The 72,089-nt window shown below is 37.3% G+C and overlaps 1 protein-coding gene across 1 annotated transcript; it reads left to right on the forward strand.

Annotated features, from left to right (window-relative positions):
• The first annotated feature begins 17,372 nt into the window (after positions 1-17,372).
• LOC117400568 (Krueppel-like factor 6) lies at positions 17,373-24,566 on the forward strand. Its single transcript, XM_034000714.3, has 4 exons — positions 17,373-17,767; positions 19,826-20,396; positions 21,540-21,663; positions 22,005-24,566. The coding sequence occupies exons 1-4, from the start codon at positions 17,666-17,668 to the stop codon at positions 22,054-22,056; spliced, it is 849 nt and encodes a 282-aa protein (XP_033856605.1). The 5' UTR covers positions 17,373-17,665; the 3' UTR covers positions 22,057-24,566.
• The last annotated feature ends 47,523 nt before the right edge of the window (positions 24,567-72,089 follow it).

Consider the following 72,089-nt stretch of genomic DNA (forward strand, 5'->3'; position numbering starts at 1 on the left):
GGATTGAACCCACCTCCTTCTGGTCTAGAGCCCTAACCACTACTCCACGCTGCAGACAGTGGTCGGAAATGAGTATGATGGGGCAGATCTTTTTTTTTTTTTTTTTAGTCTAGGAATGTGAAGGAGTCCCAGACCAGGTGAAATTTAGTGTTTTTATTGTTAATTCTTGTTGTGAGTCTTTCAAGTGATGCATGTTCAGGCATTAAATTAAGCCAGTGTGTAAATGGCAAGTTGGTCCTGCTTTTCCAGTTTTGTAATATAACCTTCTTTGCTATCGAGAGAGGTCTCCAATTAAACACGCAACTGGGGAAAAAGGGACACTCAGGCCCATAATGTCTGATACAGCTTTCAGAATCTTACATCGAAATTGTTGATAGGTGGACATGACCAAAGTGCATGTAGATAATTGTCTGGAACCCCTTCTTCACAATCCAGACATGCCTCAGTATTAGAGGGTCCCATCAGGAACAATCTCCTGCTAGTATAATGAGTCCTATGAAGTACCTTGTATTGAATAAGTTGAATTTTGGGTTTGTATGAGAGTGAGAAGGTCTGGACGCAAATTATTTTTCTGAAATCTTCACTGCCATTTATATATGTGAGGCTGTGTGGTCCAGTGGTTAAAGAAAAGGGCTTGTAACCAGGAGGTCCCCAGTTCAAATCCCACCACACCCACTGACTCATTGTGTGACCCTGACCAAGTCACTTAACCTCCTTGTGCTCCGTCTTTCGGGTGAGACGTAATTGTGACTCTGCAGCTGATGCATAGTTTACACACCCTAGTCTCTGTAAGTCACCTTGGGTAAGGTGTCTGCTAAATAAACAAATAATAATATTGAGGTCTCTGTTCCACTTATCTATTGGAATACAGATATCACCATCTATTACACTTAACAGTTTATAAATCGTGGAAACTATATTATATTTTTCTATTAATTGTAGTATACCACTAGTGAGAGGGGAGGGTAGTAGGCTAACAGGGTGAGTATTAAGTTTAAATTGTAATGCATGTCTTATTTGAGAGTATTGAAGAAAGCAGCTCTCTGGAAGGGAAAACCTCTCTCTCAGCTGAAGGCCATCATTTTCATAGAGCTGCTTAAGATGCTCTTTCCATCCATGAAATTAGAATGGTTTATCTGCATTACCAAGTCTGGGTTTCGCCAAATAGGGGAAAGGAGAGATGGGTAAAGTTTATATTGTAGTTTTTTATGGGCTTTCCACCATTTTTCTAAGATGGTAGATATGCAAGGATTCAGAAAACAGATTAGTTTTTTTTAACTGTATTCTATATGTCCAAGATCTTCTAAAGGGATTTGAGTGCAATGTTGTTCAATCTTGATACATGCTGGATTATTGTCATTGTTACAATTAAACCATTGCCAAAGATTTCGAAGCTGTAATGCATGAAAATATTGCAAAAAACCGGGTGCTGACAGGCCACCATGCATTTTACTTCTTTGGAGGGTGCTTAATTTAATTCAAGGTATGTTATTTTTCCAATAGAACTTATTAACTAATTTATCAAGTTTAGTAAACAGCTATTCTTGGGAAGGACTGGGGTTATGGAAAATAAATAGTTGAGCCTCGGCAGGATGTTCATTCTAACCACTACCACTCATCCCATTAGAGGCAGAGGGAGCCCATTCCATCAAAGAGCTAGATTCACAAATATATTTAGTGCAAAATCTCATTAGCACTATTTTTTCATGAAGGAAATACAGTTGTAGTATATTTTTAAATCATATTTTCATGAAAAAAATCAACTTTTTCATCCTTGTATACTTGATCAACAACTTTATGTCAATGTGGTCCTACTGTACATCTAAACATGTATGCAAATCCCTGTTTGTCATGATAAATGCCAAGGCACTGACTATCCCACTAAAGCCTTCATACTGCTGTTGGATTTCAAAAGATGCCAGTCCATACTATACATTGCCAGTAAATACTATATGTTGGATTATTGTCTATACTTCGGGGATGTCACGTCACTCCTGTTAGTTTCCCATCTGTGACTTTTGTTTAAGATAATTTCAAATGCTGGAACCAAATTAGCCATTTTCCACTGATTAAGACTTGTTGGTATTGTGGCATTGCTCTCCAGCGGTAGAGGTTAATTTTCACAGAACGATCATGTCAGTATATATCAAACTCACCTTTCCTAAAGAACGATAATCAAACTGCCGCTTTGCTGAGGCTCACAGGGTAAAGCTCTCGCTGTGCAGCTTGCTGAGAGAGTCATTTCATCAGCTGCTGAATTAATCTAACCAGATTTTGTTCTGCAAATAGCTCTCCTACATGAAATTAAGGGATTGTGTTAAGAAATAAGAACTGGCACCATATTCTACCTTAACTGCCAACTACAGTAAACAGAGGATTTTTAAAATAATACTGCCAGAGGAAAAAGCTGAACGTTAGTCCCCCCCCCACCCCCATTTCCCCAGTACCTCTGTTTTGAAGTGTTTTCTACAGCTATAAAAAGCTAGTTTATTGTTATGAGGAACACAAAAATAAGTTGATATCCCTATTCTATTTGCATCACATCTTTGAAATACTGTAAGTCAGCATCCTTTATTCATAAAAACAATAAACCATAGGACAATAATAACATAACATTCCATTTCACCAATGACCTATAATACCACACTATTATCTCTGATCCCACACATACATGTACTTCTCTATATGATCATGGATTAGAACGTCTAGCTTGAACCAGCTATGGAACACAGTTTATTTTCATTAAATAGTTTATTTCAGAGATGCAAGTAAAATTAATATACAGTATATACACAATAAAGTGATTAGACTAGTCTACTGTCACATAAAATCTGGGTTACTGACAACACAGAAATTTAGGGAGACTACATTAAGACTTTTTTTAAACAGACCACAGTGATTGAAAGACCATTGCAAAGGCTGCTGTGTCACATTATTTTGTGATTTTCTATGATTACAGCTCAACACAATCAAAATTAATGATATCAAGGAATTATATTTTGAAGAATTGCAAATAGCAATTACCAGTAAATATAAATATACAGTATGACAAGGAAGCGATTGTTCTATTGCTAAAAAGTCTGTGTGTGAAAGTCTGGATTTTTTATTTTTTAGAATAATACCATAACGTAGAGTTCATTCTGTTATTTATTGGAGTAATGAACAACAGAAAAACAAACAAACAAAAAAAACAAAAAAACATTTCTGAACTAAATAACTGCAAATGTCCCCTATAAAATACAAGACCTGGCAGAAAACACAAAGGATACTAACCAGTGTCACTGGTGAAGAGAACACACAGAGAAATACAAGACCTGACAGAAAACACAAAGGATACTAACCAGTGTCACTGGTGAAGAGAACACACAGAGAAATACAAGACCTGACAGAAAACACAAAGGATACTAACCAGTGTCACTGGTGAAGAGAACACACAGAGAAATACAAGACCTGACAGAAAACACAAAGGATACTAACCAGTGTCACTGGTGAAGAGAACACACAGAGAAATACAAGACCTGGCAGAAAACACAAAGGATACTAACCAGTGTCACTGGTGAAGAGAACACACAGAGAAATACAAGACCTGGCAGAAAACACAAAGGATACTAACCAGTGTCACTGGTGAAGAGAACACACAGAGAAATACAAGACCTGACAGAAAACACAAAGGATACTAACCAGTGTCACTGGTGAAGAGAACACACAGAGAAATACAAGACCTGGCAGAAAACACAAAGGATACTAACCAGTGTCACTGGTGAAGAGAACACACAGAGAAATACAAGACCTGACAGAAAACACAAAGGATACTAACCAGTGTCACTGGTGAAGAGAACACACAGAGAGCCACTAGTGTAAACACACAAAAAAAACCTGAGGTCCAGGAGTCTTCTTGTTTTCTGTCCCTAAAGCTGCCGTCCAGACACTTCTACATTTTCTCCAGTTTCGCTATTGGCCTAAAAATCTGCATTTGACTTTGGTATCGTCTCTTTTTGGCAGATACATACTCATGTTACATGACTTCCTGTGACTTTTTAGGTCAGGCAATTGTAACAGGACGGAGGCTGGGAGCGAACCAGCAACCCCACACACCGCAAGTGAACATCTAAACCACAATGCAAAAGAGCCAGGCTCTTCTGCATGAGTGGTTTTACAGCTTTTAACCTCATCTCATCTCACCGAAAGAGGACAGGACAGAATCTCTAACAGCAATGTATCGCACAATACTGCCCATTACACAAATGTACCATGTACAGTTCCAAGTAATTCAAACGTTACCAGTTTATAAGATAATGCAGCTGCTTTATGTGAACTCTAACTGTTGCCATGGTCTATTCTGTATATGCCTTCAGCAATGATTCAAGCCTCTCCAGTAATGTTCTCGGTAACAAACATAGCCCAGATCAATAAAGATTAATGATATGTGCAATAGATGTGAGTTTGAAATGGAACAGGGGCAACCATTATTCTGTTGTATTAGAACAAGAGACTATTTGTTGCTAGTAAGCAAAATACAAAATATTTTTTGGAGAAAGTTGAAATCTGTCTGTGCCCTCTGGATAGCAATATTCCAAAATGTTAGTATTTCAGAGTCTTAGACTAGAAGATAATTTAGACATCATACAGGAATGAAATACATCATTACCTTAATGACCACAGTGCTCCTGTACACCTCAGGCATAGCTTTGAAGTTCATAAATGTTGTCCTTCTTGCTATTCCATCTGTCAAGCTAAAATCAGCAGGAGTTGTGGCTTTTTGTTGCTGTTAAATAAGCCCAGATACTGACTGTTCTTAATGGTAAACCAAAGTCAAAGTAGTGCTTTTTATTTCCAATTTAATTCATACTTGTATTCTAGTCTTTTGTCATGCTTGAAATGTTTTAAATGGCCATCACCTGGAATGCATGCTGGAATACTGAATAGCAGAGTAGATTTAACAGTTTGATCCAAAACATATTAATGTTATTAATGCTGCTTAAAATAAATAAAAAATAAAATAAAAACTAGGTTATTGAAAAATCTTTAAGAACACATTTAAAATAACACTTAATAAATGAGCCTAACAATACTTGCTTAATCAAGATCATCACGTAGCTCTTTTGCAATATAATTTCACAGAAGCAGTGAATGAAATTCTGTGAAACGGAACGGAAGAATACAGAGCAAGTTGCTATGGAGACAGCAGGGCTCCAAAATGACTTGCTAAGTGTGCTTCAATTCATTAGAATGAATGCTTTTTACAACCAGAGTAAATATGCACCATCAATGTCAATTCTTAGTGAATCTAGTTACATGCATTTTAAATGCATCTCATGAAGCATGATTTGTTTACTGTGCTCTGTAGGGTTCATTTGAGGAAATACTCCAACAAATATCCAAAATCGACAGAAAATAAATACTTCCAGGACTGTTTCTTATGTTACACACTCTGTTTTCTTATGTTACACACAAACAGTGCCATATAATAGCATCAGGACGGTTTATACCCTGTTCCACAAAGGACCTGTTTACTTAACCAGTAAAACAGGTCCAGCAAGACAAATGCGGTTAAGACTAGACTAACCTTAAACACTCTTTATAACAGGGAATTTGTCTGACACAAAATACCCTGTTTTGTCAAGTTATGAACCTAGTTTATGCTAAATACACCCTCAAGCAATATACTTCTGTTAAAAGTAACCCGTTTTACAAAAAGGGGAATTGTTTCATGTTTGTTATTTTTTACCAAGTGAAGAGTGATTGTCTCCTACCTGTGACTGGGGAATTATCTTCTTTCAAAAGTCAGCATGCTAGGCATGCTCAAAGCTATTTACTCCAAATCATCATTGCCACCTGTATTTCCTGAATGGAAAGAACACAAATCAAGAAGAATCTAAAAGGAATAAGAAACAACATAACACTTCATTCAAGTCCCTGAATTCAAAGTTGTGGTTGTTTATTTCAGGTTTGGTAACATTATTGGGTGCGTTTCTGGAAACAATGAGCTAATGACGAATTGTAGAGTTTTGTGAATGTAGCGCATCGTCTGCAGCAGGTCAATACATGTTTATACGCCAACTGGTAGTCATCTCTTCCAGTGAACAAAAACTGTTGCATTGGCTTGGTCTTGCCTAGTGGGATCACAGCCTGTGGTCACCGACTGTTCCACCAGGTGCTCATTATGCCAATATCCCATTTCAATAACTCCATTTGGGAATAGGGCTCTACAACATGGTTTTCTTATTTTTTTTAATAGTCAAACTGTATTATAAAGTGACTGTAGTATAGCAGGGACTTGTATTCGTCTTCCATACTCTGATACAGTCACTGAACCAAATGTCTTCTTCCTATGTGGGCCAACCTTTCACCTTCTCCGGTGGTCTGTCTGTGCATCTCACAAACGCTGGACTGTACAATAATTAATGAAACGGAGTTACTACAATATAGTGACACGTTTAAAAAACTCTATAACAAGTCAAAGAATCATAAACTGTATTCCTTATTAACAGTGTGTCATTATTAGTTTTGATGTAAACAGTAAATCACTTATGAATTATGCATTAACTAATAATACATCATTAGGCATTAAATAAAATTTAAAAAACACTGATAATTGCGGTTGTAGATAAGCCATCCTTGTGCACCAAACCAGTAGAGCATTTTTAAATAATATTACAGTATATGTATTTATTTCTGGTACTGAAACAGATATTGTGAAAGGGCTGGATCAGTACTTATGTCAGAGGTCTTGATAGAGCTCTGTTTAGATATTTGGTTCAAAGCCAACTTTATCTATGCCAACCTTTCCTTGGAACTTTTTCTCCTATGTAAAATAGAGCAGACTGTTGAAACAAGATATGGTTGTTTTAATGGTTGCCTACTCTCCATTCTATTTTAATAAGACATACCGCTGCTTATGAGACGTCCAAAAATAAATGACAGTAACAGTGACCAAAGGGGATCAGAGTCGTTTTATTTTCAAGTGGTTAGTAAGGTTATGTGTCTGCTATGAAGGTAGATTAATTTTACATTGACGTGGAAACCACAACAAATTTAGAGAGGGTATCAAAAACAAACAATATCAGATATTCCAGTTAAGGCAATCTGAATTAAATAATACAGCAAATAAAAGATTTCTGCAATCTGTTTGTATATATAAAATCCCCTTTTGTAAACCATGCAATTAGAGATTAAAACAAAACAAACAAACAAACAAAAAAAACGTTATCAGTAGACTTAATTTAAGATGCTGATTATAAAGCATTACATTATATATATATTGTTCCAGATAGTTGCAGTGGGCATACCTTCCCAAATCAAAGGTGCTTCAGAAAATCCGGAAGGTATGCCCACAGAGGAGGGTATCAATTATTTAATGGATCATATTTAACAATTATTATTATTATTATTATTATTATTATTATTATTATTATTATTTAATACTAACCACTTAACTATTTAGCATTCGCCTGTTCTTACAACGTAGGACATGAAACTAGGACATGAGCAAATCGCTATGATCAATATCTAAAACATGCACACAGTAAAATGTTAGTTTGACATACAGACAGATAGATACACCCATATTATAAAGAATTTCCTTATCAAGTTTCATCAAAACTGAATAAGGCATTCTCTAGATATGTGTACAAATGTGTGTGTGTGTGACATACGGACCGATTAACAGCCTCCATAACAGAGCAGCAGTGTGGAGTAGTGGTTAGGGCTCTGGACTCTTGACCAGAGGGTTGTGGGTTCAATCCCCAGTGGGGAACACTGCTGTTGTACCCTAGAGCAAGGTACTTTACCTAGATTGCTCCAGTAAAAACCCAACTGTATAAATGGGTAATTGTATGTAAAAATAATGTGATATCTGTATAATGTGAAATCTTGTAACAATTGTAAGTCGCCCTGGATAAGGGCATCTGCTAAGAAATAAATAATAATAATAATAACCTCCCAGATTACAATCAACAGTGTGCTTATGAATGGCCTTGGCAAGTGTCATCACAGTTGATACAAGGACACACAGGCATACTGTACGTACGGGCGCCTCCACTATATCCTTGACGCTGAAGACTGAAGCAGCTCAGAATCTAGCGCTTCTTGATATTGTCACTGAAGGGGTGGACTTGAAGACATGAGGCCTGTTTTCTAACTTCAAAGAGGGGTTTAATAAGCCTTATCAAGACGTGACAACGCCACTGCGAATTTAAGCAGATGAATTCCGCAAGCTTTCTCCAGGATCTCAGCAGATTTATTGAGACATAGATAATTGAGGCTCATTGAAGCAAAGCGATTGATCATTTGCTGATGCAATTTGCTTTAGAATGGGTAAATGTGACAGTGAAGTAGTTCATCCATAACTTCAAAATCACTAATAGATTAGAAGAAGAAATGTATTGGAAAACAAAAACTTTACTTTTGCAACTCATCCCGATCCTTAACCAATATTTGATGTACTTCAAAGAATGAGATTTATCTATTAAAATAAAATAATGAAAAACACCACTTTTGGCCGCTTTTATCCCAAATTCAAAATGTAAACCCTTTTACAAAATGCTGACTATTTAAACCCTTTTATAAAATGTTGAATTTGTCATGGTATAAGCTTGAGTTATGCTATGCATACCACAGAGCACCAAGATGACGTACATTAAAACATTCTGAACCATTCAGAAAGAACAAAACTCATTGTTTCCATTCCATGTTTATTTTATTTGAAACGTTACATGTTAATTCATCTTTCAGCTACTACTTTATATAGAATGTTTCTTGGAACAAACTAACGCTACACCATCCCTATTATAACCCCCCCAATTATTCACTCATTAAACAGTAAGTAAAACAGAAAGTATAAAACTTGCCCACAGAAACTTATTTCAAGGAATATTACTTTCACTTTAAAAATGTGTCAATTTCTTTCAGTGCACAGCTTTTTCTGTGATCTGTATAGCCCCCCAGTGTCTAATGCATCCACTCTGCTATCTAATCATCATCTTGGATAGTGTTGACATCATCGGTGGATAAGAGGCCTTCTTGAAAGAGAACTGAGGTTCCCACAGAGAGTGGCCTGAGAGAATAAAATACTTAACATTCCATTTCTTTAAACAATGGCTGCTGCAGGGGTGCCGGGATGAAATCACTGAGCAATACAACATTGCCTCTAAATCATCCACAGCTTCACAAAATGACCATTAAAGAGCCCTCCCCTAAAAATTTGAAGCTGATTTTTTTTAGCCTGTTTATAATTCAATCTTTCATGCGTTATCACACCAGTGCTGTTTAAAGTGTATAAAGTCTTCAACTTTGCACTTCCTCTTCCTGTATTAAATAAACAATGCTAATGGGGGGGGGGGGGGGGTTGCTGAATATATTTAACCAAAGTTTCCCCCTGAATTTTATTTAGGAAACTACATTATTCAACACAGTTTATTGACTGAAGACATTTGAAAAATACTGCTATTCGAAAAATTTGTCATTTAAGTTATGTTGTTCATTTTAGAAATTCAATTTATAGTTCGGAAAGGCTAGAATTTATTTTTTAAAAAATTCCATGTTTCTTAGTGTAGTCAAAATATGTTCGAGATACGCACATCTATTCTAGGAAAACCTTGAAACCTTAGCAACGGCCAAACAAATGTAATGACAATGGAATCACATATTTGATCGATGTAGTACTGTTGTGTTCTGAGTGCAATATGATCTTTGCTTTATTTGCATATATCCACATACCAACTGATCCAGCACATTTTGCCTATACCAATTAAAAGTCACAATTGCTTGAAGAGCACAGTTCAAATAAATGCTGCATGTGATTTCTTTCAAGTTTTTCATTTTTTTAAATTTCTGATAGCTTCGGTCTGTCCATTATTCTATAATAATCTTTGCATAATACACTTACATCATATGCAATCAGCAATATACAGTACTGGTACAAAGTTTGGAAACAACAAATGATTTACAGCAAGACTAGGGGTGTGGATTGTATTGCCCATTTTTCCTCACTCGGACCCCTTACTTACTAAATACCCTGTTATCTAGTACTGTATGTATTCATATACAACATACTTTTGTCTTACTATCTACTTAAAATATCAGTATTGGGAACATATGCATTATCTGCTGCATTATTAAAAAAAATAATAACTAAAAAACATCCTTTGCTGATTGGTGTATAATTGTAAAAACATCCTTTTTCTTACTGGTGTACAATCGTTTTCTGTGCAGCAGGTCTGTTAGCGTGATTGCAGCTAGACCACTAGAGTGAAACTGAACTACGGAACAGGAAGTGATTTCACAGAATCAAGTAGAACCACATTTGACTTTTATTGCTTCTTTGAAATGTCTGCATATTCCATGTTGAATTATACACAATACAAGCAACAACAACATAAAAAAAAACATTGTCTTCAACAGAGCAAAAAGGGGGACCAGTCAAAACAGTGCTGGTGCAAATATCAGATAAGAAAGTGGATTTGTAACCCACTTATTAACCCCCTTTCATGGTAGTAAATCAATAGCACTAATTTCAATTTGAAGAGCACTGACAATAACTGACATCAAACGATAGTGATTACTGTGTATGAATATTCCACCTCTTCAAAGGTGACTTCATTTAGTGCAATATAAATTAGCATTAATACTATACATTGGATTGAAAAATCAAGCCTTTTCCATTAACCCTGTTGCTTTTCTGTGATCTTGGAAATCCTCCCAGAATGAGCTGTAAATGACTGATGTGTTTACCAATGGTGTGAGCCAATGAATAACACCTTTGGCATACAGTATATGTTATCAATGAGCAAGACCAGGACTTTGGACTCAGAGGAGAGTTACCTGTATTTCACAGTATTTGTTTTGAGAATGATGCCATACATAGTAACTAGATTACGAGGCCCTGTTTGAATGAGGTGTGAATGTTTAATGTTGATTAAAGTAATGATTAAGCAAGTACGCATTCGCACAGGATTGTAGTTTCAAATCTATTTTATTTCTACCTTTCTAAAACTACAGGTACTTCCTGAAACGTGCAGTACAATCCCCAGACAGAAGAGCAAATATTGAGGAACTTTTTATAAATTGAATTATCTAATGTTTCCACTTTGGGTACACTTTCATAGGCTGCCTATAAAAGTAATAATACAATAATTATCGGATTCTAACGAATGCTTAATTGTGAGAGTGCTATTTACTTCTTTCTCACAATGCAAGATTTGAAAAGATTCTTACTTACATTTACAGAAACGACAGTTTAAGAAAACGTCTCTGTGGTTAGCATACAGTATATCAAACAGACTTTACAAACTGCTTCGCCAACAAGTTACTAGATTTGAATTCCATATTCAGGAAGCATTTTTTTTTAGAAGTATTCTTGTGGCTAACTCTGTGCCTGCATGTGACATTGATAAAACTGCAAACCCAACCAATACAGTGCCATGCTATCATATAAAGCCCTTTCACTGTATTCAAGGACTATACTCCCTAAGAATGTAATCAGAAGTCTTCAAGGCTTTTTTTTTTTAAATTCAAATGACTCAAAAAAAAAAAACACACTTGATAAGCGGTAAGTAAAATCTGAAAGTGACGCTGTATGCAGACTATAAATCCAATGAGTAATTTCAATTCAGTGGTGCACTATCTTACTAGCTAAACAATGCAAGTCTTTCCCAGTCTCTAGGTGTGTAATAGAGTGCAGACAGATGAATACAGGTGTGCAATTCATCATTCTTTTGTGTTGTGTGATTTGTACAATGTCACTGCACCCATATTAAATATATATGATGCATTATGTTTGTGTCACAGGGTTTATATGTCAGTTCTGACTAAACTGCATTTGGAAATCTGAAATGACAAGTAGCATGCTATCACTTGTTCCATTTTCTGTTACAGGTGTTACATCAACAAACCTAAATGTTAATGACAACAGAGACATGAATGTAAAGCTGCTTGTATATAAACCCTGCACTTTATTGTTTATCTTAAGAGATCTCACAAGATCAGAATTCAGTGTTGGATTCTCCTTGGCTAGCAGAACCCCTCTTAGGGAACTGTCATGTTGTTGACTCTGTGTGTGGCCTTTTTGGTGAAAACAACAAAATAAACATTAAGCCTCATGTAATAAAACACCCAAAAAAGTGGTGTACAGATCAATAGCCACAAACATGCTGTAACCAAAAATGCAACTCACTTCCAGCAAATACTACAAATTCTGGGCCGCGTACATTTCTACCCTAGCAAATTTCATTGTAAAATCATTATCCCTTTCCACCAATAAATAAAAACAGTCAGCTTTGCATTCTCTTTAGATGGAACAAAAATAAAATAAAAATGTAATGCCATGTTTTAAGTTTATATTCCAAACTGAAGACGGACACTGTTCCAAGTGACTTATTTTATTTTTAAATTCAGATGACAAAACCAATTCCAAACTATTTTATTATGCAACCTTGCTATGCACAGGAAATAGCTCCGGTTGTTCATATGCAGTATTACAAATGAGTTATTTCAAAACTTGTTGTGCTTGTTTGCTTGAATCACCAAAGAATGCTCCGTCAGAAAAATATAACAGCATAATACAACTCTGAAATATGTATTTTTCAATATAATGAACCAGATGCCCCGAGTCTGTTCTGTGCACTGTTGGCCATGTCCATTCCATTTATGTCAATGAAATCTGGCAGTATGAATTTTCTTTATGGGCATTTTAAAATCAACAAAAAGTTAAAAATTGCTACTTTGAAGATCACATTGGTAGAATGCACAGAAAAGTAAATATTTATAATATTATCATATGTATATCAATGAGTTGATTCGCACTTTCTAGCAAGGGGAATTATAATATTGCCATTCCAAAGGCACCAACATATGACAAAATCATATGTTGAGTTACAAATATGCCTGGAGCTGTGTACTACAAAAGAGACTCAGTTCCTAAGAGGTTAGCACCAGACTATACTGCTGGATAAAACAAAGGGGTTCTGTTTTCGAAATGTTGTTTTTCAGTTTTCTGAATATAGTAGCTGTCTTCATGCAAATTTCATTCCATATCACTCTCATACAAGTACAGTATATATAAATGGTATGTTTCTGTGCCATTATATAGCGAATAAAGTACAAGCTACTGTACATAATCAGATAGTAAAAAGCCAAGGAGTTCCGTGACATCACAAAGGACGAGGCCTTTGTGATGTCAAGTAAATCTTTAAGTCACAAACTACTTTTTTTTTTTTTAAATAATAATTAGGTGCTGTTTTTTATTTTTAACAAATAAGCTTTCTATTTGAAAATTGTCTACTTGAACTTTCAAAGCACTATGAAACTGTCCGATAATTTTCAAGTTTTTAAAAAATGTTCATTCCATTTACGTCAGATCGCGCCTGTAATCAGAAATATCAGCACAATCTATTGTCATAGTTGGGATTACAGGATAGTACTGTCGTCACAATAGGGATTCAGTATACTAGTGTCGTCAGTAGTAGCCTGTAATCATAGAATTAAGAATAGGGTTTTATAGGGAAATATCAGTTACACTGGTATTATATTGCTACAATACTATGCCAATACATACACATATACTGCTTCTACCTTGTTTTCCATTTGGCTGTATAATTATGTAAAACTACAGTTAAAACTGAATTCAAGCACATCTCACACTTCTTACCGATCAAGATCCAGCGTTCAATCCAAGCTTTAAAAAAAAAAATCACACAATTGCAATTTAGTTAAAAGAACAGTACCACTTTTGCAATTTATAGTTCAATGTCTATGTTGTGTATTTAAATCACAAGAATCTGCCATTAAAATACCCCCTAGTTTGCTTCCAAATACACAGGCTTTCCATTTGTGTTGGAAACAAAGCAGGGTTTAAAGCAACACTGATCTGTTTTTGTAAGTACAAATTCAACGGGGGTCAAGATGTCATGCTGTATATGTCCTTGAATTCTACACATTGTATCTCTCTCCTCTCAGAGACCTGGGGTTAAATCTTGCATAGGTGGGCAGCAGTGTGGAGTAGTGGTTAGGGCTCTGGACTCTTGACCGGTGGGTCGTGGGTTCAATACCAGGTGGGGGACACTGCTGCTGTACCCTTGAGCAAGGTACTTAGATTGCTCCAGTAAAAACCCAACTGTTTAAATGGGTAATTGTATGTAAAAATACAATACAAATACAAAAGATACAAATAATAATAAAGATGACATTCCCTCTATGTCAGTGAGACAAAATAAGGAAGTTTACACTGCCTCTAAAAAAATAAGAGATCCTGCAACACAAAAGGATACACCGAATAAATATTTCCAAATATACACATTGAATTTTAAAGCAGAATTGGATCCAGCTGGTATAAAGATTCATTAGAAGATCTTAAATATATTTCAGATGACATCGTTGTCAGAATAAAAAAAAACTCCAGTTGTACAATGTTGAAGAACAGAAGCTTAAATTCAAGACTAGTCATTTTATTCAGACCTGTCTTAATTCCCTTGATATTTATTTGAAAAACCTTCCCTTGTGCTATATATGAGAAGAGAACATCACTGGATATTAGTTGCCATAAAAAAAATGGCTAAGGGCTAAATAAACATAGACTTACATCAAAACAATTGATTCAATAGTGGCTAGGTCCAAGTATCTACCAGTGCATTTCAGTTGAAAGTAGCTTGTCTTGTCCAGCATAGAGGATTTAATTATAGCAATTTGGGACAGGCTGTATCTGTTGCTTGTAACAATACCATGCATGTGTGTGCATGCTTGAGATGCAGGACCTGCTTCACCACATACATTGCAGTTATGAGAATTGTTAAAAGCATTTTTTTTTATTTTTCCCCCCCAGGTGATGCAGAGGTGAATGTGCATGAAAGTTAACTGAAGCACATTGGCAAAAGAAAAAAAAAATGTATAAGTATGAAAAAATTACAACTAAATACTGAGTCCTGCTGTACTGTATTGTAGTAAAAACTTTAAATTATTAACTGAAGAGAATTGATAGACTACTGCTATAACTCTTACAGGATGTGACTAATAACTGCCAACTGCTTGCACATTGATTGTTTGATGATATCACTCTACAGGATACTAGCCACAACATTTAATAAATACAAAGGAGGCAGGTTATCTTTTTTTTTAAAAAGTATACATATACAATCTCATTTGTATCATAAAAATCACACTGAAGTCCCTAGAGTAAATATAATCATCACTGGACAGCACATGATTGTGGGTTGCATCAGGAAATTCATGATACTCTAAGTCTCTTGAGAAATTCTGGACTTTCATATATCATAGAAGTAAAAACAGTTTAACATCAATCAGAAACACTTTATAATCATTAGTATACAGTAGAATAGCTTTACAGCATGGTAGATGTAACATTTTGTTGATTTTCTCAGGACACTGTACTGCGCATCTTTCAGCAGTGGTAACACAGTCAGTGTGTGAACTGGGCATATCCTGATTCTATTCTGCGCATTGTTTTACTAAAAGCTGGGCAGAGCTAATGAGCTGCTTTCATCTGGGAATATAGAACAACAGTGTTCCATGGTGTTGGCCTGTGAGATGTTAAACATCATACTGAATGCAAATCTAAACACAAACCACACTTTATTTATGTGCTGTCAGCAAAGGAAAGCCTTGCAGTTGTGAACTTTTGAGTTACCAGATTGTGGACAAACTGTCTGCTAGCAGATTTGTAGCTAAAGCTGAATGTGAGCCACATCATAAGAGAAGAATGTTGAGACTTCCCTCAGGAGACTGATGCATCTAGCATTAGAAGCTGGTTGTGATTGTGTGCTTTGAAGCACAAGTGTCAAAATACTATTAAATGACACTTTTCTTAATTTAACAGAGCAAGCCTTTTAACCCTTTCAGTCCTTATCTTAGCACCGTGTGTTAACACATGCTGCTGGAAATCACGATGGAACCTTGCAGGCCTCCTAGATCCCAGTCCAAGGTACTGTGTGTAATTTATATATAGCTAGATAGATAGATAGATACACACACACAAGCTAGACCCACTGTGACTTCTGGTTTTCATTCCAACCAAGTTCTCAATTACTTAATTAAACCCTTAACTGAACTAATGTGCTTAGACCATTTTAATTGTTCTCAGCTCCTAAAAAGTTGCTGATTTAGTTACTTATAAAATTGTAGTTAATTTCAAATCTCCAACTGTTTAAAAGCTGAAAACAATAACAAATAAACAAAAAAAGTTTAATTAAGCTAATGAATAGTTCAATTAAGGGTTCAATCAAGTAAAGTTGGAATGAAAACCAGAAGACACAGTGGGTCCCCAGGACCAGGGTTGGGGAAACCCTGCATGACCGCAGAATTTTCAGATAGAACGGCCAGCTTTAATAAAAAATAAAAATAAAAAAAAAGTCTAAAATAACAATAAAAGAGTACGGTTTACCAGTTAGACACAGAAGGCATTACAAAGTCATACATTTAAATGTATAATATTAAACTTTCACACAAGCGTTTGAGTTGCTTTAAATTAAGAAATGTTTAATCCAATACCTCGACTTTTTAATTCAACAAACAGTAAGTGAAATGGCTGAGATCATTCTAATTTACGATAATTTCGAATCACGTAGTATGCGAAATCTTATTTATATCTGTGAAACATTCTCGGCCCGCTCTACATACCTTCTCGTGCTCACTGAATACATTCAGTTAAGCTATCGAGCAGGACTGTCGAGCTCAAAAGTGATGTGTCGCTAGTTTTGGCTGCCCCTGTGGAAATTACTTTCTCATTCACTGTCAAAGAAGGTACAATGGCAGTCCTGCAACATAGAGTCGTTACAATATACAATAAACAACCATCACATTTTTAAAAAAATCAATTTAAATACATTTAGGTTTGTTCTAAATACTGTGTCGCTTTACTATAATAATAGGAAACTGAAAACGCTGGGTGAGGTATTACGTTTTTTGTTTGTTTCTTTACGACAATGCTATCCCCTAACACTGATGTTAAACTATATTTTGGACGTTTTTTGCGTTACATAGGATTTATAAGAAATTTACCCGGAGGTTTAGATCACAAATGATTAAACATTGGTTCTTTCCTTTAAAACAAACAAATAAATAAATAAAATAATCCTCTCCTTCCCTGCTCAGAAGCGCTCCCTGTGATAGCCAACCACAAAATGAGGAAGAAAAAAGGCTACAACCGGAGCGGACTGAGCTAGAATGAGTTTATATACTGTTCTAAAAATAGAATATACAGCTTCCAATAGGGAGAGGGAATCCCAGGTCAAACTAACCAATAGAAGCAGCACAGAGGACGAGTTTGTGTCAGGAGACGCTTACCATTGGTCGACGGTGATATCATAGGCGTGCGGGCAAGCTGGTATGGGGCCATTGGTCGGCTGTCGACGAGCGTAATGTGGTCACGAGGGGTAGGCTGGCTGGAAGGTTTGAATAGGGAAGTTTAGAGAGCTTTAGGTTTTGCAGTTAGTTCAGTGTTTGCAAATAGAGTACAGTTTAGGTGATTGCAGTGCTATAGCAGTGGAAGCAAAAACAATATTTAATTGCTGTGCAATTGCATATGCAAGTACTCCAAGCTTACTTGCTTAAATACATTTAAAATATCTATCTATCTATCTATCTATCTATCTATCTATCTCTATCTATATATTAACAAAATAAATTAGTTTTTGAGATATATCTTTGGGATTAAAAAATGGATGTTCTACCAATGTGCAGCATCTTTCAGGAGCTCCAGATCGTCCACGACACCGGGTATTTTTCAGCTTTACCATCGCTGGAAGAATATTGGCAGCAGGTAACACTTGTATATTATGCTGTTACATTAAAACAATCTTCGCACAGTGTACGGATCGTTACATTGATTTCATGTTGTTTTCAATGCATGTATCTGTGTGTCTTGGTAGTTTGATTTTAGCTGCACAAGCTGCATAATTGCTGCTTTGATCGTTGTCCATTACATTTACAAGGGACACTTACGTGATTCCAATATTATTATTATTATTATTATTATTATTATTATTATTATTATTATTAAGTTTATACCTAAATTCATGGCTGTATCCATTCCAGACGTCACATCTGGATGTTATCATCTGCGGAGACACACTGTTTTGTTTTGGTTTAAAAGTAAACAATATAGTAAGTGTCAATCATGTTTACTCCCCAGCGCAGTCCACTGTATGTAACTATTTCCAAGCATTCCAGACTATGGTTGATCCTGATATAAATGAATGGCGTGATTTGAATGAAATATAGTGTTGTGATTACATACATTTGCAAGATGCAGCCCCATGATGGAACCATGCGCACGCACACAGGACACATTACTAAACCTGTTTTATAGCAGGGATATGGTACGTCAGCTACTTTGATCGATTGCGCATAATATTTTCTGCTTTTATATGTGATCGTTTTGTGGAGGGTCGTTTAGGGTCTATTGATGTTTGCCATAATTAAACAAACCCAATGACCGTAAGTAAAGGCACGGGCACTAACTGTTTATATTACATCGTTATTTTAAACATGAGGGTAATGTTGTCTCAATACATACATGTTCACCAGCATGCCCCAGTTGTATGCATTTTTTTCTTTCAAAAAGACTGTTGCAGTTTGTACGTGATTGAAATTTATCCAAGTAGTTTCCTTCAGGCATTTGGGATTTGGGCAAAGTGCCAAGTTCTTCTTCACTCGACTCAGAGGCATTTAAATTGCCATACAGTTGCTTTCTATGCTCGACCATCCACGTAATGGGCAATTTACATTAGGCTTTTTATCACATTTTTAACAAGACCCTAATAAAGTTTTTTTTTTTTTTTTTAGGCCCCTGGTAGAACCATAAATGTTGCTTTTTTATGGATGTTCTCTAATTAACACCATTTGTACTAGTCAGTTTAAAGTTTATTATGGAAAGTTTGTATTTTTGGGTGTTTTTTTTTTTTTTAAAGAATTAAAGAAAAAGCAACCTAGTTTGTTATTTTTAGGTTAATATCAATGCACTGGGCAATCATCACTGGTATCTTAATCATTGCCAGTGATAATACAAAAAGCTAACCTTTACCTTGTGCTTGTCAAGATAGTAAACTATTTTACAAATATGCAGTGAGAGTGTGTAAAGGACTCATCAGCTGCCTGCAAGGGGAAGCAGCTTCCTTTGCATCAATCAACATGGTTAGCAAATCCCAAGTGGACCCTGGTGGCCAAGATTTTGCAAAGCATTGACACTTAAATCAGGTTGGGTTCTTAAGTGCTGACCCTTGCACATCTGAATCCTTTTAAACATGGAAATTATGAATAACAAAACATGTACCACAAAACTTCATTGGCAGAGTGCCAAAAAACAACTTGGAGGAAGTACCCTGGCCTTCAGTAAAAGAAAATAGCCTCATGACTCATACCCTTACTGCTCTAGGTTAATATTAAGTTCTCTGTTAACCGAAGGACTCTTGGCTTCACTGCAGAATAATATCCCCCTTCTGTATCCTGTCGAAAAGCTCTTTGCTACTCTAACAGAGTGGAGTTTGTTTTCTTCTTTTGTTATGTTTCTATAGTTTAACATCAGTAGTAGACATTCATGACAAAGTTGAATGTGCACATTAGTTCATTATACTTTGAAATAGACTTCTAGGAAAGTGCACAGGCCGAGCTCTTACACAGGAAATGTGTGGTTTTTCTGCAGCTTCATTGATTGCCTGACTGGTCAATTCATAGAAGCTGAGCTACAATACAAGGACATGGGTTAAGTCAGTGTACATAATGCATGTGCTAAAGCATTTCTCTGTTTTAATCATACTTGTAGATCAATTTATTTTGGGTCAACAGACAATTAAACTTTTTTTTTTGTCCTTCCTTTTAGACGTGCCTGGAGTTAGAAAGGTACCTTCAAAGTGAGCCTTATGTGTCAGCGTCTGATCTCAAGTTTGACAGTCAAGAGGACCTCTGGAGCAAACTTATCTTGGCTTGTGGGGATAAGGAGTCGGATTCAAAGATCCCTCATGTAAAAGAGGAGGATAATCAGGATAACCAAAACGTGGAGACCAACAGTTTAAACTCGGACGCTAGCAGTGAGTTGTCGGATAGCTCGGAGGAGCTCTCGCCAACTGTTCATTTTACCTCAAATCCTTTAAATGATGTCTTGGTCAATTCTGGACACTTAAGCTCTTCAATTATTACCACTCCACCGTCTTCTCCAGAACTAAGCAAGGAACCCACCACTCCTCAGGTGTGGAGGGGCCTACAGACGGAGCTGCACTCACCGGGTAAAATTCGGATCAGTGGTGTTGGAAAGACTTTAGAAAAGACTAACCCAGTCAATGGAGAGACTTCCCCAGATGGTAGAAAGCGGGTCCATAGGTGTCATTTTAATGGATGCCGGAAGGTTTACACAAAAAGTTCTCACCTAAAAGCACATCAGCGCACTCATACAGGTTGGTATTTTCACTCTGTCTTGTTTTAGCTGCCTAAGCAGAGATGGGACTACCCCTATGTTCATGTGTTCATAACATTATGCAACTCATGGGAAAGGATCCAGAACCTACAGGTGACGTCATTCCCCAAAGGCTGGTGCTGAAAGCCATTGGTTCCTCCAGAGGCATCAAATAAGGATGTGTGCTGCCTTTTTTAAATATGTTCCTGTTTCAGAAAAATAAACCAGGAAAGGATAAGTTGCTGTCAACATGCAGGATTAAGGATTTAAAGATTAATGTTTTGCTGTTTTATTTCATGTTTTATAGGCCTTGTAACATTAAAAAGGGACTTTATCTAGATTTAAAATGGATTCTTCAAGGGGGTTCTGCTTAAAGGTCACATATCTGAACTTTAACCTAATTTGCTGTGCATGTGTGAGTTGGGGGAGGTTGTCTTCTTTGGACAGAGGGAGTAGGTGCATAATAGGTATTTGTAGTCCAAACAGTGGAGGAAGGTTACCTGAGAGAGGGGAGGTATTTTGTGTGCATGCTGTAATGTTGTTGTTGCTGTTGCCATCAGTCAACTCATTTCCTTTTGTTTTCTGTTTCAGTTCTATTTTGACAATTAATGAGCACTAGTTTTAAGTGAATCTGCAATTATTATTAAGATTATGATGATGATGATGATGTCTGATTTGTAGTCGCATCTGAATTATATTAATACAAGCACATTTCTTGTATCCACTGCCTTCACAAAATTCTTTGTTAACTTTGAACCATTTGAGCCCTTTCTGTCCGTGCGTCTTACTGGAGGTGTTGTAACATTCCATGCATTCTGGCCAGTTTTATGCATTTATAAAAGGAAGTGCAGAAGGCAAAACTGGTTTCAAACTAGAGAAACTTCCACTGGGGAATATATATATATATATATATATATATATATATATATATATATATATATATATATATATATATATATATAAACTATTTTTATTTACATCAAAATCCCCACACATAATTTATTAATCTAAAACCCTATTTAAGCAAGAAAGTCGACAATATTGTTAATAGACTAAAAATGTCAGAGTGGAATAAGGAATGGAAGGCAGCAGATGAGCTTGAGGTTATCTCCTATTACATTATATTTCGTTTGTTTTTTTACAGGTGAAAAGCCTTACAGGTGTTCATGGGAAGGTTGCGAGTGGCGTTTTGCAAGAAGTGATGAATTAACCAGACACTTCAGGAAGCACACTGGGGCCAAGCCATTTAAATGCAGTCACTGTGACAGGTATGTACAGGATTCCCATGGATTTCAGCAGAGAAAACTGCTGACCTACATACAGAGACAGCTGGTCACTTTCATTGTTTTGTTTTCATGCATGTCCATTTGAGCTTTTAGTGCCACATTTTAGGTATTTAAATATGATGAGATTGTGGGTTTTAAGTAAATTCATAGTTGGATACACTTATAAGGGCATTATGTGCCTAGTACAGGTTGCATATGTTCAGTTTTCAACTATACCATATTGAAACACATTGCATGTGCAAAGATAATTGGACAATGTGATTCTGTACATATTCTCATAGGCACTCTTAATAATCTGCATGATATTCGTGTTTTATTTGCAGGTGTTTCTCAAGGTCTGACCACCTGGCTCTTCACATGAAGAGACACCTTTGAGTGTTGCCAGAAAAGCAGGAAAATCTTGTCTGCTAATTAGCTTCAAGGTTGAACTGCCCTGCGAGGAGGGATGTGTGTTCCAGCCAAAGCATGCCATTTTGCACCCTATCCTGTGCCTCCAGGACTTCTCCACAATGGTGTTCTGAAGGCTGAAACGAAATCAAGTACGAAGCAGCAAAGCAAAAAAAAAAAAAAAAAAAAAAAAAACGATGAGTGGTGCGTAATGTTTTGAGGGTGGGGGGGTTTCTGGACACACACACTGGTACCTATCCCGATTGGCTTGTGTGGTGTGCTTGTGCACTAAGAATGTTCCTGACTGGGTGACTGTACTGTGTGTTACTGTATGAGGAGCTAAAGTTGCTTTTGACTGGATGACAGGGAACGATTTTGTTTTAGTGTTCTTGTGGTCGTGAGTAGAACTATGAGAACATGGGTCTGAATGTTGATGCGTGAGGGCGAGGGAGCCTGGATATGGTTTGCCACCAGACGTCTCCACGGGGCCATTTTGAGCCTTTATTTGCCATAAAGGCTACAGCCCGTTCCGTGGTGGAGACGGAAACCTATTCCTGAATGAGAGGAGCTTTTTTGGTGTTTGGTGCAGCTAATAAATGTGCAATGTGTTAAGTAGCTTGTTTTACACATGCTACAAAGCTCATTTGTAATCTATTGTATAAGATGTGTATTTAGAGATATAACACAACTATAACTTCATTATAATAGACAGGTGTTGCATGGTTTCAGGGTTTGTACTCTTCCTGTTCATTGTAATCAGGACTGCAAATTGATTCCAATAAAAGAGCAGCAAAATACAATTGGTTAAATGTTACAATATTGTACATAAAGCCTTGATAATTTTTTTTTTTTTTTTTGGTTGGAGAAACCACTATTGCTTAGCAACTGATTTAATCATGCAGCTAATTTGTTTAGATTATTTATGCCTTGAGGACTAATTTCTGTTTTTTGTCTACCTGTTCATGCACTGTTGACCTTAATAATGGTGCCTTATGCAAGTGACCTTGTCCCTAGGGATGGGTTGCATACAGTGGTATGGGTGGTAGAAAGCTTTATTAAGGCTCTATTTCACATGAAGTTTTATATCTGGATAGTAAAACAAAAACATGCCATCAGCCCGTATGTAATTGTCCAGTACCAAAGTGTCTGTTTGCTATAATATGTTGTCTTTTATTGGTATCAATATATCTAGTTGACTGTCGTCATTAAAGTATCATGCACATGTTCTCTAGAAACGGTTCTCACTTCAAGCAAAAGAAGTTATAAAATAATCTTGACCAGAGAGTTCATACATAGATTATACGAGCACTTAAACACTTTCTTTTAATGTATTTACTACTGTGTAGTATGTACTGTGTATAGATATTCATGCTCAATATGTGTGTATTCCACGTTTAAATACATTTGAAAATGTACGTCAAACTACTGTTAACAGACCCTATCAACCAAATAAAATCAAGTTTAAAAAAAAACAAACTATTAATTCCATTTGAAATCCTCTAGCGGCCTCTTTTTGATAGAACGTTGTATGCTTGGAGACTTTAAAGCTCATTTGCTTGCAACCGTGAATGCAGCAAATGCTAGATTTATTGCAACTAACAGGGTAACTTCTTCTGGCAGACCCTGCCTTTTGATGCGTCTCCTGGATGATCTGCTAAAGGCTTTTCTGGCACACAAAATGTTTCAGACTGCTGACTCTGTATGTTAGTGATTGACCTGTCTGGAGAGTAGTGTCTTAATCTGAACACTGGAACAATGCAAACAGAATTGCAGCATGCCAGAAACTCCACTGACTTTTAGTATTTGAACTATTTCTGCTTAACCTGCTGATACCTGATCCGGTGAGCTACTCTTACTGGAGCGATTGATAGTAAATGTGTTGTGACTGGGAAATGCCACACTTTCTACACACTTGCTTTCACCCTAGTGAAAGGGGGGACCAAAAACCTGCCATGATTTCTTTTCTTAAATATCGCACGAAAAGAAACTGATAGAAGTGATGTTTTGTGTTTTACTCTTCAGTTAGGCAGGAAACTAGGACTAGTAATCCAAGCTTTGTTTTATACACTCGCAGTAATTACACAAGCGGTCTGTTTGATTAGTTTTGGAGTGTATTCATTGGAAAATAATTTAATCCACTTGCTGCAGTTCTGTATAATCTCACTCGGACAAGCTTGTGCTGTGTACATTGCAGCATGTCTTTTAAAAAGGTATCCAATAACACTCAGGTGAGAATTGAGCCTTAATGAAGCTGAAATATTTGCTTGCAACTTTACCAACAAATGTTTCTATTAATAATACTGCTCATTTCTTTAAAAAAAAAAAAAAAAAAAAAAAAAAAAGCCCTGTTATGTAAAGAATCTCTTTGTAAAATTTTTGTAAGATTTTTTGCTTTCCAAGATTTTATTTGAAATTGTTTTGCAAGATTGTTATATTTCTGTATGAATGTATTTTTTATTGGAATAACAAAAACCACAAAAAGAAAATTCTTATCAGCACCTGTGTTGTGTTTTTTAATTTTAACTTTTTCTGACACTGCTGTAATTCTTTGTCTGTCTCTCCTTTTTCACATGGTTATGAAAGTGCCAGAAAGAAAAAGGTGGTTATAAACTTTTGCAAGTAGAAGGTTGTTCATAGCCACGTGGATCAAAGATTTACTAGGTCAGTTACTGAGAGAAAATTAAGTCAGTTATTTGGAAAGGAAAATCTAGTTTGCCACAAGGTTAGAGGGAACATGAAATGAACACCATCAATCAGCGCCTGAGACTGCTTCAAGGCTATTGACCAATTGAGCATTCCTCCCCCTGTTACCCTGCCCAAAACCTGCTTATCGGAAGGATCAGAACACTTTTATCAGCAAAGCTTTTGCCCCTCCCTTGTCTTCTTGAATGATTGATATAGCTAAGCGTTGAAGAAATTTAACAATCTGCAGTGGTACAAGAAAATTACCCCACAACATGAGCAGCATATAAAATAAATGTCTAAAATACTAGTGCCACATGTATTTTATACAGAGGCCCATTCTCACCAAGCATTTGTGAGAAAAAACTGTTTTTTTTCTAAATGGGAAAACAAATCCTGACTATTACAAATGGTCAGATTAATCACTGAGGAGGTTAAGAGATCATTGCACTTTAGTTGTAGCAGTTTTACAGAAAATGGTGCAAGCTTAGCACTGCTGTACTGCTTCTGAATTGCCCACATGGTATGGTTTTAATGCTTGGGTGCACACTATACAAATCTATTCTGTTCTGCAACACAATTTTATTTGTTTTAAAAGGGAATATTTAGTTGACGGTAAAAGATTAGTGTCTGGTTCTCACTAATCTTGGACTACCTTGCTGACATTACATATTCCAAGATTAGTACTAACCGGCCATCAGAAGTAGACAAACGTTAACATTAGCCAAAATGCCAGTTTTAGTAGCTTGACTTTTAAATCAGTGATGGCATTGTTTATCTATTTGACTTTTTAGGATTCAGTCTATAAAGTTATTGATGATCATTAGGGTCACCACCTGGCTGATTCTTCTACTGTTTTGTCGGTTGCTGTTTTTTTTCATTCGACCCAACCCAGCACAGGATCATACCAAGATGCACGTAGTTAAGTATTTATTAATTTTTTTGTTGTTCATATAAAGTTTACAGCAGCATACCTGCCCAATTGAACCTATACGAGACAGCAGATGTCGATCATCGGTATCTATGAGTTTGCTGCTTCACTGTGTCGCTACCATGCATCCTCCCCTACACGCAAGTGAAGAAAAATGATAAAATAACATAAAAAATGCACATATTTTGGGGGGCGAGGCCAGTGTCAACCTTAATGATAATTATTGTTTATATTAAAAAAATTATTCGTCAGGACCATAAGAGTCTGTGTTTCATAAATCTTTTTACTATCAGTAGTATAAATGGGTAGGTATTTGTTGAAACACGATCCCCTTAAACACTGGGAGTGTTACCTTTGGAATGTTTTGCCAGTGTTTGGCAGCTTTCCAAAGTATTTTTTAAGGCTTCAGGTTTGTTCGTGAGAAGTAGTCACCACTACAATTACACTAAACAAAAACTAGTGAAAACTGGTACAAAGCAGAAAAGAAATACAATCTCAGGGACATTTTCATATATACTGTAAGGTAACCATGTGCTTTTATTGTACATGTTTAATATCCATGAAACTGTTCTCAGTAAAAGCTTTTTGACTAGTGCCCATCGATACAATATTAACATGAGAACGAAGCAGTAGCCAAGCATTTTGAACATTTCAAGCGTATTGTGTAAGAATGCTACATCGCCGATATACAAACATGCAAAAGAAAAGACTTGTCACTGTAGTAATCAAAACCCATTTTTCTCTATATACAGATAGTCATCGTGTCAACTACTTTTAGTAAAATAGCAGCATTATATTTGTAATGGTAAAAAAAAATCTAATCTATTTACAGCCTACCAAGAAATTGTTTTATATTTTTATTTATAGTTTTTGAGCTTATCTGAGTTTTTAATCTTTTTTTCTAAAGTCATTGTACACATACAGTAGGTGCATCCAATTTCATCTCAATAGGTACATAAATACATACGAGTTAGGTATACTTCCAGCTATAGGTTTTTCTATGGATTAATATGAAATTCTCCTGACATACTATGCATTGACATTTGAGTTCAGTGCATGCCTTTAATTGGGTGAAAAGCAAGGATCAAAGAGCTTCCAGGAGAGTATGTCGGGTGGCTGTGTGGTCCAGTGGTTAAAGAAAAGGGCTTGTAACCAGATGGTCCCCAGTTCAAATCCTACCTCAGCCACTGACTCATTGTGTGACCCTGAGCAAGTCACTTAACCTTGTGCTCCGTCTTTCGGGTGAGACATTGTTGTAAGTGACTCTGCAGCTGATGCATAGTTCACACACCCTAGTCCCTGTAAGTCGCCTTGGATAAAGGCGTCTGCTAAATAAACAAATCATAATAAAAAGACCCATCTAGTAAGAAAGGAAAACAAGATGTTTTAATGAATGGTAAAGGGGGGGGGGTGCATCAAAACATTCTGGAGTTCAGCATATTATAGATCTACGCTTCTTTATAGTTAATACACTAGGGCAATATTCTTTAAATATGTCAGAAAGTGAAGTTTCAGGATGACATGTGATTGACATGGCGACCCTTTTTCATTCCTGTTTGTTTATTTTTTCTGCTACAAATCTCATAACAGTGAGAGAAAGAATGTCCCTCCTGCTCTACTCATTGTATACACACTGGCTTTGTATTTAACATATGACTGACAACTAAGTGTTTGCTTTATCTGTTTCACTGCATGGTATTGATCTGTGTGTAACAATAAATCTATTGCAAATTTCATTTGAAATGTGAAGGAAATGTTGCCTTACACCAATGGAAGGAATCTTCTCTGAAAACCACATCTTAATAAATAGACTAATAGACTAACTCATTATACAATAAGATGAAGTTGTGATATAACATAAATCTTCTCTTCTTGGTAAAAAATGTGTGTGATGTGAAAAGGGTCCCATAGCTTTGTGGATAATGGATGATGTAAAGAAAGTAAAATCAGGTCAGATAAAGAGAAGCTGCCAAAGTTGAGATGACATCATTGGACCTGACCTTGACTTACAGTAATGCCAGTCAACCAAGAGATAATAATGATGAGCAAGAGACCATGTCTGTATCGTATGCAAAGTAAGGTAGGATGACATCATTCCTGTCATCAGGCTAGGCAAGATGCCAGCAGGTGCTAATGTGACATGAAGGGAAAAAGCTTTGAATACATTATATACAAATGTAATGAGCTTTCAGAGCACCAGCTGAATATCACAGGAAATTATTACTATTATAACTTTTAATTCTGTATTTGAACAATTTAGCCGCAATGTTAAATTTGGTTTAAACAAATCATATTTATTTAGTTTTTTAACATTGATTGAGCATAAGGCATAATTTGTCTAAAAAGTTTTTTTTTCTCAGTCAGTAATGTTCCGTTTATAGGGCTTGAGGATTATTCACATTTAATGTGATGCTGCAAGTCACCTGGCCAGGATTTTTGGGCATGTTTGAAATTTTAGCTAGTTAATGATGTCCCTGTCCTTTTTCAAAACAGTGAAATAAGATCCTTATTTATACAGAGAACAGATTGGATCTCAGGTAAATGGCTTATTATACTATTAAAGGAAAACAAGATGTTGTAATGATAAAAGGTAAAAAGGGGAAGTGCATCAGAAAATACATATTATAGATCAACACTTCTTTAGTGTATACCATACTAGGGCAATGTTCATGTTAGGGGATTATTTTTATCCATTGCAGGTCACCCTTCGAGGTCCTGACCAGAGTCACTGCTGTGTCAAGATTAGAGATGCTGGTGGTATACAGTACTTGCTGAATCTTGCACATCAGAACAGTTTGCTTTGTGATATTATATTTCATCATTATTAGGTACTGCTAGAACTTAAAGTATAATGGCAAAGAAATCCCAAAGAATTCCAAAATGTACTGATTGTCTTGGTGATTATTAAGCAAGGGAAACACAATACCGTCTACATGCTGCTCTCTCATACAGTGCCTCTGGGAAAGCTCTTGACCCATTAGCAGCAGTCTTTTCCCAAGGATACTATATAATACCTATCATACTTTGATAGGCAAATATGAGCTTCTGCTGCATCATAAACAGCTTTTCACATTTCAAAGGAATCCATCCAGCTTGTGGGAAATTGTGTAATTTATTCATTCCATTTCAAAGTCAACAACTGTCTATCAAGGTTTCTGTCTACTGTTTATCGTTTACAACAACCAGCCTCAATGTACATTTCTGAATGGTCTCAGGCACCTGTTACACATCTGTAAATATATGGTTTTATATCAATGGAAAATCAATGGGAAAATGTCTGCTTCAAAATTAATCCAAAATGTAGTTTTCATACCATGAAGAACTAAATCATTATATTTTGATAGGAGATTTCTCTCAAACTTATATCCTAAACTGTATTACTCAAACCTGGATCTGAACCTTTTTACACACAGCTTGTAATGTTAAGCTGCAGACAGTAATGGATTGATACTCAGTACGGTAGAGGAAAACTCAAGTCTCTAACACGCTTTTCATACTGTGTTTTTTTCCAAAGCTTGGGTTAGGAGAAAATCGATTAGGTTCATAGTGGTGTGTCTATAAAAGCAAAAAAAAAACAAAAAAACTGAAAATGCAACAATATATATATATATATATATATATATATATATATATATATATATATATATATATATATATATATATATATATAAATAACTTTGTTTTTCACAACATCAATGTGAACTGAACTTTTTTTCCAACACATTAGCCATTTCATTACCTAACCTAACACTGTACAAACGACTCCAAAAAAATCTTTGTTTTGTATAACATTCAGACTAAAGTACAGTAATACATCAGAGGGTTTTCTTCCCAACAATATAAGACTACAAGCAAAAATGTATGTTTTACATTCCTGTGGAGAATAATTTTTATAACTTGTATACCTGCTGTCACAGTGTAGTACTGTTCACCATGGCTGCTGCAGTGCAGTTTGTAGTTATTTCATTTCATTGACAGTTTCAAAGTAAGTGCAGTATTTCACTGGAACCTCTGCTTTCAAGTTTTGTGTCTCCAGTCGTCAATCCATGGCCGAACCACCTTGCTTCATCTAGTCTGATATCCTCAGGAAATGCAAGGGAATTTTACCTTTAAAAATAAATGCTAGGGTGAATCTTAATAAACAAGTTTCCAATACAGTTATTCTTCATCAAGGATAACAAACTAGACCCCAATTAAAATTACAAATCCTTTTTAGCCAAACTTTTATTCAGAGATCTAATTATGTACTTTGCCTTTCACAACCAATTCTCCTTTAATACTCTACAAACTTGTACGCTACGCCTAATTACAAAATACATTCTTATTAGTCAAGTGCGGTATTGAAACACTTTCCATCTCAGACCTTCGTTCTCTGGTTTTGCCCAGTGCTGCTGTATTAATCACCATGACAACTACCTTTCCCTTTGCATGTTATGCTCTGTGGTGAGGTGCACATTCACCATCCATATTCTAATTTCACCCTTTGTGAACATTGCCATTCTGTAGTTACAGTGCTATCCATTTTAATTCACAGTGTCTTGACAATGCTCTTGTGGAAGCATGTAACATTATACTGCTCAAGTATACATGTCAGGTTATGTTCTGATGTCAATTGTAGTGCCTGACGGGCCTGTGGGTCACTCATCAATCTTCCTGATATATCACAAGTCATATTTTAATACAGCTACTGTATCTGGTTTCTGTCTCAAAGGCCTCTGTTCTATGTGTCTAGTTTTGTCAGAAACCAAAACACTATATATATATATATATATATATATATATATATATATATATATGTACCAAAGATATAAAACATCTTTGTATCCATGTTTCTTTGTGTTAATGTTCTACCCTTAGTATATGAGACAAAAGGTCTGGTGTACCAACAATACAATAAAACTGCCATAAAACATACTGTATGCAGTGAAATTCCTACTTTCTGACCCCCAATGAAACGGTCTTAAAGGTAATAGGTAATAGGATGTACATATTTAAATAGCGCTTTCACCTATGTATCATTCAAGTTATTTGTTTTCCAGGTTTTCATTACATCCTTGAAACTGATTTTATAAAGCTTTTGAGGTCATCATAGTTCATAACAGTATAGAATGCATTCACACTGGGTTCATTCAGGCTTATTTTTTCTAACTGAGTGTGGATCAGTTCGTTTTGGAAGATAATGTGAATGCTCCATAAGAACTCTTTCAGAGTTTGTTTTAATCTAACCAAACTGAGTCCTTCTGAACAGTTGGTCTTTGGTTTGGTTAGTTTGTTTCAGTGCAATGTAAAAGTCATCAGTTCAGATTTTTTTTCTTTTGCACTGAGGTGCATGTGTGAAAGGAACTGCAATCTTTTCCTCCAGAGTTTGTTTCCAAGGGAACTCAGTTCAGTTAGTTTAGAAACTAATCACATGTGAAAAGGCCCATAAAGACCATTACAAGATGCTTCTATTTAGTTCCCCAAAATACTTTTTGCATCATCAATGTGAGACCAATGTGTAACACCTGTATGAGTTTCCCTGTCATGAAATAAATAAAAATTACCCTCAGACACATCACCACGCACTTGTCTGCAGAGAAGCTATAAACTATAAGTTACAATTTTAAGAAATGATGAAGATCAGTGGATGGCGACAGTTTTATCCATTGGTGGTTGTTTGGTATAAATGCAGATCTGAATTGAACTTCTTTAGCTTCATTTCATTCAACACTACAGTGAATACATTCTTGTTAAAATCCATATGTGATGCAGAAGACAGCGAGCATCTCCTAGTCACTGTCACTTTCAACCTTTGTATGACAATTTGTAATGATGTCAAAGAGCTTTGTTGGTCAATTAAACATGAAGCCACTTTGTGGCTTGGAACTTGGCTTCAGGAGACTAGGTTTCAGGCCACTGCATAGCACACCAGAGGAGACTTGGGGGTTTGATACAGCAAAGTTGCCTCAAACTAGGTCTCCCAGTCTCCTGGAACCAGGTTTCAAGCCGCTGTTCCTGAAAAAGTGGCTTTGTGTTCCCTCAGCTTTATAATCATTGAACAGTCCCTCAAGATTCACCCATCTGACAAACATACTTTCTTGTGATACAAACCCATGTCAATACTTGCTTTGAGCTCTGCATCTACACCATGAATACAAACCACAATCTTGAGATTGATGGGCACAACCATTGATATTCCTGATAGTTACCACTGTCAAGATTTTTTTTGTTTGTTTGTTCCTTGTATGCAGTTGTTGCATCTTCCCAGTTTTATAGAACCCTTTAAAAGTTCCAAACTAAGCCAAATTCTGAACCTCTATAGTTAGCAGGAACTTTTACCATTTAGGTAAATGGCTCACATTTTCTTAAACTGGCAACTGCAATGTTGGATCTTGTTTACTGAATCATTCACTGATGTGACATGATATATACTGTATTCACATACACTACACCTCTGTTAACTAGCACCATTGGCTGACTTTCTGTTCTTTTGATCTTTTATCCCATCCATAATAACTAAAAAAAGGTAAAGCTTCAATCTGTTTTAATAGACATAATAGACAATTAATATATATATATATATATATATATATATATATATATATATATATATATATATATATATATATATATATATATATATATACAGTGCCTATAGAAAGTCTACACCCCCTTTCAAAATTTTCACCTTTTGTTGCCTTATAGCCTGGAATTAAAATGTATTAAAATAGTTTTTTTTTTCATTTATCTACACATCCTACCCCACAACTTCCAAGTGAAAAAAAATATTCCAGAAATTTGTAAAAAATGAATTTAAAATAAAAACTGAAATAGCTTGGTTGGATAAGTGTTCACCCCCCTTGTAATAGCAATCCTAAATTAGGTCAGGTGTAACCAATCACCTTCAAAATCACACACCAAGTTAAGTGGCCTCCACCTGTGTTAAATTGTAGTGATTCACATGATTTCAGGATAAATTCAGCAGTTCCTGTAGGTTCCCTCAGTGCATTTCAAAGCAAAGACTCAACCATGAGCACCAAGGCGCTTTCAAAAGAACTCTGGGACAAAGTTGTTGAAAGGCACAGATCAGGGGATGGGTATAAAAAAATTTCAAAGGCCTTGAATATCCCTTGGAGCATGGTCAAGACGATTATTAAGAAGTGGAAGGTGTATGGCACCACCAAGACCCTGCCTAGATCAGGCCGTCCCTCCAAACTGGATGACCAAGCAAGAAGGAGACTGATCAGAGAGGCTACCAAGAGGTCAATGGCAACTTTGCAAGAGCTACAGGCTTTTATAGCCAAGACTGGTCAAAGTGTGCATGTGACAACAATATCCCAAGCACTCCACAAATCTGGCCTGTATGGTAGGGTGGCAAGAAGGAAGCCATTACTCAAGAAAGCCCACCCTGAATCCCGTTTGAAGTATGCAAAAAAATTCAGAAGATTCTGTAACCATGTGGCAAAAAGCTGAAACTGGGACGGAAGTTCACCTTTCAGCATGACAACGACCCAAAGCACACAGCCAAAGCTACACTGGAGTGGCTATGGAACAAAAAGGTAAATGTCCTTGAGTGGCCAAGTCAGATCCCCGACCTAAATCCAATCGAGAATTTGTGGCATGACTTGAAGATTGCTGTCCATCAACGCTCCCCAAGGAACTTGACAGAGCTTGAACAGTTTTGTAAAGAAGAATGGTCAAATATTGCCAAATCTAGGTGTGCAAAGTTGGTAGAGACCTATCCCAACAGACTCACAGCTGTAATTGCTGCCAAGTTTTGTATTTTTAATATATAATTTTTTTCTCAATAAAAACTTTTTTCCCCTTAACAGTGTGGAGTATGGTGTGCAGATAAGTGGAAAAAAATCCTCATTTAAATGCAAGAAACTCTGAGGCACTGACACAACTAAATGTGAAAAAAGTTCAAGGGGGTGTAGACTTTCTATAGGCACTGTGTGATTGATTTTGTTTATTCTATTGAACGGAGTGGCCAACATACCAGGGATTTTTCAGGGGAGTTTGTACAGTTATTTTTATCAGAAGCAAGCATAATAAATCTGGCTACCAAAAACAGAACTCACAAGTAATTCAGTAATGTATAATAATACAGATAAACACAGTTCCATCTAAAGGGTTTTCAAGAAGGGGACTGGTTTAAGGAGGCTGTCCCATGTTACTGCTGCCTACTTGAAAAACAAAAAACAAAACCAACCAAACCATCAACGGGCTGTTAAAGTAAAACTTGTACAAGTAAGAGAAATGTTGGACTAAAAATCTGTTTGGCTGCTGTTTCAGTAGCATAATATGCTAGAGCCAGTAGTATTGCAGAAATGGAAATTGTACTGACCTCCACAGCAGGTGGAATGTGCGAATTAGATTAAATCGGCTAAAAACAAATGCATACAATGATTTTTAAATGAAAACCAACATTGTTTGGTAAATCCACTGCAATTTTAATAGAACTTGATTACTGGCCAGCTAAAAATCTGACCCTGTAAAAAAGTTCACAAAAGAGACAAAGGGATAGAATGCTAATTTATATTGATGTGCCATAGTGACTTTAAATTGTCAATGCAAATTCAATCTTGACTTTTTACTGGGTTAAAGGCTCTTTTGCATTACACAACTTTTTGGTGTTTATTAATATCGAGAGGATATTCCTTGATTGTTCATGTTGTACCGTGGTTTTATCGTCATGAGTGAGGGCGACTGAATAATATGAATCTATATACAGTATAGCCATCCTCATTGTGGAGTGTTATTTGCATACCATATATGTGTATTTTGCAATTGATTTTGTTACAGATTCATTTGAACTACATTTTCGCAGTTGCCAGTTGGGACTTGCTTGATACTAGGAGGAGGTGGGGCTTGACATCACAGTAAGGCGCCCCGCTGCATTCTTGTGAATATGTTTACAGTTGAATGCGATACCTAAAGATAAAGCCTCTGTTGTCCAAAGTTGATCTTCAGGCGTTTCTACAGCTTGTACCAGTTAATTTGCAATTTTGACATGAACAGTTTGTGAAAAAGGTGATGCTCAGTCTCCTTCAATTACATTAAAAAAATATAACATATTGAAGTCTGTGCATTTTGTTTAAATGTGCTTGTTCCAAAACATCTCCAAACTGATTTAAATTTTGTCATAGAAGCTTGCATATTTGTTTTTTTTGTTTGTTTTTTGTCTGTCTTAATTCAGCCAACCATCTGTTTCCTTGTGGTGGAAAAGAAAAAATACAACTGTGTAAATATAACTTCAAAATATTATCAGCCCATTTTCTGTTTGTTTACACTTTTGATTTGGTTCCCTTGGTAACAGCAGTGCAAGTTGATGACTTCAATCCCCCCTGTGGGTGAAGGTAGGAGCAGACCTGTTTAATTCTGCGATACCGGGGCAGCTGAAACAGACACTGGGCTGGTTCATACTTCTGTCACATATGAATGTGATATGTCAGGCCCATACAGCTATAAAAGCTGGGCAGCTTCACAATTTGCTGTAGCTGTCGTTTATATTTTAAATACAGACTGCATTTGCGTAATTGGAAAAAATGATATTTTAGGAAATGTGCTGAGTTTGTACCTCTTATAAAAGCAGTTTAAAAAAAAAAAAAAAAAGCGATGTTGTTGGGACATCAGTCCTCTCAACCAACAGAGAATCCGAAAAGGAGAAATTTATACATTAATTAGAGATGCGGGTAAGACATTTTTGAATGACAAGTGAAAGGTTTGACAGTCTGTTAAACAGATTGGGACCATCTCTTCAACACACAAATACACAGCGATGCAGCGACACCTGCAGAAAGACTTGCAGTCACACTGCAGAGCAACTGGCAATTCCCAGCAATCTTCACAAATCTATCATGCAGTTTTCTCCATCGGACTTTACATTCTCTCCAGTCCTTTTCAAATTATTTTCTGAATATTTCACACCAATGCTGTTTCTATTATATAACCCCTCTTTAAGTGAGGGGTTATATAAATGTGTATATTTACTTGCGCCATGATGGTTACCAGTATAACGCATGAGAAAAGTCTGTACAACTTTCCAAAAAAGACGCATGTTGCAAGAGTGTGGAGGGTAATTCCAACCCTCAACTCTGACCATAAATTATGTCAGTCTGAAGTATGAACCAGCCTTTAGAAGCATGATATAGGTTTCCATTATTTGTTATTATTTCAACTTCTTCCTAATCTATGTTAATTGCATGAGATTAGCTTCAACAGCTGAATGTGCACATCTCAGTTTAAATGGGTGCTATTAAAGTGCTACAACACCATTTAAAACATTTTGTAATCTCAAGTCATTAGTGAGTGACAGCCTCTAACATCTAAGAATTCTTCCTCGAAATTCGATTCTAAACACATAAGTTGAGCGGCTGTTTAATGTAAATAAGTCTTTTTTTATTAAAGATAACCTGACTGTGAGAGATTACAGGAACAGAAAGAACATTCCATTGCTGTTTTTATCTGACAGAAACATTGATTCATAGGGATTTGCTGTTAATAAAATGCAACTAACTATTAAGGGCTCTTTAGCTCTAGATCAAAGGTGTTGGGTTTCTAAGAAAATTCCATGCTAAAAGTTCAACCAGTTTATCTCAGGCAAGTATGTTTGAGGTCTCATAAACAAGTCTTTTAAGTGTAAAATGACCAGGATTTAGATTTGTGGTTGACAGTATAATATTCTGAATAATTTAATAGTGCAGCAGTCTTTACAAACCTGGTCAATGAAGAGGCAAGGACAAAATGGAACTGCTCTTTTAATCCTTATTATTGAGTCCCAAAGAGTCAGAGACTTGCCCTTACAGCCACACACAATGCAAAGGGTAATAAGGGAAGGACACAAGCAACCAACAGGGCTGGAAAGAGCACAGCCCACCACAGGAACACAAACAACTACCTATGGTGACTAACATTATTATTATTATTATTATTTATTTCTTAGCAGACGCCCTTATCCAGGGCGACTTACAATCGTAAGCAAATACATTTCAAGTGTTACAATACAAGTAATACAATAAAGCAACATTAACAAACACAGAACACACATACACAACAGCAAGGAACAATGGCACATGAGCTGCATTCTCTGGCATCCCAAACAAAGTGACCCTGGATTTGAATATACATGGTTTTCTCTTCTTTCCCTTCTCCTCCGAAGGTTTTCCTGCCTGTCCTCAACAAGAGCCAAGCATCGCCGCATTAGGAAGTGCACCACAGCAGCTCTCCTGAGGCCAATGACAGATCTCTGAAGGTGTGTGGTTTAATACAGCTCTTAATTACTCACTTATACAATGGTTTGCACCTTGTAAGAGGAGGTGTAAAGTTTTTGGAGGGTCAGCAATTGTCGAAGTGCAAGGCAAAATCCTTACATCTCATTAGAATGTTTGCACCCGCTTAGTATTCCAGATCCCTGCCCAATTCCATGCTCTTTTCTTCATTTGAATACATTTCAGTATTATTTACATGGATTAATGATGGCAAAGTGCTAATTTGATAGCGGGTGCAGAACGGCAGGTGAAAAACGTTCTTTACATACAGCACATTTTTAGTGGTCGCTAAAGTCCCACTTTACAACCGTTAAACACGGTATGCATGTGCAAAACATCATTTTTGGCCGCAATATGGTTGTTTTGCAGCCGTAAATCACGTTGCACATATCCTTACATCTTCTCCTTAATATAACCCTAACGCTAACTTTAACACTAACCCTTTTCTGATACAATTGTGTGCTTACATATATCATGCAAAAAGATTTACACATTAAGTAAATTGTAACTATGCATAACAACATTGTAATAATTTACTCAGTAACTGCTATGTAAATACACGGCATTAAAAGAGGCACCTAATGTAAAGTGGTACCGTGAATCCTTTAGTATACTTGAATTTTTTTCTTCAAAGTGCCGGGGCTCAAAGTCTTGTTCTCATAAGTAGAAAATACACTTGTTCCAGACCCTACATGTGTCCAAATATGACACCCCATTGACCATATAAAAATATGAAATGAGCACAGTGTTGAAAAGTGTTTTATGGATCAGACCCACAGTGTCTGGGTTTTACCAATGAGACGAAGCGTCAATGAGTCATGTATTCCGCTCCCTCAGAAAAATGTGCAATGAAGCATTCAACAAACACTGAGATAGACCTTCATTCTGTCAGGCTACCAGGCTCCATGAGGCTTTGATTGGAGGTGTATGTGTTGCAAAAGGTCAAACTAAACTAATAACACAGACGGCATATAGGGATGAAAGGCAGAATTTGTTAAGGTCAATGCTAAGGTTAAGGTACAGCATATGGATGTAATGCAGATGCAGATCTAGAGTTGGTACACACATAGTAAGCTATAATCATTACTGACATTTTTTTTATTTATTTAATTTTTCTTTGAATTCCCTTGACCACTGTCCTGGATTTACCTTTTGGGTGACAGATATACCACTTTAACTGAAAATCTTGGAAAATTTTAAAAAATAAAATAGGCAATTACTGATTGTCTAATATAATTGATGACTTTAATATACCACACATGCAATTAATTTCAAATAGTAAGAGAAAAGGAACACATAGCCACAAATGGTAAAACAAGACTTTTTAGAAGAAGTTGTTTAAGATGTCTAATTAAAGCACAAAGTGGTCTAATGTTTTCACACAAGAGTGCCTATTGTTTTTATATCAATGATTACTGACCAAAAATTGAAATTCTTACACCCAGAGGTTTTCACACTGGTAGGTTTATAAAGGATATAAGTGACAAATCTTGAGGTGTTCTAACGAACTATATATATATATATATTCATGGGGAATGGCAGCAGCAGGGCTGGTAGGTGACGTACTGTAATCACACACAGAGACATAAGCCCGATATACGCTCTTTGCAAGGAAGCCGACTCTTTTGTATAGCGGTATCGGCTCTATGCTTTAGTGCGAGAGGTGCCAGGTTCACGCCCGCCCTCCTCCCTGTGTGATGCGCCTGCCTGCGTTAACCGAGATCGCTCCAAAATATACCCTTTGCTGAGGGTAATATTCCCTTGTTTACTCAGTATAGGCCTATTTATAACAAAGAAGGCTATAAGACATAACAAGACAACCCAAGCAATCTTCCATGCTATCAAGCCACCCTGGACAAACCCAAGACAACATGTCTGTATGGAGAAAAACAAAGCAAACAAAAAAATGAATATGTATCCCATGTGTTAGACATACATTTCAGTAAGTAAAGCTGAATATCCTCATAAGAAGGCGTCACAGTCAACATGAATTTATAAAGAATGATAAGCATACACAAAATATTTAGTGTGCCATACTGGTAACTACATTTATTTTAAAATACAAAAGAACAGTTATCATAAAACATATTTAGTTATTCAATGAACACAACTAAAGCTAATGATGTTGCTTCTGCGATTGTATTGTGCAAGAATAAATAAATATTCAGACTGTTATTTTAACTCAGTAGCTGCGTGAAAATAGTGGCTATGTATTAAAGATTGATCCAGATGCATACATTATGTAGATACAAGTGAAAAGACAGAAAGCTGGATGACAATATAATGATTAAGACAGTTTGTTATTAGGTTTTTAATTCACTGTCAGATTGGAATTCTGTGGGGATAACTCAAACAAAATCTCCCAATGAAAAAATTGATTAATTAGCTTAGAAAATGGACATGCTCTAGATGATAGAACAAAGAAACAGACTTGTCTGGTGGGGTTTTACCTTGCGATTGAATTATGGTTAACTATTAATAGTAGCCCTGTGTATTTGTCAGATAACAAGATAAGATTAACCATGTGTGCAATGTCACACTGCCTGCACATAACAAAGTAATGTTTTATCAATGTTACAAAGTGATTGAATAAATTGCTCTGTCAGATGAACCTCTTCTTAATATGTTAATCAACACCGGCTCTCATTCTTCTTTATCTAAACAGTGAGTTGCTGATGGCATTTCCCATCGGCTGTATCATAACAGATTTTAAAATAACAAATGGAAAGAAATCACATGTAGACCCTTATGAGAGCTCAGTTGAACAAAAGTCATTTCAAAATAGTATTTGTATTATTATTTTTACAACAGGGATAATACACAGAAAAGCTCATTTAAAAGCTCTTAAGATAAAAGAAAACATAATTATAATTTATGCATAATATATCATTTATTAGACACTCCTTTACTGTATGCTATATGTTCACATTTTTATTCCGGTGCATTTTGACAGCAAAATAAGCCAGTCAGGAACAATATAAATCCCCATAAATGATAATAAATAATTCACAATATGATCACTAATTAGAAAAGAAACAAAGTGTACTCTCAAATGGGGAACATTTGCGATTTGTTTGAATTCAAAAGCAATGTTAAAAGAACAATCTGGCCTTGGATTAATAAAGGGAAAACAGAAACAGATTAACATGTATTGTGGTTATCTGAAAAATATGGGGCATTTCATAACATTTACGCTGGTGTTTAAATAACTCATGTTATTTTCTCCTTTCAAAAAAAGGGAATTAACCTCTGGAGTGAAGACTAGAAATATGCTCCACAATCTATTATTATTATCATTTTCTTAGCAGACACCCTTATCCAGGGTGACTTACAATTGTTACAAGATATCACATTATTTTTACATACAATTACCCATATATACAGCTGGGTTTTTACTGGAGAAATCTAGGTAAAGAAACTTGCTCAAGGGTACAGCAGCAGTGTCCCCCACCTGGGATTAAATCCACAACCCTCCAGTCAAGAGTCCAGAGCCCTAACCACTACTCCACACTGCTGACCATAATCTATATAATGTATCCAACATGAATATTTACAGAAACCACTTATAGTACTAAGACCAACGTTTTACAAAATCATTCTACAAAATCACATTATTAGTCTGGAATTGGAACGTTCTGCATATTCAAATAAATTCAGTGTAACCACGATGACCGGGTAAACACACACGTAATTTACGATGTCGCACATTTTTCATAAAACACGTTTTGTAGTAATCAAGCGCTTAAAAATTGAAAATGAAAAAAAAACTGAGAAGTGTGACGACAGCAAGATGACATTCACAATCATAGGAAGGAAATGTTACATTGTTCTTTGCAGACAGTAGTTGTAAAACATAGTCAAAGGGCTGCAGAACTTCATAGTATAACTTTTGAAAGAATAAATTATCCTTTTAAATTATTCAAAGATTATTTTATTCCTATGGATGTAGACTACATTCTTACATGGCGGATGAACCACTCTTTAAAAGAGATATTGTATCATTTTCTAAACAATAATTATATGTCGCTGTAACATTATCCAAAAAAAAACAAACCTACATAAATAATTAACGACACAAATAATGTAAATTGCCTACGGAAATATGTTTGTCCTCATTACATTCCCAGAGCATTTGCAAACCAGAGCTTCACCAGTGGAGTGAAAGGTTAACAATCCACGTAAACACTGCAATTGAACACAACGTTGAACATACCTTTCCCCTATCTATTCAGAATACAGCTGTGAGCAGACACCAATACATCGTGCCTAATCAGAAGTTGTATTTCATTGTGACTGATAACGGCTAGGCTGTGGGCATGCATTATTTCATAGATGTTAATGATAATCTACCTAGATACAGTAATGTATGTACGCTGTTCTGTTTCAATCAAGACTGAATGAATTTGTTATAGACTAGATCTTAGTCTGTTCACTCTCAGAAGGGCTTTTGAATATTGGTAATAAGATTTTAATTAGAGTACATGGTTGTTAAAACAGCAATACAGTATAACTTTTTACAGATTGAGGCAAACACTACATATGATATATATGATGAGTAAATGCCCCCTTCAAAAATATAACCCTGCAGTCTCAACAAGCGTAGTCTTTCCCACATATTACAGACTTCTTTCTGAATGATATTGCTTACCATTAGCCCAGTGAAAGTTCCCTGCTCTGTCTGCCTCTCATACATTTGTAATTTACATTTGCATATACTGTACTGTGGGGAAGGGGGCTAGCTCCTCAATGGAGAGGCCAAGTGCTGTAACATGACTGTTCTGCTCATGAAATTATTCACAGTGAGTTGCTATGAACACAAAATCTATGCTTGAATGGGAGATATGTAAGGCAGGAAAATTAGGAGTTTATCCTCAGTTATGTATTTCTCTGCTTCCAAATCAGGTCAGAGTGATGGCAGTTCATCCGTTTTCCACTAAAGTAGCGTAATATAGGCCAGGGCCAAACTATTGCTTGCCTAAAACAACCCAATATTCCTGGAAGTCTCCTATCTGACAAACTCATAATCTGTAGCTATCTTGCTTAGTGAAGAGAATATTAACTTTATATGTAAGTAACAGCACTGATTGGTATTGTGTTTTCCACAATCGCCCTGGAGCTCAGGGTACACAGACAAGTGTCACTAACAAACATAGAATTGCATTTTGGGAAAAAACAAAACAAAAAAAACAACATGAAACATAAATGTTCATGTGCATGTATCTTATTATAAAGAGCAACATCATACAGTTCATCTGAAATGTAGTCCCCTCTGTAAATATAGTGGTTTGGTTTTGTGCTTTCCTATTTTAGTATTATGTTACGCCTTTAAAACATTGCTCGATAAATGGCCTGATGCACTCCCTGTGGATTTTGTAGGACATTGAAGCCATTATTAGGATATTGGGTGGATTTAAAAGAAAAGAAGAAGAATTTAATTCCACTGGGTTCTGCTTTTCCCTCGTCTAACTCCCTCCATATCTATATTGAAAGGTTAAAGCTATATATCAAAATGTGGCCTGCAGCAGGAAGAGGAAATCAAAGCATCTACATTAGGGTCCTATAATTCAGAACGTATTTGCATAAATCATTTAATGGTTCATAAAACTACACTATAGCTTAGCACTACTGCTTTAGCTCATTAAAGTAGTGGAAAACTTTTTTTTTTCCAACTCGCAGATGTCCCTCTAATAACTCCAGCATTCACAGCAAGATTACTAGAAATGATGAATTCAGTTTATTTCCCCCTACAATTACTGTAAGCTCTAACATCTTGATCAATTTCCAAAGTAAAATCAGTATACAGTCGTTCCAAGTCTGAATTAAACCTTATTACTACAACTCACTAAACTCTGCCCGAGCTGCCTCTCTCTCCTCTGTCCTAATTCTCCTCGACCTCTCTGCTGCCTTTGACACTGTCGGTCACTCTATTCTACTATCCTCTCTCGCTGACCTGGGAATATCTGGCACTGCTCTGGCCTGGTTCTCCTCCTACCTCTCCAACCGCACTTACCAGGTAACCTGGCGTGGAGCAACCACCACACCTCGCCCTCTCTCAACAGGAGTCCCCCAAGGGTCAGTCTTGGGTCCTCTCCTGTGCTCTCTCTACACCCGCTCCCTGGGCCCCCTCATCGCATCCTATGGTTTCTCATACCATTTCTATGCTGATGATGCTCAGATTTTCCTCTCCTTCCCCACCTCTGACTCCACCATCCCCTCCCGTATCTCTACCTGTCTGTCTGCTATTTCCTCCTGGATGCACTCGCATCACCTCAAACTCAACCTCTCTAAATCTGACCTCCTTTTCTTTCCCTCCTCCTCAGCTAAGAACCTCAGAGTCACCCTGGACCCCTGTCTCTCTTATTCCCAGCACATCTCCACTCTGGCACGCACTTGCCAATTCTTCCTGAGCAACATCAGAAGAATCCGACCCTTCCTCACCAACTACGCCACCCAGCTCCTGGTCCAGGCCCTGGTACTCTCCCGCCTAGACTATTGCAACTCCCTCCTGGCTGGCCTCCCTGCGTCCGCCACCCATCCGCTCCAGCTCATCCAGAACTCTGCTGCTCGCCTAGTGTTCTCTCTGCTTCGCTTCTCCCACGCAACTCCACTGCTCCGCTCACTCCACTGGCTCCCGATCACTGCTCGCATCCAGTTCAAGACTCTTGTACTAGCCTACAGATGCCTTGACCAGACTGCACCCAGCTACCTCCAGACTCTCATCTCTCCCTACACCCCCACTCGACCTCTCCGCTCCTCCTGCACTAGAAGACTGGCTCTACCTCCTCTATGCTCCCCTGCCTCCAGAGCCCGCTCCTTCTCCACCCTCGCCCCACAGTGGTGGAATGACCTTCCTACAGATGTCAGGACTGCCCAGTCCCTGACCACCTTCCGGCGCCTCCTCAAGACTCACCTCTTCAGACAGCACCTGTAGAACTCCTCTTTTTTTCACTCTGGACACTTATCACCCTTCCTTAAATGCGCTTTACTTGCTCTTATCTGCCCCCTATTTTACTGCATTTAATCCTGTACTTTAGAGTACTGTAATCTGTCAAGTGTTATTTAATCTGTAGTATTTGTATTTAATTATATCCTGATGTAACTATCACTGACACTGTTATCTGCTCCGTTATTGAATCGTATTTTGTCATACTTGTACTTGCTAGAACCAAAGTCATTGTATTTATCTTGCTCTTAATTGTATTATTACTTGTACTGTGATTCTTGAAATGTATTCTTTTTTACGACTGTAAGTCGCCTTGGATAAGGGTGTCTGCTAAGAAATAAATAATAATAATAATAATAATACTGAATTCAGGTCATACTCACGGTCAACTTTATCATCAGTTTATTTTTTAGTTTGAAAAGTACACCCAAGACAAGAGCTGATTTTTAAAGAAATAGCACAAAGACACTGGAGTCAATAGTCAGCCAAATAAAATGCAAGAGACAAAAGACGAAATGACTTCTAATGATGATTTGATTGTGGAAAAATATAGCTTGGCTCCGATAAGAGTTGCAGGCAAAAGGTTAGTTTTAAGAACAAATAATACCTCCCCTATATAACTGATGTTTTCAACAGATCTAGCTTCTTCTGTCCATCATTGCAATTGTTAGAAACTGGCTGGGTGGACTTTTTGAGTCCTTGGGTGGATTGAAACAGTATATAAAGCAATATAACTGCCTTAAATGATCACTTGCTGTTTCTTACAGTTTCTTCATGTTTTGCTGTATTGCAGGTTTTGTGAATTATGAGCTCTTGAGTTGCAGTGCAGTAGAAGAAGCAGCAAGCAGCTTTTATTGATGACAGTGAACCAGAATTCATTAGGGCATTGTAACGAACTGGCATCCCAGCCTTTGAATTGAATGGAAAGGCGAGGGCTGGATGCGAACCGCAAAGCATACGCTTCAAAGACGAACGTCTTATTATTCAAAGTAAAGAGCAAGCGCTGTAGTGGAGAAGTCAGTACGGGTCTCATGCTGATGTCAGTATTATTAACTCAGCAGCTGCTAGGAGGAGATTCATAACAGAATGCTGCATATACAGGTAGTGGACAAAAAAATGGAAACACCAATGTAAAGTCACTTAATAGGGCGTTGGGCCACTATAGTATCCCGCTCTGTGGAGCTCTCAGCAGCCCGTTTTTGATTACGATCCTGGAGTATGCGCTTCCGCCCACTGTTGCCCTTTGCAGATCATATCTTTCCCTCGGAGTTCCATGCCGACATCACCTTAGACACCGTTGCTCGTGAAACATCAGCAAGTTGAGCTGTCTTGTCACTGAAGCTCCTGCCAAACGCGCCCCAACAATCACCCCTCTTTCAAAGTCACTAAGGTCTCCTCTTGTAGCCATGCTAGCCATAATTACAGGCAACCGAGCCTGTCCAGCATTTTTATACATGACCCTAAGCATGCTGGGATGTTATTTGCTTAATTAACGCATGAGCCACACCTGTGTGGAAGCCCTTGTTTTACTTGTACGGTTAATACATAATAACATATACTTTTAATATCCAGGGTTGGTTTTTTTTTTCAATTTCACTGCTCAGCAAACTTCTTTAATGCTATCACTGTTTGTATTGCACATATTTGCACACACAAGCCTGAAGTTTGAAATGAGAGTGTAGTAGGGTGCACGTCAATATCCTGTGTTAGCTGAAAACATACAGACCACGAATGGATTTATTTGTACAGAAAAAAAATGTATGTGTATTTTTTTCACTTCTCCTCCTGTATAGATACTGTACAATGCTCAAAAGCAGTGGATATGGTATGAATATCAATTGATATGTTCCAAAGGAATCTCTGACTACAACTTAATGAAAAAAAAATACCAGGAAGCATATGGTGGTCATGCTCTGACAGGCAGCAGACTGACAGTGTGAGAATAGCTACTTCCAGTGAATGCAAATATTTTGTTCCTTAGTTTGTATGATCCACCATTATTAACTATCCACTTGGGCAAATACTGGGATATTCACAGATGTTCATAATATTGCCCATTCTTAATCAGGCATACAAAATGTGTACTAAATTGTCAGTCCTGAAATACCTCCAGCCTTGGACCAACGTGGACCTATTTTAACTGATGGTAATAAATGCTGGGTAAAACAGTGTTTCAAATTAAAGCCAGGCAGTATTTATCTAAGTCACTGTTTGACTTCTATAAATGCAAAATATTACCGAAAATATTGACCTGATTTGACATTACTTTTTCAGTATCTAAATGCTGTAATCTAACATTGTGCTGCAGACACAAGTGGGGATTCCAGTAGGGGGATTAGGACAGTATCTTCTTCTATATTGGGTTTTGTTTGTCTAGCTGCCAATCATAAAACTCTATGCAGAAATAAATGCTCCTTTCTGATCTAAATCAATCCACAGATCCGGTATCAACCTCAATAGATTCCCTAGATAGTTATGGAGTTTTAGTAAATATAATTCTGTGATTTAGTTTCCCCACCAGTTGTAACCACATTTTAGGCAACTTTGTAAAAGAAGAAACATGATGATGATTATAGTATGCCAAATATAAGTGTATATTTAAAAAGAAAAAAGAAAGGTTAATAATATTATCTTGACAGTAGATGGGCAGATATCCTGTCGTAACCTAATTAAATAATATTTGAATCAAAACTAATTCATCAGTATATCAGATACTGCAGGCAGGACACAGACAGTTGAGCAATTAATGATGTGCGTAAGAGGTTTTTTTCATGTGCTTTGGACCATAAAAATGTTATTTATGGACTACCAATTGAATTGGAAGCATGCAAAGGAAAATAGATAAAATACGTCTTGTTTGTTGACTCGTGGCCAATAGAAAAGAAGCTAGAGTAATGGTTGTTCTGAATATCACCTCGATGAGCCAGTGTCCAAACTTCTCTTTTGGCTCTTGACCACATTTGTAAAAGAAAACCTATTCCAACCTGTCATGAAACCAGAGTGCTGATAGAACAATTAACCTGCAAAATAGAAAACAGAAAACTGGCTGAATGTTCCAACTGAATCTGAATTATAATCATGAGAGAATGATCAGTAAAATACTAGCTTGGCATTCATTTCATAACTTTGCTTATTTATTCATTTCATGCATGGCCATTTTCATGTTATATTAAGCTTCAAATGTGTTAAAAAAAAGATTATATTTAATTTCATAGATGGTGGATTCATATTGGCCTTCCACCTCCAGAGAAAAAAATAATTTTGATGGTAAACTGGTAAACTAGTCATGATCTGAGAAGTCTGTTTAGAAATGATCTATTGCACTCAATTCTAATGAAATTTGACGGTGTAAGGTTTTTTCATGAAGCGCCCTATTAGCACATTTTGAAGATAAGAATTGGTTTAGTCAGAGCCAAGAACCTCTAAATGAAAACAGACTCTGTAAATGATACATAAAGCCTTTTAGAAGTGGAGGATACACTTACTGTGGTTATTCTGTCATTCCCTATTCCCCCAACAGTGCACTAGAGAGGATCACTCATGAGATATAGCATTACTAACAGATTGTAATTTAATATTAAATCTCACAGTCATAGATGTAACTTTGCTCACGTGACTCAAGGAGCAGAAATACAGAGATGATCCCACACCACAACTATACAATATTGAGTACTGTGTACTGTATGTAGCCTCTATTTGACCAATGGTTCCAGTCTTCAGAAACAAAGACTGTCATTTTTAACAACTACATGACATTAAATCATTTCAACACAACCCACAATACAGTGCTGCATTTGCCAGTGCTCTGTATAATTATGGTTGTCAGAGAAGTATGTTCCTATCATACTTATGAAAGGAAATCAAATATTTATTTTAACTCTTGTTGGGTTTTGCTTTATTAGAATAACAACATTTACACGGATAATTAGCAAATGCATTTCATTCATAATTATACAACACTCTTTGTTTACAAGGATTTTGGCACCACCCAAAATAGAATATTCTTTTCTAGAATTTTGATGTAATCATACCAGCATTATAATATACTTTTCAAGATTTCTAGATTTTGGAAATACACATGGAAAGCATGGAATGCCTGGAGGGTGTAGGCCAGTACCAGTTTGGTACAATTGACACAGTTCCATTGGTCAAAATGCATCAAATTAAAGAATTATCATCATCTTACAGATACAGAAATACACTTCCTTATCTCCGATAAACCTGTTGAAAGACTTGCATCAAGTAATGTTTATTGTACAACTTCAGAACAAGTAATGCAGAGCCAATGAAACTCGGTATAAAAAAAGTGCTTCCCTACAACTGTCAAACTACATTATTAAGAATTTCACAACAGACTTCTCTCAATTGTCCAAGAGTGTAATTTAGTATTACTATAATTTGCTAATGTTAACCATCTCAAAATGTTACAAATGAAACAGGGATGTCATTTAAATAGATAGGTAGAGCCATAAAAGGTAAATGCAAATGCAAGTTTACAGCCAGACCTCCATAACAGACGATTATGTACCAGACTATATTGATGCTTGCCTGAGCAGTCGCTGGGCTTCAATAGAATTGTTTGTTTGAACATATGAAAACCGGAAGCAATTAATTAGTTAGCATACATTAGACACACTGAGTACCTTTTAATCCAGGATAAATTAAGGTTTTGTGACATTCAAAATGATAGCTCTGGCTTCCGCTGATGATAATGATGATGCAGATGGCATTTCAGCTGGTACAGGGAACACTGCAAAGCTCAAGTTTAGAGCATGGCATAGAAACCGGATGATGCTTTAAGTCTGGGCAGACTCCAGGCATGCTGTCTGGCAAGAAATCTACGTGACACGAAATCCAAAGCTGGAATAAGTTGATCTAATAAGGATCCAAGTATAACTAAAAGGTGATCTAACAGAGCCTAAGGATGATGTGCCTTGCTTGGTGTTTTTGTGTTATGAATACAACATTAACAGTGCATGTGAAGTTTTAGTGTTGGTAACAAGCGAGGGACAATTATTGTATTCAGTTTAAATGCATTTCTGTTCATGTAGAACACTTGACAGGTTCCAGTGAAACAGTAGTATCTGGTAGTAGACAGAAATACATGCCATTAAAGATTGTATTTCTGATTTCTTCCTGTGGTTAGGATTAACTATACATGACTTGCATAGTATGTTTCATGCTTTTCTTATCAATTTAGTCAAGGAATATAATTATATGCCAATTTGCATGGTGGAAACAATTTATGGAAAGCTTTTCAAAGAAGTTCATATCCAAAACACTATCCCTTACTGACTAATAGCCTTTGTTGTGAATTTGTATATTCTTCTTGAAAGAGACAAAATACATATTGCATAGTTTGCAGTACTGTACATGCAGTATGCATATGCCAATCTTTAAACATAGAGATACATTAACAACCTCTTACTGTAGGTAGAACTGTAGTCTACCCCGAATCATGTACTGAATTCTTACATGCAGTAAGATAGGGTGCTTCTGCTGTGATTGGTCCAAGCTTCACAAGGGATGGCATGGGTTCAGAGTGATGTTTAGAGCCAAACAAAAAGGAACTTACCATCTAGAAAGGCAAATTAGCCCAGCTGGCAACATGCCCCTTCTCCTACAGCCAGTTGTCATACGACTTCTGTTGAGAAGAGGGAAGAAAAAGAGATGGAGGGTTATAAATAACTGAGAATGCATAAACAATAGGCCCTTTTTTAAATGGGTGTCAAAGGACACATTTTAATGATGGGGAACAGAATATATTTGATTCACTTCTTTAATCTGTCAGTTAATTGCCATTTTATTTTTGTTTTCCCCTGAACTGTAAATATACTGACTAGTTAAAAATCCCTTTCTTTCATAAATACTTGGCAACACATTCTCAATTATGTCAGCACAATATTAAGGACGGCAGAATGTTCCAGTTCTTTTCCGTTGCTTCCCCAGTTCCATTAGCTAAACAACATTTTTATAACTTTATAAAGCTGTTGTATCATTCAAAAAATTATGCAGCTGCATGTTATCACAGGCCTCATTCTGCATGAGCATATATTGTTGGCAGTTTAAGTTGTTTGAAGGCATAGCTGACTCACAAAATATAAACACATGCTTTTGAAAATCTGTGTAGCTTATGGTAGTATAGGTAAGCATATTAGCCAATATACCCTCGTTAACTATCACGTTTACAAATCTAAAGTATTTATAAGTATAGTTTGTACAGAACCATGAGCTCCAGAATTCTCTTCCTCCATATATGTTTATTTCTTTTTTTATTTTTAACATTTACAGGAAGAGAGACTGAATTCTCATTTCCAAAGGTGTCCTAGTGGACCTCCGTGTTTAAACAAAATACACATGCTAATAAATACGCATATCACTTCATGTAGTAAAGGTCAGTTTCTATAGTCCAATCACCTCAGCCAATCAGGTTCCCAGTACAGCTGTCATTATCCTATGGTAGAGGAGTTCTTCTTTTTTTTACTACTGACTGGGTGGTTACATTTCCTTTCCTATAAGTTTATAATTATATGAATTTGCATAATACATTGGAATGTTTTTTGTTACAATACAAAAGTAGGAAGTAACCAGTTCTGTTTCCATTTTTCAGTAACTTAGCCGTGGGGAAAAAATAAATACAAAATGCATATTTTATGCAAATGTGAAACTAGTAGAGCTAATTAAATACAGATGTGCATCTTATTATATGTATTAAGATAGCTAATAACATATTGTGACAAGGATGGCTTGTGGTGACGTCAGACCAGGAAGAGAGACACCGTACTGCCAGGTATGAAGCGCTGTTGCGCGTATTTATTATTGTGACAGAAATAGAATAATTCTTGGTAGTAAATCTCCCTCCCGTCCTGTGAGGGCGCTAAGTAACGGGAACAGAGTACCCTGGACTGGTTGTCCTGACAATTCTTTCCCAGGGTTAAAAGGAAGTCGGTCATCTAGAATGGGGGCAGAGCTTTGGTTCACTAACTCATCGATCCGGAAGGGAAATTATGTGGCAGCCGTGGATTGGAGGAGCGGCTGCAATTGTTTACCAAGGGATCATGTGTGACGGTATAAATAGGGGACAAAGCGATGTAATCTGTTCCTTTGTTTTGGTTAGAGAACAACCTGGACCTGTGTTTACTTATTGTGAAATATATCTTTTTTTTTTATTTATTTATTTATTCTTTTTAATTTAGTCGTTGCCAGTTATTTTTTATTATTTTCTCCCAATTTGGAATGGCCAATTATTTTATTACGGTCGGCTCACCGCTACAACCCCTGCGCTGACTCGGGAGGGCAAAGATGAACACACGCTGTCCTCCGAAGTGTGTGCCGTCAAGCCGACCGCTTTTTTTCACACTGCAGACTCACCATGCAGCCACCCAAGAGCTACAGCGTCGGAGGACAATGCAGCTCTCGGGCAGCTTACAGGCAAGCCTGCAGGTGCCCGGCCAGACTACAGGGGTCGCTGGTGCGCGGTGAGCCGAGGACACCCTGACCGACCTAACCCTCCCTCCCCCCGGGCGGCGCTTGGCCAATTGTGCGCCATCCCTTGGAAGCTCCCGTCCTCGATCGGCAAAGGAATAGCCTGGATTCGAACTTGCGACTTGCAGGCTATAGAGCGCATCCTGCACTCACATGGAGTGCCTTTACTGGATGCGCCACTCGGAGCCCTTATTGTGAAATATATCTTGAATGTTTTTTTTGTCTTGTCTAAAAATACTGTTTGTTATTGTTTAGATGGCTAACACGATCCGGAGCTGTCGGCAAAGGCCAGCACCAAACTGGACAACATCACTGCACATTGTTTCATTAGGACTGTATATTCAGTACGAGTACTCGATCGAGCACTCACTGTGGAGCTTTGTTTGTGTTTGTGTTTCATGTTATGTGTGGGTGAATAAGAACGAGACTGTTTATTATTTGGGAACCAACCGTGGATTTAAACAGAGCAATACACACCACTGTATTGCCTGTTAACATTGTTTATTATTTACTGCTGTTATGCCATCAGACAATTGGATTATAAACCATTAAACAACATTGCACCTGGATTGTAATCCTCTGTCTGTTTATTGATCACCTGCACACTGTTAACCAAAACAGGAAACAAAACACTAAACACAAACAAAACGGCACAATGGCCAAAATAAACAGACAAACACAAAACCCTGAAACAAACAAGTATTGTGCTGGTTTGAGAGGTTTCTGCCTCTTTTATGCAGCTCTGCCTGGACTCAACTGCTTGATAATCATTCAATCGGGTCCAGGCACATGAAGTACTTTGGCAGGGAAGGCAATTAACCCCTCCCTGCTGACCTTAAACACTCGTGCACAAATACATACTTATTAAACACTAATAACACCACATCCCATGCATCAATACATACATCAATCAATAAATCAATCAATCAATCAATATTTATTTATTTTATATAGCACCTTTCATAGTTCAGACAAAAACAAATCACGAACACTAAACAATGCGATCAGGCTGGGCAGTAGCCTTCACTGATCGTACTTATTTGTATCGTTATTTTTACTCACTCTTGCTCCTCCGAACACCCACCCCGAGTGCAGAGAGCTGCAGGCTTATATGCAGGTGACCATCTCCCGATTAGCAACAATTAATTAACTCGGGAGATGGTCACCTTCTGAACAAGGTTTTTAATTAGATACTGGCAGAGGACAAGCTGCCTAATCTTGTCTCTGCCAGAAACAAAATAACAAAACCCATGGCTTTCGCCATCATTATATAATAAATACATAAATCATAAAACACAAATACAAAATAACTCAAACAAGACACAGGGACAGAGGGGGAGACCCTGTCCTAAAAATACATAAACAATACAAAAACACCACATTTTATGGCAGGGTTTTGCCCCGCCCCCTTTTCATGTCCAGGTGCTCCTGGCCCTGTTACAGTGAGGAACACTCCATAATACATTAAATACAGTGAAATACAGGGCATAGTACATTAAATACAAACATTCAAAAAACAATGCAAACACATTAAATACAGGGCATAGTACATGAAATACAAGGCTAGGATGTGAATTCTAAACATTGGGGATGGGTGTGTCATACAGAATCATACGAATAAGATGGAGTGAAAAAACCTGAAACAGCAATTTTGGTAACAGCTAATAACAGATATCAGGCTTAAAGAGCATTGAAAGCAAGAGAGAACAAGTGGGTCTTGAGAGTTGTTTTGAAGTGAGCGACTGTGGGAGCATCACGCACCAAAGCTGGGAGAGAGTTCCAGAGAGTCGGGGCCATGAAGCTAAAAGAGTGTGGTGCACTTTTGCTTGGGCATAAGAAACAAGCCAGAGTCAGAGGACCTCAGCTTGTGTGCAGTGACATAGCGGGTCAGCAGGTTGGAGAGATACTCTGGACCTGTGTGATTAAGGGCCTTGTAGGCAAGCAGGAGGATTTTGAAAGTAATCCTGAACTTCACAGGTAGCCAGTGCAGCTTGGCAAGACAGGGGGTAATGTGATCATGTACATACTGTATATTTAAATAATAATTACAAATACACAAAGATTTAAATAATAATTACAAATACAAAATAATACATATAAACACAGGGGCCTAATTTAAGCACAAAGTGGTCTAACATTTTCACACAAGTACTTAATGTTTCTATATCACCGATTCCTAACTGAAAATGTATATTCTCACACCCAGAGATTTTCATGCTGCTGGGTATATAAAGCATATAAATGACAAAATTTGAGGTGTTCTGATAAATTTGCACACTACTGTATTTGCATGAGAATTTTTTATGTATATTGTACTGTGTATATCAGTGAAATAAAAAGTTATTATACCAAGACTGAGAAATTCCACTGGTAAAAAAAACCCCAAAAAACTTGCAAAAGTCTTGGTATCGTCTGAAAGAATGAAGCATAACAAAAAAAACAAAACAAAAAAATGGAACTACAATCTCAACAGAGGTGGTGCATCCAGTCACAGAAAACACTGGCTTTAGAAATCAAGCATTTAAGATAATGTTCCTAAAGCAACATATTGACTTACATAGATTGTTTTAGGTAGTCCGATGATATAGTGATTGTTCCAAGTCTAAATACAAAGCTATTAATAAAAACAGACTTTCAAGAATTTATGCTTTATATACCATATTGATTAAATCAATGCAAATATGCCAGCAGTGAAGCACAGTGAATCAATTGTGTCAATAAATGAATTACAATATAAGGATCTGCATCAATATTTCCGAATGGATAGAAACCTTTTTTTTTTTTTTTTTGCTAACTCTAACCTTTTGTTGTCAGATTCCATCACGATTGATATTTGAAAATATTTAATGCTACTCTTGTTAATCTGGAAATGAAAAATGATATTCGCCAAAGATCAATGTCTTTATCATTTCTAGTTTAAACATTTGTCAAAGAATGTACCTACATACCAAATAAATGCAATTTAAAAAAATGAGAAATGGACAGAAATATACAGGTATCAAGTAGAATGTCCTATATATGATAAAATTCAGCGATAGAGTTGGAAAAATATAATAACTAACCATTCAATAATTCGCTTTACCAGTCTCAAATGGACAATTCTGAAAGAAACACATTTTATCCGCCCAGGAGAGCAACCACCAAGAAAAGGTGTTAAAACCAATCCTCGCCCAGGACAACTGGAAGCTGCTAGAGACTGGAATATGCTGGCAGATGTTGGTCAACGGCTTATTTTTCCACCTGAGATTGCCACCACTAACCTTCGACCAGATATTGTCTTGTGGTCTGGATCAGCACGCCTTGTTCACCTGGTAGAGTTAACAGTGCCATGGGAGGACGCTGTAGATGAGGCGTATGAGAGGAAGAAACTGCGGTATGCTCAACTAGCCACTGAAGCGGAACAGCGAGGATGGAGAGTTCGGGTTTACCCAGTGGAAGTGGGTTGTCGAGGATTTGTGGCACACTCTACAACCCGGTTTCTCAGAGACGTCGGATTCAGTGGCCAAGAGTTGCGTCGCACAGTGAAGAACTTATCTGAAGCAGCAGAGAGGAGCAGCAACTGGCTGTGGTTGAGACGGAAAGATTCTGGCTGGGGACAGGTAAGTAAGCTGGGCTGAGTTGAGTGGGGGACGGAGGGGGGTGATGCTGGGATGCCAGAATCACCGTCGAGCCCTCTTGAGGTGTCGTGGGCTAGTCGACGAAACACTGAGGATGGAAGGTGCCCACTTGAAAACCCCAGAGATGTACCCTACTTAGCTCAATCCAGACGGTTGTCATGCTGATGCGCTGGGGAGGCCGCACTTTGGTTGATCCCCGGAGCCAGCATCGCAGCCGTTGTGTGTGCTGATGCGCCAGGGAGGCAAAATAAGCTGATCCCTGGAGCCAGCATTACACTTCAGCCATTAACACCAGACAGAAGGATATCTACATCATCATATGGAAGGAAACGTAAATGGATGGAGACGCATATGGATCACATTAGTTTACTGTAAAGCTACGTCTTAGTTGGTGCTTATCTTGGCGAGAGCCGAGTTCAAATCAGCATGAAGTTTTAACATCTACTCTCGTGTAATGGAAATCATGAAGATCTGGATACGTCCAGTGACTGCTGTGAATAGTGCAGCTGGCAACAAGGGAAAGACCTTGTGACAGCCTGGAGAGACAGCTGACAGGAGGAAAGAGACCCCATTGGGGCTGGTAAGGGTTAGCTACCCTTGTCGGCAGTATCCAGCTCTGTGTTTACAGGATGCTGGAGACACCCGCCCAAGGCTTCTAAGAAATTAAAGAGAAAAATACCCCTAGAGTCTGCGAGAGCGGGGGCGGAAGATGACTCAACGTTGGACAACACGGTTAACGACTTAGGAACGGAAACGGATATGAGTATGGAGAGTACTTCACAAAAGACTAGTTCAAGATCTGCAGTTAACAAAGACATGGAACTCCAGGTTTGTGTCTGCGGCTGGAGCAAGGCGACAACGGTCAGGGGTTTGAAGATTCATCAAGGGAGAATGAAATGCTTGAGGGAGAAGGGACAAGGGCCTCGCATTGATCAGTACTTCTTACGAAGTCAGTCAAGTCAGTCGAATGAAATCCAGCGACAGGAAGCAAACCACAGTTCGCAGGATATCAGCACCCCTGTCATAGATGTGAGGAGGACTTGCATGGACACAGTTAGTGATGAACCTAATGATCCTTGTGAACCCGGTCAGACAAACCAGCATAAGAGAGAAAAGAACCTCAACGGGCACAAGCCTGGAGTTAAATGGCCAAGAGCTTGTGAGAAAACTGCATGGGACACAGTAAACACAGATCTCTGCGTTGCATTGGAAAGATTAAGTGGAACAGTTGAAAAGAAGCTGGATAAATTTGGGGACATCATCTACGCATATGGAAGTGAGAGGTTTGGAGTTGAAAAAAGGAAGGAAAAAGTACAAACTATTCCTGGAAAGTCTAGACGGCAGCAGGAGATTGAACGCTTAGTTAGAGAAAGGAGACAGCTGAGGAACCAATGGAGAAGAGCAGAACAAAGTCAGAAGGAGGGACTCAATCTCTTACAAAGGGTCATAAAAGATAAGCTTGCAACATTGCGCAGAGCTGAGCGCCTACGGAAACGCTACAAAAAGAAGGAGCGTGCGAGAGCTAACTTTTATAAAGACCCATTCAAATTTGTAAAGAAGTTATTCACCAGTGAGAAGAATGGCACACTAAAAGCATCTAAGGTTGAGCTGGAGAGATATTTGGAGGAAACACATACAGATTCAAAAAGGCAGGAGCCTATGTCAATTCCGTCAGACATCCCACCTATCAATCCACCAGAATACCAAATGGAGGACTGTGCACCTAAGTGGAAAGAAATAGAGCAAGCTGTGAAAAAAGCAAGGGCTTCATCATCTCCAGGGCCTAATGGAGTTCCGTACAGAGTGTACAAGAGTGCTTCAGGAGTTCTACGAATTCTGTGGAAATTGATGAAAGTGGCATGGGAAAAACAGGTTGTACCAAGAGCATGGCGCCGAGCAGGTGGAGTCTTTATACCTAAAGAAAAAGATTCTACAAGCATCAGTCAGTTTCGTCCCATTTCCCTATTAAACGTAGAAGGCAAGATTTTCTTCAGCATTATTGCTCAGAGATTGTCAGCTTACCTATTAAAGAACTGCTTCATTGACACTTCAATACAAAAAGCGGGCATTCCAGGTTTCCCAGGTTGCTTAGAACACATCAATGTGATCTGGCAACAAATTCAATCAGCTAAAAAGGAGAGGAAGGAGCTCCATGTGACATTCCTGGATTTGGCTAATGCATATGGTTCAGTGCCACATGAACTACTTTGGGCAGCATTTGATTTTTTCAGTGTACCGATGACAATAACAAATTTAGTGAAAGCCTATTTTGGAGATTTGCAATTCAGTTTTTCAACTTCAGAATTCAGCACTACATGGCAATGCCTAGAGGTTGGAATAATGGCAGGATGCACCATTTCTCCACTGGCTTTTACCATGGCAATGGAAGTAATCATTAGGGCATCAAAATGGGTAGTAGGAGGAGAGCGCTTGGCTTCTGGAATGCGACTACCACCAATTCGAGCATACATGGATGACATGACAACCATGACTACAACAGTAGCCTGCACTAATCGATTATTGGGCAAATTAACCAATAACATTGAATGGGCACGAATGCAATTCAAGCCCACTAAATCAAGGAGCATCTCTATAATTAAAGGCAAAGTAGTAGATAAAACATTCTTCATTAATGGTGAGGCAATACCAACAGTGTCTGAGAAGCCAGTGAAGAGTCTTGGGAGATGGTACGACGGGGATCTAAAGGACACAGTTCGTGTGGGAGAAGTTAGACAACAAGCAGTGGAAGGGTTGAAGAGCATAGACAGCTGCGCTCTACCAGGTAAACTAAAACTCTGGTGCTTTCAGTTTGGTCTACTGCCGAGGTTGCTGTGGCCACTGACTGTGTACGAGGTTTCTTTGACAACAGTAGAGAAGCTGGAAGCTTTAATCAGTTCATACATCAGGAAATGGTTGGGAGTTCCACGCTGCCTCAGCAGAGTGGGACTTTATGGTAAAGGAATACTGCAGCTACCAGTCTCTGCTCTAACCGAGGAGTTTAAGTGCGCCAAGGTCAGACTGGAAATGACATTAGTAGAGTCACGCGATAAATGCGTAAGGGAGGCAGCACCTGTGTTGAAAACTGGAAGAAAGTGGGCGGCAAAGAAAGCTGTGGAAGATGCAAAGGCTGCCCTTCGAATTGGTGATATCATGGGGCAAGTTCAGCATGGAAGAGGGGGTCTTGGTTTCAGTTCAACTCCTCCTACATGGCACAAGGCGGCCCCAGCTCAAAGAAGGAAGCTGGTAGTCAACGAGGTGCAAAAGCAGGAGGAGAGGATGAGGTGTATAAAGGCCATTTCCCAGGCCAAACAGGGAGAATGGATGAGATGGGAGAGTGTGGAACAACGCAAGATTGGCTGGCAAGACCTATGGTCAATGGAACAGAGCAGGATCAGTTTCCTCATCAGGTCAACATATGATGTTCTCCCATCACCACAGAACCTAAACCTCTGGGTAGGAGAGGATCCCTCATGTCCTTTGTGTTCATCACCTGCAACATTAAGGCACATTTTGACAGGATGTAAGGTGGCTCTTAGCCAAGGACGGTTTACTTGGCGCCATGACCAGGTGCTGCGATGTTTGGCCTTAGCATTGGAAGACAAGCGTAACATGACCAATAAGTTGCCACCTGTTCCATCAAAACATTACACACAAAAGACAACATTCCTCCGCCCAGGAGAGCAACCACCAAGAAAAGGTGTTAAAACCAATCCTCGCCCAGGACAACTGGAAGCTGCTAGAGACTGGAATATGCTGGCAGATGTTGGTCAACGGCTTATTTTTCCACCTGAGATTGCCACCACTAACCTTCGACCAGATATTGTCTTGTGGTCTGGATCAGCACGCCTTGTTCACCTGGTAGAGTTAACAGTGCCATGGGAGGACGCTGTAGATGAGGCGTATGAGAGGAAGAAACTGCGGTATGCTCAACTAGCCACTGAAGCGGAACAGCGAGGATGGAGAGTTCGGGTTTACCCAGTGGAAGTGGGTTGTCGAGGATTTGTGGCACACTCTACAACCCGGTTTCTCAGAGACGTCGGATTCAGTGGCCAAGAGTTGCGTCGCACAGTGAAGAACTTATCTGAAGCAGCAGAGAGGAGCAGCAACTGGCTGTGGTTGAGACGGAAAGATTCTGGCTGGGGACAGGTAAGTAAGCTGGGCTGAGTTGAGTGGGGGACGGAGGGGGGTGATGCTGGGACGCCAGAATCACCGTCGAGCCCTCTTGAGGTGTCGTGGGCTAGTCGACGAAACACTGAGGATGGAAGGTGCCCACTTGAAAACCCCAGAGATGTACCCTACTTAGCTCAATCCAGACGGTTGTCATGCTGATGCGCTGGGGAGGCCGCACTTTGGTTGATCCCCGGAGCCAGCATCGCAGCCGTTGTGTGTGCTGATGCGCCAGGGAGGCAAAATAAGCTGATCCCTGGAGCCAGCATTACACTTCAGCCATTAACACCAGACAGAAGGATATCTACATCATCATATGGAAGGAAACGTAAATGGATGGAGACGCATATGGATCACATTAGTTTACTGTAAAGCTACGTCTTAGTTGGTGCTTATCTTGGCGAGAGCCGAGTTCAAATCAGCATGAAGTTTTAACATCTACTCTCGTGTAATGGAAATCATTATGGCAAACATATTTTCTTTTTAAAAACTTGATATCTGTTACTAAACTTGGTCATTTCACCTCAGCAGTGTCTTCGTGGTCAAAGCCTCTAACTGGCTATAAAGCATGTTAGTCTTTAGAGGAAGTAACCGATTGGTTTCTGGCAGGAAAGAAGGTGGGAACAATTTCCTGGTGAAATGACCTAGTTAAAATCAGAAAGCAAGGCTTGCAAACAGATTTCATGCTTTAAAATAAAACTACCTAATTGCTAAAACAGAGGTTTCTTTCAAAACTACACATTTCAGACCCAGTGAATGGATGTCCATGACATGGATGATTTATGGATTTATTTTGTTAGCTACAATCATTTTAAAGTGAAAGATAATAATTTGTTTGTGCCTATATGTAAAATGAGCTAATAATTTACACTTTTCTTACAGGAAAGTTTCCAAAAGAAAATACCATTGAGACACCCCAAAATAAACCCTAGCAGAACTGTTAGCAGTAGCTAGCGTTGCTAAAATATTGAACAATACAACTGATACAAGTGAATTCAGAAGTACCTGTGTCTGTGCTCCACGTTTTGTACTCTACTGTTTTGTCCAATCGAAAAATGATATACCTAACTCCTGTTAAAAGTCTGTGTGTGTTTTTTTGTTTTTTTTGTTTGTTTGTTTTACTTGAATAGAGGAAATGGGGAATGCTTTGTGCAAAAGAAAGATCATTAACAATTAAGGGTCAGCTAAGCACTTATGGAGCCCTCTAAAGGGTCTCAAATTCTTGGCCCGAGTGAATGAACTCACTTTGTTAATGGTTTCAGTCAAGATTTTATTAAGAGAGTTCAAAACCCCTATCACCATTCTTTTTGCGCCAGTGTTCTTTGCTGTATTAGTGATCCCAATGGACCAGTTTCTATTAGTTTACCCCTGTGTTGTTCTCATTACCGGGCCCTTTTTTAAGGATTTGTGGGAACAGAAATGCAGGAAGGAAGGGATTGCAGGTGTGTTTAGAATTACTAAGCAATAACAATAGAACACTCCCATAATGAATTCCACATGCATTCACAATGGATGTGTGTCCCTGGCTCTGATGTTGTTCAAAGTTCCCACCTACTGTTTATGGGAACAGAGCACTCAGTACTTTTTAATGGGGCAGTAGGGTAGAACAATTCTTATAAATCAATCTACATTCTCAAGTTGTATTTTGCACAACGCTTACTGTTAGCAATATAAGTTGTATAGCTTTTTTTACAGGTGTCCCAATGCTGGTTAAAATATAATGTATTGCATACTTGGATATTGCATACATGCATTTGCAACGTCAGATACTTTTACAAAATCACTTTCTCACATGTCTCTAATGCAAAAAGTGGTCAAATGTATGTTATAGGTTAATAGGAACCCTTAGGGTGGATTGCGCACATCGAGATCAAGATTCGACCCAATCTAGGATTGACTAATACAAGATTGGATCCTGGATTCATTTCTGTTGCGCAGATCAAGACTGGTGGCGGATCTGCATATCCGAGATTGAATCTAAAATTCACCCGTTAATCCTGGATTCAGGTTGTCTGTGACGCTAGTTGATTAAGAAACACCGTCTCGTGAAGTGGTAATTAGAGCATAACCATGGCAACGACTAAAACCTGTGCGTTTTCTTTCTTTGAGAAAAAAAAAAAACTTTTATCAAATTTAATTTTTGACAACTATAAAGATATTATTATATAGAGAATTAAAAAAAAAAAACAGCTAACCAAACGTTATTTACCTTGATATCAAGTGTATGTGGTGATTAACTAATGCATGTTTGTGTTATGAATAAGAATAATAATCAAGAACTGAATTTATTTACAAAATGTATTTATTTTCTGAGGTAGATGAGTTTATAAAAAAAAAAAAAACTACAGTATCTACCTCCCAATAATTCGCTACTACATATATAGCTCAAATTCATCTGTATCAGTGAAATAATTATCGGTTATTTATTTAATTGGTGAAAAACTGCGTTAGCAGCTGCTGTATACGATGGCTCGTAACTTGTTCTCCCGTTGGAAAAATAATATATTGCTCACGTAACTTCATTGATTCTACTAGATGACGCATCGACATGAAACAGGTACTGCACCCGACTATTTTCTAAAACGACCCAGTGGCATGAAATCTCAAGTAGCAGATTAATGAGTGGAGGAAGTGAGGTTTTTTTTTCTGTGTATCTATTTGTGGTTTTAATATATTAACCAGCTCCGTTACGCTTTCTTTTCTCATTCTGAATCTCTGTATTAAACCTTCGTCACTATTCAATAATAAAATGATTCTTACAATCACGAACAACACGATATCTAACCATCCAAAATAACCGACCATCTTCACAAGAATCCAGACTCAATCCACCTACTACCAGGATTGGAATGGAATCCAGGATTGAATTTGAATCTCGATCTGCGCAACGGAAAAAAATATCAATCCAACATTTAAATCCGAGATCGAGTCTGATCCAGACTGAATCTCGATCTGCGCAATCCACCCTTAATGTTATCAGTACCAATATTATAATAACATGGTACATCTATCCAATCCAGTCATTTTATTGACCCAGGAGAATGAAAAGCTATTGTGTTAGCTGCTTTATTTTAGTCACCAGTAATTACTCATACTGTTGGATCTTTGTAACACCTTTGTAACACAGAGTTGGGAATCTCGGTTTGTTCATTCTCTCTGTAGCCATGACAAAAGGTTTCCTTGTTTTAAGTCTTGTTTTAGTGTACTAAAGACAAAAGATCATGAGTGTATTGACAACAATAAAAGTTGCAACTGTGCATAATGTAACAAAAATGGTAACACTTTACATTAACAGCATGATTTTTAAAAGGGGCAAAATAAGGCCCTAGGTCGCAAAATGATTTTTAAAGCCTGATTAATGTAACCACATCACTTGATTTATATTTTTAAAGGGCCCACAAGTGAAGACTCATTTCATCTAAACTCTTTCAAAGCCATATACTAGTGACCTGAATCAGGTTTTAGATAACACTTTGCGACCTCATTCTTATTTTGCCCTTTTTGAAAACCATACTGTGTCTCTAATTACTGTGTATTTCCATAATAGTTTCTTAATAAATGCATGTGTACTTACATACATTTACCATGTTATTATACATTGTTACAATATACTTAACGTGTAAATATTTCTGCATGATATAACCCTAACCCTTTCTGATACAATTGTGTACTTACATAGTGTATATTGTGCAAAAATCTATATTTCAATGGGAAACACATAGTGAAGAATACAAGAGGAAAACACACATACAAAACTAAGTTAATATCCTGACATAATGCGCAATGTTTTCACTGTACTGTGCAGGTGACTTGCTGTAATGTTATAGACTACTGGCCTTATTCACAGTGCTGTTTTTGTTTAGTACATACAATTTAACATTTATCAAACAGTTCTCGAAAAACATTTTTCCCTTGTTGTGCATTAAGATACCAAAAATAATGATGTTCTGCTTTGAGTAGAAAAGACACCCATTTTTCTACAAAGAGTGTAATTTTTTAAGCTTATAAAAGAAAACCGAATCAAAGGCTAACTTTCTGGGGAACACACATTTGCAGAGGAAGGAATTGTAAAAAGCTTGTTGTTTCATAGTTACAGCATCGGACTCCAAATACTGAGTAGAATATCAAAGGATTGCATGCATAAAGAAGGCAGTGCCCTTGACGTGCTGTATTTAACAACTTTTCTTCTGGTACTACTTAGAATTCAATGTCATACTGAGCGAGAATTAGCAGACTTTAATTATAACATCACTTAACACATTCTCACTTTGAACACAACTGAAGGTCTTGGAAATTAGTCTCAGCAAAGAATCCTGATCATTTATCTTAAAGGTAGCACATTTATTATTATTATTATTATTATTATTATTATTATTATTATTATTATTATTATTATTATTATTATTATTTAATATGAACTGTAGTTAAGTTTTCATTCCGTTTCAAGGTAATTTTTGGTTTAATGAAAGAGGAATATTTAATTGGTCCTAACACACTACAGTAATAATGTATTCACATTTGCTGCCATTGAAAATGAAAGGGCCCCATCATAATACCACATATGAAGGTCATACAGAGCTGTTAGTCTGGTGGTTTATAAAGTACACATATTATGCTGTATTGGAGGCCAGTGACTGCTGCCTGACAAGGTTAAGACAATGTTTAACTATGCATTGTCTTTCAAACCGCAACAGCAAAACAGGGCAGATGCTTAGAACTAGCTCTTTTTAGTTAGACATCGTTCAGGTTTCCTCATCTGGAAAAGAATAGCATTGTAAAAGGATTGCTTGTCAAATATTGTGTTTGCATTTTGCTTTCTGTATTCAAATCTAGTAGTTTTTATTTAGTTATTTTTAAAAGAGAGAGAAAACTAAGGGGTTGATTCAATGGGGAATCAACCTGGATTGCATCAACCACTTAATTTTAGGGGTAATATTAAGATAATATATACGGATACATGGTAGATGCAATCTGAGTGATTCTGCAGTGCTGTAAAATGCTCAAAAAATACTGGTTCTTTTAATAGACTATCCAGGTGAGGCTGCTTGTCTGTTATCTCTCCTGGAGAGCCTGTTAACTACCTGTAGAGTAAAGCCACTGTTAATTTCTTTACTCACAACTTAGTCTAGTGTACTGTGTCAGGTTTCCACTGAGTTTAAATGAAAGGGATACATTGCAGTCTGGAGACGGGGTCCTCTAGACCCCATTTATGACTCTGCCACATTACATGTGAGTTTCTTAGCAAATACATGTGTACTTATACACAATTACAATGTCATTATGCACAGTTACAATGTACTTAATGTGTAAATCTTTTTAGCACAATATATGTAAGTACACAATTGTATCAGACAAGGGTTAGGGTCATATCATGCAAAAAGATTTACACATTAAGCACACTGTAACTATGGATAATGACATTCTAATTATGTGTAGACATGTATTTACTATGTAGAGACACTTAATTACATTTTAGGCTGTACATTTTAAGGTATGTTATATATATATATATATATATATATATATATATATATATATATATATATATGTATTTACTTTACATATTTCAGAAGGTTGTACAGGAATGTAAGTGGAGAACTGCACTTTCATTTTCACTTGGATGGAGAAAGACCAGCTATGTATATTATAACAAGTATTTCACTAGGTACACATCTCACTGAACAAGTAATCACCTTACCTGCTGTGAATCTGAAAGTACTTTCTTAGATTGCATAATAAGCATATAAAAAGGAAAACAATCTTTTATAAAATATCAATATGACAGCCAAACCATCTATATGTACAGTACAAGTTTGCAGTGTCTGTTACTCTTTGAAATGGGGAGAGACACTGAGAGTTTCCTTCTGAAGCCGTTTCCAGCTCAAATGTTCTTTTTGATCACGTCTAGATGATTCTTACACCCTTGAGCTTTGAGCAGTGTACGGTATGGTGAAATAGAGCAGGAACATTTTAAACATTTTCTTAAGCTTTCCCGGTAGTGCAATATTATCTGATACCTTGGCTTTCAAGTAGATAAACGATAAAGGCATCTGCTAAACAGGAGACATGTGTTGGAGAAATACATCAATTTTATGTGATTGGCTGTAATCGGAGGACAGTGTGTAAACTCATCAATTAAATATTTCATTTATGTATATAAGACATTTGTGTAACTTTGAGACATTCCTGTGGATTGTATTTGAGTACAGAGAACAGCATTCATTATTATTATAAATGTGTATTTGATTTGAAACAAACAAACAAACAAACAAAAAGAACAATAAACATCTTTTGTACTGTTTTCAATACTGGCCACAAAGAGCATATTAAATATGTGAGTTGCTTTCAAAGAGATTTGCTAAAAGCCAAAACCATTCAGAACATTCCGTTCTTTCAGCTTTGGGTCTGGATTTAAAACAATTTGTCAACAGCACATTGACTTTAGGACTACTACTAACAAGCCTCTACATTTAATTCATCTTTATCGTAACATGTCTGTCTTTCATATAGGAATATATCCGCCCTACGAATAAAAACCCTTGACATTATCATTCTTTGGTTAATCAACAAGCAGTTATGCTAAATCCCTTTTCTAGAGTGCCTTTGTTTTAATTTGTCAGATCCTGATTTGGCATCACCAGGAAAGCTGTGGCACAGAGATGGGGCGAAATAAACAAAGCTGCCTGTAAAGGGAAAGTACAGATGCCATTCCTCCCATATTCTGCTTTCTGCTGTTACACAACAGTAATAGCAAGCAGCCTCACATAATGCCCTCTGTCTCACCTTCCCACAGTGGAGTCATGCTCTATTGCTCTTGCTTGAAAAAAATACAGTATCTATCATACCCAAAGTATATGTCTTCAATATGTTGTTTAATAAACAGATTTGGCTGTGGCAGAGTCATGTGATTATAAATCACTCTGTGCCGTTCAGCACTTATTTCTTGCTGCCATGACTGGATCAATGAAAAACAAAACCAAATAAATAAATAAATAAATAATCTGAACTAGTTCAGCAACATCTTTCCCAGTGTGGATTTTTAGTTTTGTAAGTTTAGGCTTTGTACCGCTGTACAGGACCTTTTGAAGGTGTAGGTAATATTGATCTTCCAATTACCGTGTAACATCTGTACAGGTAAGCCTTTTTTTATGAACTGTCCAAAAGAAAAGGCTAGAAAATGTAACTTCTGCATAATCTGTAATTCTTTGGGAAGACGCATCTGGTATGGTAAACTGAAATGAAAGAACATTTCAGGTTGGTGACATGAATATGTAAATACTATAGCAATACATTATAGTTTGTTCATTTACATTATAGTTTGTTCATTCTTACCCTGTGTTTTGAAGCAAATACTGCTTGACTCACTCTTACTGCTTCAGCACCTATAGTCTTGTAAAGATGTGACTATTTAAATGAATGCTTCCAGATTAGGGGTGAACCCAAAGCCGAATTTATTTACGCTTTACCTAAATATCTAGGTAATTCTGATCCTGTCGAAAAAAACACAATCAAGGTTGCATACAATGAAACATTTTCAGAACTTGGTTGCAGATAACTAGCAAGACTGGGCCGCAGAGAACAGAGGTAAAAATAGAAGAAACCTTTTGATTTGCTGATAGAAAAACAAAACAAAACAGGCCCCCTTTGATGAATAATACATCACTTAGATCTGTACCCGTATTGGCACTTCAAATCACCACAACTGAATCCAAACAAATGTCATATTTCTGAACACGAATAGCGTCATAGTTTTACACAGGGGTGACATTATGCAGGTACTCCTTGGTACTCTTTAGCAGGACTTATTTTGATGCCGGTACTGGATACCTGGATTTACTTTACCTGCTTTTCATCCAATGTGCATGCATTCCATCCACTCTAACATAGTCCAGCAGCGTTCTGTTAGAAAGCAGTCTCGTCACAGCAACTAAACATTCAAAATGAACCAATGGCAATGGATGACCTATTTACCTCAGTTCTTGGCAGAAAGATCATGAGGAGAAGTTATTTGGTAGCTTTGGTGCCAACCATTATTAAACAAATTGGTCAGTCTCATCCGCCTATGGATTTATATGATTGGTCAATAAAGTTATCAAAATAATGTGCTGGTACCCTCCCCTAATATTAACTACTAATTCTCTGTTAGAATGGAAAGTTACAGATGATTGTTCATTGTAAGTTTACTATAATGAAATGTTTAATTTAGTCTCCTGATTTAAATATATATAATATATTGTTTTAAACCTTCAAAACAATGAATATGTAGGGATTTGTAAAATATAGACGTTTTCTATGATAAATAACAACTCTGTTATTGCAAACAGTATGAAGGGTTAGGGATCACAGCTATAAGGTATGCTCAGATTATCCCAGTGAGGGACTGGCTGGGCAGTGTAAAATATAGGCAATTACAAATAACCTACTTCTTTTAAATTACTTTAGCAGTTTAATAACATTCAGCTTCATAATCTGCAGGTTCAAATCTCTTACATTTCTTAAGAGAACATAATTACATGAAATCCTAAATCGTCTCAATGGTCTTCATTGTATAGTTTTCAATAATCATGTTATCTACATGTCGGGCATGGTTCAGTAAAATCTGTGCTTGATGGTTTCAGTATCCTTTATTATCCAAGTTAGCCAGTAGACATGATCTGTAAGTTTATTATCCCATAACTGGATAGGCGTATTGATAAAGCATTAGCTGCTTGCAGATGCACATTTAAGATTTAATACATGTCCTTGTTCTGGAAAATGTATAGAACCCATATGAATCGAAATAACCACAATTAGTGTTGCTTGGTTGGCTCCTAACATACCTCTGTGCCAAGTGTCCTTATGTCAGCTATATAGTTTGGTTCAATGTGTTTTTCTTATACCCTAGCCACACTAGATAATATGTGATAAACATGCATTGAATCCACAGGATTGACATTCACTCAATTTACAAACACATTTCCAACAGATGGTGATCACAGATATTTTAGGTAGAGTAAATAGGATATAAACCAACTGCTTTATTTTATTTTTATTAAATAGCTGACTACCATCTTTACTTCCTTACCACATTATTCCAAATACCAGTATCCAGAAAACATCAATATAAGGTGCCATGAACACTTGATATTCAGCATAGAAAGTGAACAGAGTATGCATGTAAAATGTAGGGAATGAGCTCCTTAGGGACCAGGTGATTGACATGTTATAAAGCAAGGAGCTCACATCTTTTCAGATACAAATCCCCAACAGGCTTGTTATTAAAAATTCATTTTTGGATTCCATTTTTTTTTAATGCAAAACACAGAGCATCAGAGTATTTTCAAGGCTTGACCAGAGGGTCAAGGGTTCATATCCCAGTGGGGACACTGCTGCTGTACCCTTGAGCAAGGTACTTTACCTAGATTGCTCCAGTAAAAACCCAACTGTATATATGGGTAATTGTATGTAAAAATAATGTGATATCTTGTAACAATTGTAAGTCGCCCTGGATAAGGGCGTCAGCTAAGAAATAAATAATAAAAGGCTTGCTCATCAGGCCATTGTAAACTGGATCTGTTCCTCAGTTTATCATTCATGAATGTTGTGCATAAGTTAATTGTAGACCTGATCCATTAGAGAAGTCGTACTTTCAGCACCAGAATAACTGCTGTAAAACTACAATTACAAAGAATGATATCTCCCTGCAGTAAATACCATAGATTACTGTCATTTTTAACACACCTAATAACAGAGTTGAATTCAAACGCTATATATATATGGAGTCCAAAATCATTGAATCACTCTTGTATGTCAATTACAGACTTATGGGTAGATGAACTAAAGTGTTGCGGCTGTCGCAATAGTTGCAAACAAGTGGGAAGTCTAGTATGAACTGTACTAAACATGCTGTTAGCTACTTTTTATGGAATGCTTTGCAGAAGCAGTTTTTCTTTGCGGTCCAGCCTTAGATGAATATGTAATTATGGGCTTTCCTGCATAAATTCGCAAAAATGGGATGGAGATAGTGCAAATGACGGTTCTCATATATTATAATGAGATGCAGTAAAGCTGCTGGCAATTGCAACACTTACAATTGCATCAATTTGTTAAGAACTTTTGAAAGCACATCTTAAATAGTTGCAATTAGCAAACCTTTAAAAGGCAGTATGAAAAACACTATCCCCAAAGCACGGCCACTGTGATTGCAGCAAAAAGGAGATATTGTCTTCAGCAAGAATGAGTGATTTGTAGGATGAGAAGAGAAAGGTAAATTCTTGAGCTGCTGTCTGATTTAAAAGATGACCTGGAGCCTGTCACCCAGAGAAGCCATGCTATCCCTGCAGTGGTCAAACTATTGTCCACTCTGCATTATCTTGCCTCTGGGTTCTTTCAGTGGGCTGTGGCAGCTGTTGCTGGCGTTTCCCAGCCCACTTTTTTCTCATGCGTTGCCAGTTGTACTCAATGCATTTTTGAGGCGAACACCCAAATACCTATTTTTTCCCTAAAAGCAACGTGTACTTGCAAGGTTTGAAAACACATTTCTATGACATTTCTGGTTTCCCCAGCGTGTTGGGTGCAATAGACTGCACACATGTGCCGCTAACCCCTCCAGCTCATTCTGAGCATCTGTATAGGAATAGGAAACACACCTATTCTATCAATGTGCAGGTGGTTTGAAATTGTGCACAATTTAGCACTGCACCATTGACTAACTTAAATAAAAACTGACAGTATACATTTGGCTTATAGGCTACTCATGATAATACGTATTTTTTTAAACCTGACACCTCCTTATGTTAGACAAACACGTCCGGTTTAGCGAGGGGCTACATCTCCCCCTCAGTCTTCTTTTTTTCAGAATATAGCTGCACATCTACTATGGAACGCTTTGAGCGGCTATTTCTCCAAACCACTATTGACAATTATTTTCATACAGCTGGAAGGTGCCAATAAGTATTCAGTGATATGGCTCAATTGTGGGGTCATTGTATGCTTGTCCCTGAAATACTGTTTTCTCTTGCCTCAGGATCCCAAAGAGCAGTAATGTTATTTATATACTGGATAACACCAGAGACAACTGTCTTGTGACACAGCAATCACGCTGGCAGCAAAAACAAATATTCAGTATATACTTTAGCTCAGGGAAGACCCATTCCTGGAGTGCCATTCTATTACAGGTTTAATAGGAGTACTTACATGGTTAAGTGCTTTTGAACCTGGTCAGGTCCTTAATTGGTTTAAATTATTAATTAGCAAATGGTTCAAACAAAGACCCGGACTGGAAGTGCCCAACACTGCCTTCCAATGCCGGTGCTGTTTTATGCCATTGTGTCATATTATTTAAAACATGAACCAACGTTACTTGTTTGTTATATGAACCTATATGAATATCTACCCTGTACATTTTTAAATGCATTTTTTTTTTCTTTTTGAGGATTTGTTTCTGAATATGTTGGAACTGTGAGTCTGCTAAAGATTAAACATAATTCAGAAATCTATTTAAGTTGTGCCTGCTTTTGAGGGTGATGGGTTCCATTACGGTAACGTCAAATATCAATTGTGGTCATGATTTAAATGCGGAGGTCTTTGCACATTGTGGGTAATCATTTTTATTATCCCCAGAGAAGGTCATGTCACACAAGCTCATGTTTTTCCATATGTCTGGAAAAACCGCTTAGCAAATTATGATAAAACTTGGAACAGTTTTTAATTGAATGGTTTAATTTCATTGTTCTTTATGTGTGTGTATGTGAAATGCTTTGGGATCCTTGTGCTGAAAGGAAAGGAAAGTTTGAATTGTATTGTAATTGTATTGTACTCTATAAAGAGCATTAGATTCAGGGGAGATTTAATGAACTTTACTATAATACTGAGACCTCTGTTGCTTACTTAATGACATCTAGGTCTGTAACACTACTAATCCATTTTTTCATTAACTTTTATTTTCACTTCTTGTTCTATAGTTTTCTGTGTATACTGTTGATGTAAGTCATGGTCATCAGCATTCGATAGCTGTAATGTTGATCTATGTCACGATCAGCAGCAATAGGTAGCTGTAATGTTGAATCTACGGTCAAGGTAAGAGATGCATGTTCTAAAAATCATTTTTAGATACTTGTGCATATCTATTTAGGATATAAAATCCTTCCTTACTAAAGTGCTAAAAATACATCAGTGTACCTTCTGAGGAAAGCAAATCCCCATTAACAAGACTGTGTGATTTGTTTATATGCGTAACTTGATACAAGATTAAATTATCCAGGCTATTGTCTTTTAAATACAATCAACCCCCTGCAGCTAATAATTTCCATACACTGAGGAGAACACTTTGCGATTCAAAATGATCAGAATCACTAACCATGAGTGTAGAAAAAAAAAAAAACAGTTAACATTGCAAAAGGTAAGATTCATCTCTGCAATGTGTAATCTCTCCTCATATAATATTCTGTACAAATACGTTAACCAGTAACACAGGGCTTTTCACGTATTCTGAAATTCATTTAAAAAATATATGTGTCCTTCAGTTGCTGTATGAGCTCTGAATAACTCTGCAACAGGGTTTGAGCATATTACTTATATGCATGCGCAACAGCAACTGACCATGAAAAAAGACAACTGATGCAATCCATCTAACTGCATAGTGCTAATCCAGTTCTACAGCAGTGTGGCAGCAGTGTGGAGTAGTGGTTAGGGCTCTGGACTCTTGACCAGAGGGTTGTGGGTTCAATCCCAAGTGGGGGACACTGCTGTTGTACCCTTGAGCAAGGTACTTTACCTAGATTGCTCCAGTAAAAACCCAACTGTATAAATGGGTAATTGTATGTAAAAATAAATAATGTGATATCTGTATAATGTGAAATAATGTATAATGTGATACCTTGTAACAATTGTAAGTCGCACTGGATAAGGGCGTCTGCTAAGAAAATAAATAATAATAATAATAATAATAATAATAATAGTTATAGCTT

The sequence above is a fragment of the Acipenser ruthenus genome, chromosome 4, assembly GCF_902713425.1.
Source record: "Acipenser ruthenus chromosome 4, fAciRut3.2 maternal haplotype, whole genome shotgun sequence".
NCBI lineage: Eukaryota > Metazoa > Chordata > Actinopteri > Acipenseriformes > Acipenseridae > Acipenser > Acipenser ruthenus.

Excerpts from the sequence above, each read along its gene's own strand:
- LOC117400568 (XM_034000714.3), top strand. The coding sequence starts at position 17,666 with ATGGATGTTCTACCAATGTGCAGCATCTTTCAGGAGCTCCAGATCGTC. Across the intron at positions 17,768-19,825 it reads TGGAAGAATATTGGCAGCAG|ACGTGCCTGGAGTTAGAAAG; the intron begins GTAACACTTGTA and ends CCTTCCTTTTAG. Across the intron at positions 21,664-22,004 it reads AAATGCAGTCACTGTGACAG|GTGTTTCTCAAGGTCTGACC; the intron begins GTATGTACAGGA and ends TTTTATTTGCAG.